We start from the raw sequence: 72,089 nt of genomic DNA, 5'->3' as shown, positions 1-72,089 counted from the left end.
TGAAAATGTGGGTTTACACAAGCAATGCCAACCAGTGTATGTGTGTGACGGACATGTGTTGTACATAGTTGACTTTTGGTTTGTGTCATGAGATCAGCATTTCACTGCTGGGGAGTGGGGGTGCAAGGGGACATGAGTGGGACATGAGTGGGGGCCTGCTGGCAGGTGCCCTGCACTGCTGGGGGGTGGGGGTGCAAGGGGACATGAGTGGGGGCCTGCTGGCAGGTGCCCTGCACTGCTGGGGGGGTGGGGGTGCAAGGGGACATGAGTTGGTGATCAGCAGTGCAAGGTGACATGTGGCTTGGCTGGGGGGCATGCCCATGGTGGATGGGCTGCCTGCGGGACATGACTAGGGGTGCAGGGTAGTCCCCTGTGGTGTGGGCTGCCTGCAGGGTCCGTGGAGGGTGTAGAGGGAACACCTGGGAGGACCCACACTGCCAATTCACATGTAGGACTCCCCGGCACCCCCGAAATACACATACCCTGCTGAAATCGCATGTGAGACTTCCCGCGAACCCCATAACACACGTACCCCACTCGCACAGGGCCCTTTTCCGTGTGAAACTTCACGCGAACCCCAGGAATATTGGCCCTGTGCGAGCGGGGTACATGTGTAACTGGGGTTCGCGGGAAGTCTCACACGCGATTTCAGCAGGGTACATGTATAACTGGGGTTCGCGGGAAGTCTCACATGCGATTTCAGCAGGGTATGTGTATAACTGGGGTTCACTGGAAGTCTCACACGCAATTTCAGCAGGGTATGTGTATATCTGGGGTTCGCGGGAAGTCTTACACGCGATTTCAGCAAGGTACGTGTATAACTGGGGTTCGCAGGAACTCTCACACGCAATTTCAGCAGGGTACATGAATAACTGGGGTTTGCAGAAAGTCTCACACACGATTTCAGCAGGGTACGTGTATAACTGGGGTTCGCTGGAAGTCTCACACGCAATTTCAGCAGGGTATGTGTATATCTGGGGTTCGCGGGAAGTCTTACACGCGATTTCAGCAAGATACGTGTATAACTGCGGTTCGCAGGAACTCTCACACGCGATTTCAGCAGGGTACATGAATAACTGGGGTTTGCAGAAAGTCTCACACGCGATTTCAGCAGGGTACGTGTATAACTGGGGTTCGCAGGAAGTCTCACACGCGATTTCAGCAAGGTACGTGTATAACGGGTTCGCGGGAAGTCTCACATGTGATTTCAGCAGGGTACGTGTATAACTGGGGTTTGCGGGAAATCTCACACGCGATTTCAGCAGGGTATGTGTATTTAGGGGGTGCAGAGGAGTTCTACATGTGAATTGTTATGTTATGTTATGTTATTTTGCATTTATATAGCGCCTTATATACCATTGGTATGGTCTGAAGGCACTGGTAGGTTGAACGCCCTTGGGACCCGAAGTTCGGGTCAGTAGAGAGAGTAGGGAGAGTCAAAAAAAGTGCGTGTGCGCACCAGGTATGTGTGCAGCTGGTGCGGAGTTCGAGTGGTAGCTGCTTCTTAGCGGTAGGTGTGGTGGTTGAGATATCAGGAGTATGTGTTCGCTCTGGCCGGCTTTATCCAGAACGAGTGTGGCTGCGTTAGGCCTGTGGAGAACGCCTGGCTGGGGGTGTGAAACCAGCAATGTTTACTTAGAGTGATGTGGAGTGAGCCGGAGATGTAGATATGAGAACAGTTATACCGAATGGTGTCATAGTATCTCTGTGTTCTAGTTGAGTGGTGGTGTAAGGGAGAGAGTAAGCGTGGGGTGTGGTATGATGTATGTTTTTCAAATATTCCCTTCATTCCAAAGCATAATATCTATGTCACGCAGTTCCATGCACATACATAATATGTCCGTCCATTACACATACTCATCCGTTGCACATATTCGTCCGTTCCACACACTCGTCTGCTCCATATACACTTGTCTGCTCCACACATTCGTTCAGTCCGCACCCTCGTCCAGTCCACACACTCGTTCAGTCCACGCACTCGTCCAGTCGACACACTCGTCCAGTCGACACACTCGTCCAGTCAGCACACTCGTCCAGTCTTCATACTCGTCCAGATTAGACATTCGTCCAGTACACAGCACTCATCCGGTCCACCCACTCGGCACAACATACTACTCGTTGGCTTGACAGTACTACTCGTCTGTTCTGCGTGTCGATCCATTCCACACACTCATCTGGTCTATGTATTTGTCCGCTCCAGGCATTCATCTGTTACGCACACTCATCCGCACCACACATTCAGCCGCTTGACACACTCATCCGCTCCACATATTCATCCGCACCAAACACTCATTCGCTCCACATACACTTCCGCTCCATACCCTCATCCACACTACACATTCATCCGCTTTCGACACTCATCCGCTTTCAACACTCATCCGCTCTCCACACTCATCCGCTCTCCACACTCATCGGCTCTCGACACTCATCCGCTTTCGACACTCATCTGCTTTTGACACTCATCCGCTCTCCACACTCATCCGCTCTCCACACTCATCCGTTCTCCACACTCATCTGCTCTCCACACTCATCTGCTCTCCACACTCATCCGCTCTCCACAGTCGCTTTCCCGCTTTCCACATTCAGACGTTGTTCACTCTCAACTGCTCACCCGCTCTCCACACTCACCCGCTCTCCACACTCATCCCCTCTCCACACTCATCCCCTCTCCACACTCATCCCCTCTTCATACTCATCCCCTCTCCACACTTATCCGCTCTCCACACTCATCCCCTCTCCACACTCATCCGCTTTCCACACTCATCCGCTCTCCACTATCATCCGCTCTCCACTCTCCATGCACATCCGCTCTCCATGCTCATCAGATCTCAGTGCACATTCCATCTTCGCGCTCATCCGCACTCTACGCTCATCCGCTCTCAACATTCGCCCGTTCTTTACGCTCATCCGTTTTCCACGCTCATCCGCTCTTCATGCCTTCTTGCTCTTTCCAGCTGAGTTCTATGCGCTCTTGCGTTTTGTTCGCTTCTCTGCATTTGCGTGCTAGTTAATTCTACACATACTCATCGACTCAATACGCTCTACCGCTCTACGCACCCAACCATTCTTCCTACTCATTGGCATTGTTATGTTCATGTAATTCATCCGGTCACCATACTTATTTGATCTTTCTAGTCGTCTGTTCTTCCACTCATGCTCGCTTCCACTTAGTTTATTTGTTTGTTCTATACGCTTCATCTATTCTAACTATTTCGTTTATGTCATTCACTGTGTTGCTTCCTCATTCATTATGTCCCTTTCATCGGGTCAGATCTCCTAAGTTTCTCAATGATTTATTCCTATTATCCGTTTTACTGTTTTGATCTACTTTACTCGCTTAGGTATGTTTGTCTTTCTAGTATTTAGCTGTCATTTCTCGCTTCAGGTAGTTTGATGGATCGGTATTATTGTGATGATGCTGGTTTGGTTTTATGGGAAGGTTTTCAGTTGTTTGCGGAAGGACGTTAAGTCCTCAGTTAGGCGTATGTGGGGTGGGAGCGAGTTCCACAGGGTTGGAGCCAGAGCTGAGAATGATGATCCGCCTAGCCTGACTGAGTTTGTCTTGGGAATTACTAGGAGGCCGGCTGAGCTTGATCTTAGGGTGCGAGTGGGATGATAAGGTATTAGTTTGTCTTGAAGATATTGAGGTCCAGTTTTATGCAGTGCTCGATGGGAGAGGCATAAGGTTTTGAAAGCCACCCTACGGGCTATTGGAGCCAGTGCAGTGTTTTAAGGGCTGGGGATACGTGGTCTCTTGGACCGAGCGCAAGTATCATTTTGGCCGCCGCGTTTTGTGCTCTTTGGAGTTTATTCAGTTGGTAGGCATGGATTCTGAGGTATAGGGGGTTTCCGTAGTCGAGTCTGGATATGACAATTGATTGGACAGCGGAGACACTGTTGGGAAATGAGAGGTATGGAAAGATGCGTCTAAGGGTTTTAGGTGGTAGTGGCAGGACTTTGAGACATTGTTGACTTGGCGCGAGAGTGTTAGGTCGGAGTCCAGGGTGCATCCAAGATTTTGCACTGTGTTGGATGGTGTCGGTGAGTTGCCCATGGCGGGTGGCCAGGGTAGTGGGTGCGGAAGAAGATTGGGTTTGCCGCAAACCATGATTTCTGTTTTGGAGGGGTTTAACAAGAGGTGACTTTGGGTCATCCAGCGTTCTATGTTAAGGAGGCAGGATGCGAGGTCGGGTCGGGAGTTGGGTTTTGAGTTCAGGAATTTTAGAATTAGTTGCGTGTCGTCGGCATAGTTGTAACATAGGATGTTGTGTGAACGAATTATTGGTGGGAGGGTAATCAGGTAGAGATTGAATAGGAGGGCGGATAGACATGCTCCTTGAGGGACTCCCATGTCGAATGGTCGAGCTTGGGAGGTAAAGCTTGAGAGTGTCGTTATTTGGTGCCTGTCTTTGAGGAATGAAGCTATCCATTTAAGAGCGGTTCCACGAATTCCTAGGGAGTGGAGGCGATCTAGGAGGATTGAGTGATTGATCGTGTCAAAGGCAGCGGATAGGTCGAGAAGGATTAGAGCAGCACATCCTGCAGAGTCTGCTGTCATTTTAAGGTCGTCCCAGATCGAGGTTAGGGTGGTTTCAGTTCCGTGACGTGTTCTGAAGCCTGATTGGGCGGGGTCAAGGAGATTGTTGGCTTCGACAAAGGCATTTAGTTGAGAGTAGGCGGTTCGGTCAATGAGTTTGGCAAGGAATCTGGTGTTTGAGATTGGGCGGTAGTTATTGGGCTCGAGAGGGTCGAGTGAAGATTTTTTAATTAGTGGTTTGACATGTACCATTTTGAATGCTTCGGGAAAAATACTGGTGGACAGGGAGGCGTTTATGATAGATCTTGCGTGTTCTCCAGCGCAGGTGGAAGCAAAAATTTCTTTAAGGGTTGTGGCTGGGCAGGGGTCCAGAGGGGATCCAGATGGTTTGCGGGCTGATAGAAGTTTGAGAAATTGTTCTGGTGATATTGGACTAAAGGATTCGAACGTTGGTTGGGTAGAGGTTGTAGGTGACGGGCTGGCCGGTACGGGTGGAGGATTGTCAATTGGCTGTAAGAGAGCCAGTTTGGTGTTTAGAGTTTTTGTCCTTTCAATAGCTGTGGTGTAAAAGTGGAGGGAGAGTGAGTCACACAGTGATTGTGAAGGGGTCGGGACTGTTGTATTACAAGCTGGATTGGTGAATTCGGAAATGATTTTGTCAAGTTCTTTGCTTGGGTTTTTGCAGTTTAGGATTCGGGTGTTGTAGTGGGCTTTTTTAGCTTTCCAGATTTTGGCCTTGTGCCGGTACAAGTGTCGGGCTAAGGTGGTCCTGCTCTTGTGGGTTTTCTCTTTCTGCCAATTGCGCTCTAGGTATTCGTAGGGTTGTTTAGTGGTCTTCAGCCCAGGAGTGAACCATCTGGGGAAAGGGCCACGGCGGGTTGATGGTTTGCACGGGGGGGTGAGTCGCATCAGAGATGCGTTGAGCCATGTGTCAAAGGCCTCAGGTGTTAGTTGGTTGTTGGGGCGGCAGGTAGGCGGTGGAGACTGAAGGAGTGCCTCGGCTAGGCCCGGGGAGATTATTAGTTTTTTCCAGCATTTGCATAGGTTAGGAGGTTCCGATGCGAGTACGGGAAGGGGGCCGGGAGAGGGGATGGTGAACGAGAGAATGAAGTGATCGGACCAGATGATAGGGGTGGGGGGTTTAACTGAATCAGGGTGTTGGAGCTAAAGATGGCATCGAGAGTGTGTCCTTTAAAATGAGTCGGGCCGTTTATGTGGGGTTGGAGATTAATTGCATCCAGACCATCAACCAGGGCGTGTGTCATAGGGTTGGTGGGGATGTCGAGCCATATGTTGAAGTCTCCGAGAAGGGTGAGGTTAGGATGGTTTATTTGGAGGGTGGCAATAGAGTCGCAAAGGTTATTTGCGAAATGTCTATCGTAGCCAGGAGGCCTGTAGATTATTAGGAAGGTGTGTGAGAGCGACGGGGAGAGGGATAGTTTAACGAGGAGAGATTCGCAGGATGGAATGGAGGGTTGGTTGTCCATGATTGAGGCGCGGAAGAGAGATTTGAAGACGAATGCTACCCCCCCTCCTCTGGACGGACGGTTCAGTGGGATGAGGCAGTAGTCGGGCGGAAAGGCTTCATTTGCGATTGGGCTGAAATCATCAGAGAGCCAGGTTTCAGTGATGAAAGCTAGGTCTGGTTTGGCGGAGGCGAGGAGGTCAAAGATGCAATTTCTGTTTTTGGCAGTGTGGGTCCTCCCAGGTGTTCCCTCTTACCCTCCCCGGACCCTGCAGGCAGCCCACACCACAGGGGACTACCCTGCACCCCTGGTCATGTCCCGCAGGCAGCCCATCCACCATGGGCATGCCCCCCAGCTAAGCCACATGTCACCTTGCACTACTGATCACCAACTCATGTCCTCTTGCACCCCCACCCCCCAGCAGTGCAGGGCACCTGCCAGCAGGCCCCCACTCATGTCCCCTTGAACTCCCACCCCCCAGAAGTGCAGGGCACCTGCCAGCAGGCCCCCACTCATGTCCCTCTCATGTCCCCTTGCACCCCCAGCAGTGCAGGGCACCTGCCAGCAGGCCCCCACTCATGTCCCACTCATGTCCCCTTGCACCCCCACCCCCCAGCAGTGCAGGGCACCTGCCAGCAGGCCCCCACTCATGTCCCACTCATGTCCCCTTGCACCCCCGCCCCCCAGCAGTGAAATGCTGATCTCATGACACAAACCAAAAGTCAACTATGTACATCAACACATGTCCGTCACACACATACACTGGTTGGCATTGCTTGTGTAAACCCACATTTTCACATGCATCAACCCAATGAGCGAATCCCACACATGGAACTAAAAAATGAAAATGTATTATGTACATGAAATCAAAAATGAAATGAAAGCATACCAAAATATGAAACATGAAATGAAAAGCATGTGAAAATGATGATTGAATGAAAATGATAACCATTCCATATACATTTGAATGAAAAACAGTCCAAAGTCAGCCTCCAACAACTCAAATCCAAAGGAAATGTAAAAAAAAAAAAATCCATTGCTTCATGTTCATAACCAAAAAAAAAAGAGAAAAATCAATCCATAGTCCAACTATTTACAATCCATTGTCCGGGAAAAAAAAATTCCATTGCTCCATGTCCATAATGCAAAACAAAAAAAAAATGAAAACATGATTAAACTATATACAATCCATTGTCCAATGATGTAAAGGGTCCATGATCCCAACCAAACAAATGAAACCTACCTACCTAACTACCTAAAAATATAACTATATACAAATTTGGGTGGCATTGTCCATTGACCACAAATAAAAGCAAAACATAAAGGAAACCTAACTCTAAAAACTATTTACAAGGGCAGCGGTCTAGTCCGTCGGCTCACTTTTGGATGTCCCAGGCCAGGGCATCATCGAACTCCTGCTCAATGTCCTGGAGGTGGTCCTCTTCCATGGCCCCGAGGGTTCGCAGGGACGATGACATGTTCTCCTCCAACTCCCTGCGAATTGCCTCGAGGCACTCGGCCCGCCTCGGGCCCTCCGCATGGAGTTCTCCGCCCTGACCATCGTGAGCCGTACCTCTTCTGCCCGCTGCCGCTCCGCATCTATAGCATGGCCTAACCGCTGCCACATGGAAGACACTTCCAGTCCTGGGTCCTCTTGCCCTCTGGCCGATGCCTGCCCCTCCGATGTCGAAAGCCCTGAGCCATCATTGCTCCCACCTAGAGCCTGCTCCTGCTGCTGTCCATGTGCCGTGTCTGATGGTGCCTGCACATCCTCCATCAGCTGGTCTCCAGTTGTGGTGTACACCCCTGCTGGGCCGCCGACTCCCGACTGTGGCAGGGATGTGAGCTCCATCAAGCTGGCTGTGTTGGTCGGCCAGGTCCACAGGGGGCCCTGGTGGAATCTGGGCCAGAAGACAGTGTGGAGAACGACTGGTGCATAGTCTCCACAGAGGAGGAGAGGTCCGCCAGAGTGAGCGACACATGTAGGGACCCACCAACCAGGACAGAGCCCATACGTTCGTGGGACCCCTCGTCCGCAGGTAGTAGAGAGGCAGATGACATGGCACTCTCCCCTACCTGCGGACGGGCCTGGGACGGGGCCTCCCTGCTGGTGCATGGTGGTGCAGTCACAGGGTCAGGGACAGCGACATGCACAGGCCCCTCCGCGGTGACCTGTGCTACCTCCTGACCCTGGCCCTGGACTGCACCACTTGCACCAGTGGTACTACCCCCACCAGGCCCCATGTGCGGCTCAGTAGCGGGCTCCTCCTCCTCTGTGGAGACCACCAACCTGGATGTCTCCACACCGTCTTCCGCCATTGAAGCTCCTGTGGGGGCTCACCCGGCCCTTCCGCCACAGCCGTTGTGGCAGACGCAGCACCAGCCCCCTCGGTCCCAGATGGTGGTAATTCCTGGGAGAGTGGCTGGGCCTTGCGTCGCTGCCCAGTGGAGGCATCCCCTCCGCTTGACTCCACAGCACCGTCTCCGCCCTCTTCTTCACTTGACGCTGCCTAGAGGGAGACATAGAACACAAGCATCAGGGTACAGTACAAAATACCCTAGACAGGAAGCAATAACACATGAGTGGCACTGTCAAATGTCACTTCCATCCTATCATTCCACAACACATGTGTGAATGCACACAACACACATGCAGAAACAGTCCTGGTGCCTGCAATCAACATCAACATCCATGTAGAGGGGCCCCTGTAAACCAAGATGTTGCCTTCAAAGTCACATGCAGCCATTGCATTTCAATGTCACACACTTCTCTGGCACACACACACACGTGCACCATACAAGTACATGACATCAGCACCCATTCCTCACCCCCCCTTCATGTCCAGGAACAGAGACAGCCATGCTTTTGTGTGTGCATTCCGCATAGAGCTCCCCATGTTGCATTAAAACACATGCACCAACCATGTGGTTCACACATAGCTGGCCTCACATGCATGACCATGATGTCCCTGCACACACACATCCATATATGGCCTATGTCACACATACAGGCAAGCATCAGACTAGCAGCACACTGCAACAAGCCCTGTCTCACACTGCAATGCTGTCCCTGACCCTGTGACTGCACCACCATGCACCAGCTTCTGGCCCAGATTCCACCAGGGCCCCCTGTGGACCTGGCCGACCAACACAGCCAGCTTGATGGAGCTCACATCCCTGCCACAGTCGGGAGTCGGCGGTGGAGCACTGGGCCTACGTGTTCCAGGACCCTCATCTGGATGTTACTCATGCGTGCCGGGCCCCCATCCGCGAGGCGCCGGCCTTGTGGAGGATCCTGAACCTGAAGTCCTCACAGCTCTTCTTGACGTGCTTGATGTCGCGGGTTGCCACCCCCTCCGCGTTAATGGCAACCACTATGCCGTCCCAGATCCTCTCCCGTCCTTCCTTGTTGGCGCGTGATGTTCCGAAGAGGGCATCATAATGCCCCAGGACATGCTCCACCAGGACACCAACTTCAGTGGCAGTGAAGCTGGTGGCCCTCTGCCTCTCTGGCTGGGGGTTGCCAGTGGTGCCAGATGGAGATGTGCCCGACATGGCAACCCCAGAGGCAGGAGTGGGTGGGCAACTTGGTCCTGGGGCTGGGCTGTGGAGCGATGGTATCCCAGTCGGGAGTCTTCTGTTCCAGCAGGGGTGGACAGGGCAACTGGACCCCTGCAGATGGCTGATGTGCAGGCACCAAATAGCAGGGCACGTGGGCAGCAGACAGTCAGGCAGCAGCAGATGGCAGGTGGGAGCGTGCTCGGGGCTCTGGGGGGCAGGAAAATGGCCTTCAGGGCAGGAGCGTGGTCTTCCGTGTGTGTATGCGTGGCCAGCTTGATATGGAGTGATTTGGCACGTGAAAAATGTGCACGTCAGCGTGTGATTCGAGGAAAGGCCCTTAGCGCATAAGCGGGTCAGCACAAGTACGCGATTTCATTGGACCAAAGGCCCTTAGCGCGTAAGCGCATCTGTGACGTATCGCGCATGGGCGTTGCCCTTTCGCGTGCAAAAATTCATGCGAACCCCAGGAATACACGTACCCCACTCGCACAGGGCCCTTTCGTGTGTAAAACTTCATGCGAACCCCAGGAATACACATACCCCACTCGCACAGGGCCCTTTCACGTGTAAAACTTCACGCGAACCCCAGGAATACACGTACCCCACTCGTACAGGGCCTTTTGCGTGTAAACCTTCACACGAACCCCAGTTATACACGTACCCCACTCGCACAGGCCCTTTCGCGTGTGAATCTTCCCACGCACCCCCGAAATTCACGTACCCGGATCCAATCGCGTGTGTGACTTCACGCGAACCCCCGTAATACACATACCCTGCTGAAATCATGTGTGAAACTTCCCGCGAACCCCAGTAATACACGTACCCGACTCGCACAGGCCCTTTCACGTGTGAAACTTCCCACGCACCCCCGAAATGCACGTACCTGGATCCAATTGCGTGTGTGACTTCTCGCAAACCCCCTTAATACACGTACCCCACTCGCACAGGCCATTTCGCGTGTAAAACTTCACGCGAACCCCAGTTATACACGTACCCCACTCGCATAGGCCCTTTCGCGTGTGAAACTTCCCGCGCACCCCCGAAATACACATACCCGGATCCAATCGCATGTGTGACTTCACGCGAACCCCCGTAATACACGTACCCTGCTGAAATTGCGTGTGAAACTTCCCACGAACCCCAGTTATACATGTACCCCACTCGCACAGGCCCTTTCACGTGTGAAACTTCCCACGCACCCCCGAAATGCATGTACCCCACTCGCACAGGCCATTTCGCGTGTGAAACTTCCCGCGAACCCCGTAATACATGTACCCTGCTCCAATCGCATTTGAAACTTCACGCGAACCCCAGTTATACATGTACCGCAATCGCACAGGCCCTTTCATGTGTGAAACTTCACACAAACCCTAGTAATACACATTCCCCGCTTGGCTTTGCTGTTTGGCAGCCCTGTGAACTGGTCCAGGGTTAGCGGAGCCCTTTGCGCTGGATTAGGGATTTTGATGGCTTTTCCTTGCGCGAGTGCGTTCTTGGGGCGTAACTGGCACTGCTGAAGGGTCGCTGCGCCACTTTGCGCCACGGCTGGATTTGGAGGCTAAAATCCATGAACACGCTGTGCGCTGAAATCGTACGCACACACTGTGCGCCAGCCGCGCGAAATTCTATGAATTACTCTGAAAGGATTATCATAACTGTGTGTAGTCAGGCCATGTACTTTTGGACTTGGGAATATTTCAAAAGGCCACACCAAGAAGTTGAAAAAACAGCAATTACTTTTGTTTGTTCAGTTTGCCTGACCCATTTAAAGTGAGCCTATCTTGTATGGGCATCCAAATGAGCTATACAAATTGCAACATTTTTGCAGCAGACATGATGGAGGCTACAGAAACCACTTTATACAATTCCAGCAACATTACATTTGACAGAGAAAGATGAACCACCTCACACCACCCGCATTATGTACTGATAGATGTTTTATTAACTTTTCAACCAATTAATTTAGTTGATGTTTCTTACTTTGAAAAGGTTTTTTTTTTGTGTGGTTGAATGAGTGGCTGGTTTGTTCTCAAGGTATGTGTAAATAAGTAGCAGAGAAAGTTATGTAATGTAATCTATCAGGGTTTAGGTTAATGATATATAGCTGAAAGTGTGTTTTTGATTTAAAGGTATTATTGTTATACTATTACCAAGATACATGTGGTCAGCTGGTGTGTGGACTTCAGAGCACATGGTTATTGTGTTAATTTTGTGTGTTAAAATACTGCAATGGAGTCCCCTTCTGGGCTCGTGGGACATCATGTGCCAGGTGCTCCCTCCATGCTAGTTGATGTTGGGCCTGGGTTGGTATGGGAAGGGTTCCCTCGTCATCCTCACTAAATACCGATCTCAGACCAGGCTACAGTCACATAAGATCAGTTAAGAAAATGGTCCTCTAAAGCATGGAAGCTCCCAGCCCTAAGCATTGGAAATACTCGGGCAGATCCTTGGCATGAAGATCAACGTGAACACTGAAGAAGTCTGGCTGAACAGTCTGTGTTCATATGGAATAGCATCAAAGGTTTCTATTGATTTGGCAGAGAAGTATTTCTCCCTCTTTATTCAATGTATCAGTTCCACAGATCTCTTCTTCCTCAGATAAGCATCTGCTTTTGGGAAACTGTCAAGCTTCAAATCACTTTTAGGAAACACCAGTGCAGGAACATGGACATTCACCAATGTGCAGATTCCTCCCCAATCTTTTAGCAGTCAGATATAGGCTTTGGATCCACAAGCCCAATTATGATCCACGATTACTGCTATTCCATGCACGATTCCTGACGTATCAAAGATACAATCGCACTTCTGATTTTCTCCAACTTTTCTTGTACCATTCCCCTTGAAACACAACTTTGAGCTTTCCAAAGGCACTATTTGCAAAGGTCCTCCTCTGTCTTCGACCCATGTCAGTAGTTTAGAAAGTTGGGGCCAAAATGATTTGCATATCTCCTGTACATTCAAAATAGTGGATTCAGGATGATTAGTTACCATCCAGGCTCTGCAGATCACCACTCCTTTTTCCCATCCATCTGGTGATAGTACTGTTCCCCAAATCTGTGTTTGACCTCTGTTCTTCCATCTACAAGCTTCTTCTGCAGTTTTTACTGTGGTCTCCAGTTTTCTATTCACTTCTCTTCTGATTTCTGCTCCTTTTACTCCAGGTTTTTCATATCTGATCACCTGATTCTTTGTCTTGGCATTGTTTCTTGTCTTTATATCTTGAACATAGTCACCCTCATCTGGATCTGTTTTTTCAGTTGCCCATTTGAGAGAAGCACTGCTTCCCATGAACTGACCTCTTGTTTTGCATCGTGCTATGCGTAAAAGACAATGGGCCTCATTACGAGGTAGGTGGTAAGGGATTACTGGCACCGGTAAGGACAACGGTGCCGGTAATCCCTTACCACCCTATTCCGAGGTCCCTTAGCGGGTCCCTTCCTTAACGCCTGGTTTTACCAGGCGTTATGGAAGGGACCCGTTAAGGGACTTCAGAGCTAATAATGGCACCGCAAATTGCGGTACCGTTATTAGCTCCAGCCCCATTCCCATTGACCCCTATGGGGGCTCGAATGGGAATGGGGAATGGTTCCCGGAATGGGGATTTACCGGGTCCTCCAAGGTTGGAATAACCTGATAAGTCCCTATTTCGGGAACCCGGACCCGGAATGCGGAAAGGGGGTGGCCATGGTGCTAATAGCACCATGGCTAACTCTTACCTCATAATGAGGCCCAATGTGCTGTTTGGACATCAATTTTAATTGCTATGAAGATTTTCGATTTTCCCATACTGTATGGTAGGAGTCCACATACGAAGCATTCTTCATCTGATGTCCTTCTACCAACTTCTTCCATGTGTTGGTACCATATGTTATTTCCCAAGTGTGCTATACTGTCCAGGTAATCATTTAGTTCATAATTATCTTCTTGGGTGCTTATTTTAGTTCTCAAACTCTTCATGTACTTTTCTATGACTATGGGCCTCATTACACTGTATGCGGTAAGGGATTACCGGCACTGGTAAGGGCACCAGTGCCTGTAATCCCTTAACACCCTACTACGAGGTCCCTTAGCGGGTCCCTTCTTTAACGCCTGGTTTAACAAGGCGTTAAGGAAGGGACCCGTTGAGGGACTTCAGAGCTAATAACGGGCCTGCTAATAGCGGGCCCGTTATTAGCTCCTTCCACATTCCCATTGAGCCCTAGGGGGCTCAAATGCGAATGGGGAATGGTTCCTGGAATGGGGACTTACCGGTCCCACCAGGGTCGGAATGACCTGGTAAGTCCGCATTCCGAGAACACGGACCCAGAATGCAGTAAGGGGATAGCCATGGCTCTAATAGCGCCATGGCTACTGCCTACCGTGTAATGAGGCCCTATGTCTCTAAATGTATCAACAGAGCTCCTTCTGGTTGGTTTGTTTACAGGGGCATCCGTCCAGGTTCCCTGTGTAGAAGAAAGTTCAGCAACTCCTTCTCTATCCATCTGCCTTTTTCTAACAGCCGCTAATGACGACCATAAAGATTCTGCTATAATCTCTACGCTTGACTTTTCTTTGGGACTTGTGCTTGGTTCTTGTGTCACTGGACCATGTGTGTCTGCATGCACGATCTGAGTAGGCCTAACCTTTATTAACCCCTTAGTTTGCCTGATCCGCCGACCCTGTCTCCGGCATTTAAAAGCATTCTCTGAAACAAGTGCTGTGTGTGTACTGATTACTAACAATATCGATTTCAAGCTCTGGTATTTTGCCATCTTTTCTTGGGACAGGGATAACTAATTAGGGTCTAGGCTGCCTTGTAGTTGTCACGCTCATCTTTTCCTTCTGCTCAGAAACATATACAGGAGTCTGAGCTCCATTTGCTCCTATATAAAATGCAGTACTCACAGTTAGTGAAAGCAATATGAGTATAACATATTGCAGGTGTAGATGACACAGAGGTATGTCACCTTGCAACATTTGCTTCTTGTACAATGTGTGCGTCTGTCCTCATGGATGAGAACGCAAAACCAACTCTAAATATGTGAGTATGTTCCTAGAAAGGTCATCAATGGGTAACACCATAAGTAGGTCCAAACAAGAACTTCATGTGGAAAGAATTGGGGTATTGTACCCTCTTCCAATTGCTGTATCCACAATCAGAATCTGGCATACTCCTCTTCATATCAAGGCTTTAAGTGCAAAGTCAATAAGCTACTGTGGCTGTAAGGATGCAGATCTTCCCTTAACTCTGCAACTAAGATGCACAGAATGTTCAAATGTGTCCTTTGACCCTTTTATTTATAGCTCAAAAGGGAGTGTCCAAAGTCAAGTCACAGTCCAACTTAAAGGTTCTTTAGTCTTTCCAGTTGTCAGGTTATGCATCCTTCTTCCTAATCATAAATCTCGTCTGCAAGTACTGTGGTTCTTCTCCGATGATTGTAGCTTCTTCGTGGAGGGGTGTAGGCAGAGGGGTTTCTCCAGAGTAGATCTTTATGTCTCCCAAGAAGATCCAAGCGCGAATAAAGCAGTGGCATCTTCATATCGTACTCTCCTATAGAGACTGGTAATTCTTCTGTGAAAGGAACTCGACTTGTTGCTCCTGTAAAGCCCTGAATATTCTCCGCATTGCCAGACATTAAAAATGTGCCCTCGCGTATACACGAGCGCATTGCACCCATGTCCACTAAGAACAGAAAAGTTTTGCCGCCTAAATTTAAGTCTATCCTCGGTTTCTCATGAGGATTCGGCGTTATAGATATGACTGAACACATCAGGTCTCCCAGTGCACTGTCCTATTGTGGGTACAGTCTCACTCCATCACTCGTGAATGGATTTCCTCCATCAACAGTGACACCTCCTACTCTAGGAGTCATTGGAGGTTCTGTGTTTGTGTTCTGTTGAAGTTTCATAGGGGATTGCTGTGATTGATCATGCGGTTGGTTACCTATCATTTGATGTGGTTGCAAGCCTTGCTGCACTCTCAGCACTTGTTGCTGCACTGTTTGATTTTGCGCAACTACTTTCCACCCTGCTGCGATGTGGGATGTATTGACCCACTAGGCTCTGCCCTGCGACATCACTGTATGCTGGTGGCACCAGAACCAGCGAAATGGCTGCAAAAAGCCCTATGCGCACTAAAGCCTCTGAAAATTGAGCAGTGAAACCGGAAAAGTTGGCTGCCAATCTACTTGGCCTGTGTCAGTGGTGGAACAGGAGACCACACTGCTAAAACCTGTCATTGGGCTGCCCACAGAGGGAAAATGGAAACTACATGAAAGGCAGTGCTTCATTGCAAGGAAACCCAAAAGTGCTCTTAATTCCGTTTTTCCTAGGTTGCTGAAATTACAAAATAATGATTCCAAGCATCAGAAAATATCCAACATCCTTGCTGGGTGTTACTCATCACCTTATTTAAAGAATCCACATAAACACACAATGTCAGGAAAAGCAGATTCCATCACAAGAATATCCATATTAAAAAGTGTGCTTGTCTGTAAAAATCTGTCAGAATATGGACGCAGTACCGTCGACCACCTGTATGAAAGCTGTCATTAAGTGCATTGGAAGCTTAAACTTGTGCCAGTAAAATCAAATGGTTGAAATTAAGTGGCTTGTTATAAAAAACAATAAAAGTTGCAACTATTTAATCTCTATGTTTAAAACGACTGGAATTAGAGATTTGTTTGCCTGTTGTGAAATTGTAAGTTTATTTTCAGCTAAGAAAATATAACAATTTACTTTAAAGTAAATCTGATGCAAGCCAAAGAACTTCAAAGCAAATTCCACAGTTTGCTCCAACAAAATGCATCTCTCCTGTTTCTCATCAAAGGCCAGGAACTCCCAGTCAGGTGTTAATGAAGAGAGGAGGGGATTTTGTTCTGCTGCTCCTGGGATAGACAAAGGTCTCCCTTGGCTGAAAAGAATATGCAGATGCAAGTGCCAACAGAAACCCCTGCTAGAGGAAAGGGGCGGGGATTGCTCTTGACCCACCAAAACTTTCGGGGCGGGACAATAACTGTCTGTATTCTTAAAGCACAAGAAAGTATATTTTTTAAAAGGACTGACAGGGGGCTATGCAAAATTGTAAAAATGTGTAAAATACAGTATTGTTAATATGAAAATTCTGGTCACTTTTAAAAGTACTCAGAACTCTGTGCTATGTTAAGGGACAAGACTACAGAATTTGTGGTTTTGTAGCAATTGTGCTGATGCCAGAAACATGAAACTTCACATGATTATGCCCATATATCATGCGCACATGTGTGTAAAAATGTGGACAAATCTGACATTGGGTACCAGAACAAAAGTGTGAAAAATTGCCAAATCTAGACCCAAGCTCTCACCGAGACGGGGCTGGGATGACTACTTGCTCCACCAAATCTGTTATATCAATATGCTATGGCTAGCAAGTTTGTAAAATTGTAAATATATCTTGTATGAAAAATAGATTTCATGTGCAGAAACCAGGGGGAGGTTCTCCCTGGATCATAAAATACAGCATCATCATGACACCATGTTTTCTTCTCAAATCAGGGGAGAGGAAAGACCCTAACCAATAGAATACCTAAGGGTGTGCCTAGTATAATTCAGCCTACCGACTCTTTTAGTAAAAATACATATATAGAAACAGCTTAGGATCTGGAGGGACACACATTCACCCACCATCCGATTGCTGGCGGAGCACTTTGCAAAGAAATCCATATACAAGACTCCAGAGTTTTGAAAGCAGAAAGGCCCATTTCCAAAGCTGAACCATTCTCAGCTTGGCCTTTAATTAATCCTGAAACCAGATGTTACCCCAGACCTCCAAGGGGAACCAAAAACAACAGCCTGGCTTTGTTGTTGCTGCTTTCTTGCTAAGAATTATTGCCAGAATCCAGAGATCCAACCCAGTAGAGCAGAGCTCTGACCAGATAGCTGCAAAACAGAACCAACCCATCAGATCCAGTCCAATCCCGCTGTGCAGTGTCCAGAGTGCCGTGCTGAGTGCAGAATCAGAGCGCCTTGAGTCCAGTCCAGTGTGCTAGCTGAATTTCTGTCCAGAAAGTCTCCCTGACCAGATCCCTGACGGGTCCATTCCAAACAGTGGTAGTGAGTATCCATAGCATAGGATTGTCCCTAGCAAATATCTTATCCATAAGTAATCCTATCCAAACCCATTCTATTATATCCAGAACTGCATTGTAGCAAATCTTTTGTCTTACCTGAATCTTTCTCTCATCCCTATAGTCCTTTGGTAATAGTAGTGTTAAAATCATCTTTGCGCTAAAATATATTTTCTGAAGAAAGGCGAGCATCTCAGAAGGCAGAAACCATCCAGAGGTGTCGCTGGCTGGTGGCTGTGCTGTCATGTAGTTAACGGGTTCATAGTCTCCCTAGTGTAAAGAAATCGTGTTTGTAATTTTAAAAAGCGCATCTATCTTTTGCAAATTTTGACTCTTTCTGAAAAAACCAACCTCTACAAAAACCTTCATAACTTCTTCACCGTGTATGCTGTCAAATTGAAGCTAACATCCTCAGCTTTCCAACAAACCCAAAACCGCATTCCAACTCCTTATAGTTATTCCGCAATCATGCCTACCGTGCGTGGAAAAGTTTGCCGCAAATTTTTAGTTTGGCTCAAACCTATCACGTGTGAAATAGCTGTTCATTGCATCTGACCTCAGAATTAAGCTTTCAACTGGCTAGTTACTCAATAATCATTGCTAGTGTTTGTCTGATGCCATACAAAGTGGCTCCCACTAGTACTGAACCCATTTTAGTGAATTAAATCCATTTTCAGTGTTTTTACCCTTCATTCAAAGCGAAATTCATAACCATTTGACAAGTTTGCAATCATCCCTGTGTTTCTCTGTGTTGCTGGGGGGAAATTGGGATTGACTCTATTTTGTTTAATTGTGTATTCCTGAAACCTGTTTTCTCCCCTTCCATCTTTTTATACTGCATATTAGGTGAATTGAGTAGTGTGCAGGGGGAAAGAGTGATCACATTGCATTTTTATTGAACCCACACAAAGTATTATTCTACACTGCATTATTTTTCCTATCATTACTCCGTGTGATTAAAGAGAGTTGTTGTGACATCACCCCATTGGTGATCATTGTATAAATATTAAATAGTGATATATATATATATATATATATATATATATATATATATATATATATATATATATATATATATATATATATATATATACATATACATATATACATGGCCACGGTAGTGGCCATGTAGTTATGGTTAAGTTGCTGTTTCCATAGGAAGAGCACTTTTTGGGCGGCTTATAACTTCGCTCTCCCTGGACGGATCCTCACGAACAAAGTATTTGGATGTTTCTGCAAAGTTTGGTGAGGATTCGTCTAGGGGGGGCAAAGTTATAGGGGGGGTCCCAAAACTTTTTTTTTTCCCATAGTCTGAATGGGAAATTATTTTTGCTCCCGTCTACAGCCCAAACCGCTGGATGGATTTTCACCAAATTTGGACCAGGAGCAGCGGCTTGGTCCCGAAGCGTGCTTTTACAAATTTGGTGAAAATCCGTCCAGTAGTTTTTTTAAAAATGACCAAAAAGTAGGTAAAAAAAAATTAGTGATATCTGTGTTTGGTCCGCGGACAAACTTCCCTGTTCGCTCTGCGGACAGTGTCCTGATTGGCCAATCGGCTTGCGTGATGTTCGCGGACATGCAACGTGTTCGCTGATTGGACGGCGTGGAGCGTGAAGCGCGTCAGATTTTCGGTAGCGCCCGCCATCTTGGATTCGCAGTCGTCCGCGGACTGCGCGGTGAAACTTTGTTCAAAATTTGTATTTAGTAGAGTGTGTTGGTTTGTAGGAGTGTTTGGGGAGGGTGGGAGTGCATGAGATAGGATGAAAGTTGTGTTTTTTATGTGTTAGACGTTCTTTTTGTGTTCGATTTGTCTGCAGACATCACCGGTGTTCTGAAATGTTCTAAATAAACTGAATGGGGGGTGTTCTGCGGACTCAATATGTGTCCGTTTTGTTCGCAACCAAACTGAAACTGTTCTAAGAACACTCGCAGTGTCCTGAAATGTTCGCAAATACACAAAATGGGGGTGTTCTGAAGACGTTGTCGAACACTCGCTGTGTCCTGAAATGTTCGCAAATATGAATGGGGGTTGTGGCTGACAAGTTGAATGTGTTCTAAGAACACTCGCGGTGTCCTGAAATGTTCGCAAATAAACAAAATGGGGTTGTCCTGAGGACGCTGTCCGTATTGTTCTCTGTCAAGTTGAATGTGTTCTAAGAACACTCGCAGTGTCCTGAAATGTTCGCAAGTAAACAAGATGGTGGTGTTCTGAAGACGCTTCTAAGAACACTCGCGGTGTCCGGGGAATGTTCGCAGGGGGTGTCCTGAAGACGCTGTCCGTATTGTTCTCTGTCAAGTTGAATGTGTTCTAAGAACACTCGCAGTGTCCTGAAATGTTCGCAAATAAACAAAATGGGGATGTTCTGAAGACGTTTCTAAGAACACTCGCGGTGTCCTGGAATGTTCGTAGGGGGTGTCCTGAAGGCGTAGTCCGTATTGTTCGCTGGCAAGTTGAATGTGTTCTAAGAACACTCGCAGTGTCCTGAAATGTTCGCAAATAAACAAAATGGGGTTTTCCCGAGGACACCGTCCATATTGTTCGTTGTCAAGTTGAAAGTGTTCTAAGAACTATCGCGTTGTTCTGAAATGTTCGTAGGGGGTGTCCTGGAAACACTGTCCGTATTGTTCGCTGGCAAGTTGAAAGTGTTCTAAGAACATTCATAATGTCCGCGTACATTAAAAGTTTCAATAGACCATAGTTGAAATGTTTGACTCTATGGATGTGATATGCTGCGGTGGTTGTTGCCATGCACCCAAGACACTGTATGCCCTGGCAACAACCACTGCAGCATATCACATTCATATTTGTTTATAAGTTTGGGTGAAAAACAAATGTATAAGGAACAAAGGTATTAGATACTATGGATGTGATATGCTGCTATGGTTCTCCTTATTATTGTATACTTACTGTTTGGTCTAGTAACCAAAGTACTTCTTGTTAATTTCTGTGATAAAAGAAAATAGCATGTTAGTATTAGTATTTTGTAATGACTTATTACATTGTATAATCAATATACTTTTTTTTTTTGGACACTCATATTTAGTAGATTACAAATCAGAGTACTGTGCAATTTGCTCAGTTTCTGTATTTGTTGCTAAAATCATTGGGTCTGTGTGAGAAAAAAAAAATCCTTGTTGGATTAAAAAAAAACCTTTTTCTGTTATGCTACAGTTTATTTGTTTGTTTGTTTTCTGTGTTCACTTGTTGTTTCTGGCTAATGCTTTATACTTTGGCTTGTTGTATTTTTTTGGAGCAGTAACATATTTATTTGTTTTGATATTATAACATTTTGGAGCAGTTAGATACCAATTGGCGTATTCTGTCTATTTTTTTGATATATTTTAGTGGTATTGATTTATCTATTTGGATATTGTTAAATTTTGGGACAGTTAGATACCAATTGGCGTATTCTAACTGTGTATTTTTTGGTCTAATTTAGTGGTATTCATTTATCTGATTAGTTGTTGTAGAATCTTTGAGCAGTTAGATAGCTTTTGGAGTATTCTAACAGTTTATATTTTTTAACACAAGTTTACTTAGGGTTTAAATACAGTTTAGTTATCAAATTTTGGTTTTAAGAACATCAAATAAGCATTTGTAAGATTTCCTGTGATCTCTGCTTTAGAGTAATGGTACTATCATTACATTCAAACCATCCACATTTCTTTTTTATATATGCAGTGTAGTGCCCTGAATTGGTTGTGGCTCCTGCGTGGTAGATTATACCTATTGTTGTGAAGGTTTTCTTACCAAGTGATATTTGACCATGTGTGAATCCAGTCAGCTTGCAATTGTTTTTTGGTACCATCTGCATTGTAACGTAGAAGCATTAGTATTATGTATTTACTATGTGTTTGTATTACTAACGTGGAGCGATTATCTGTATTGCAGGTAGAGCATAATCTACCATGGTTTGCATTTTGTACAAGTCGCTGAAATGGAATGGATTCACAATTTGGTATTGATATATATATGAAGCGTTCATTGGGGATTCTTCATGTATGTTTCCACATGTATGAAATCTGAAAGATTTCATTTATAGGTATGTTTTTGTTTTCCAGTACTTGTAGTAAGTACATTAGAAATTCTTGTGGATCTTCCTGTGAATTTATAGTGAATTTCACCATTCCAGCACAGTAGTCCAATTGCTGTCTTATTCCATAAACACTTTACGTGTTGTCAGGATTGTTTGCTGCATTTCTGTGAAGTACTACCATTTGCAAACACAATGGGTCTGTACTGTGTAAGTAAATGTTGTCAACAATTGGTGGTAATTGAAATAGAATATTCATTGCTACATTTGCGTAGCAACTTACACCAACTATATTTGAGAATTTAAATGGTCCAGGTAGTTCTGTATCTAACTGCTTATTTTGGAGTTTGTCTTCCTTCTTTAAAGAAGTACCTGGTTTACTTTCCCTAATCGATTCTTTTTTGCTTGTGGTACTTGATGAAGTATTAGTTTCTTTTACTCTCTTTGGAGGATTTGCAGTGACATCCTGTTGCATTTCTGTTTGATTTATTTTTCTTTTATAACGTTTTGTGGAACAGAATATGTTTTTAGGTGGGGGGTGTATAGTGAGCGAAGTCTATTGTATTCTAAAATGCAAGGAATATCAGCGTTTATTTTACTTGCATCAAAGTTGATTAGAAATAGACCGTCAAGTGTACGTAAGCTTGATAGTGCTACATAGCTCATGCCATCTTTAAAGACTGTGTTACCAATATCTATCATTACTTTGTCTAGGGTAAGACCTTGTGATTTATGAATCGTGACTGTGTATGCAAGAGTTAGAGAAAATTGTTCTCTGCGTACATACATATCTTTGAAGAGAAGGAATCTAGCTGTTGAGCGTCCTATCCTTTTTACTTCTGAAAGTTTGTCAAAGAGTATATTGACAAACTGAATTTTGTTGTCGCATGGGTATGTTTGAAAGCCAACAACTGTACCCAGTGCTCCATTAACTAGTCCTTGGTCCACGTCAAGGTTACGTTTAAGCATTACTCTGCAATTTAAGGATAATTTTAATATCTTTTCTAAGCCTGCTGTGTTTGAGATTGATTTTTCTAAAGTATTTAGTCTTGTTGTGGCTTGGTCACACATGGGTAGTGTCATACCATGTACATCTAGTTTGTCTGTGGCGCTAATTTCCATGATTGGTTGCATTTCTTTACTTAGCATGATTTCATTGAATTTGAAACAGCTTGCAAGAGTTGGCATTAAGGCCATACAATTGACATTTTTGTGGGCTAATTGTTCCATAACATCTGTAGCACATGCATTATCGCCATAAAGTGCATTAATGTGCCGGGTTTTCAATATTGCTTCTGCTTCTTTAGAACGTTTACCAACTCTGATACTTTTTAAAATGTTAGCATAAGTGAGATCTGCAGATTGCCGCATGTTTTCTGTTAATTCTCTGTATTGGAAATGTTGCCAAAGGTTGACATTTCCAATGCTGCCAACAGTTTTACGGCAGAGTTTGTGTCCTAATGTTTTAAAAATTGTCTCACCTTTTACTGGTGTTAATTGAAGCAGATCTCCAAAAACAATAATGTGTTTTCCTGCAAAGAGCTCTTCATAGTCTGTTTTGAGTACTTCTTGTAATCTGAGGTGAATCAAAGCTAACATCAGGTTGGAGACCATGCTCACTTCATCTATTAGTACCATTTTCATTTGTTTCAATACTCTGCGTAATTCCATTGCAGCTTCTGCAGAAAGTTTGTAATAGTCTAATTTGTTCTGGTGTTCTACTGGTAATAGTAGTAATCGGTGTAATGTAACACCACCTATGTTGTAGGCAGCTAAACTTGTTGGGGCAGTGACAACAGCTGACAGTTTGTTGTTTGTCAATTGTTGAAGGAACTTACTAATGATTTTGATTAGGAATGGTTTGCCAGAACCAGCTTCACCAATGACGTACAGTAGTATAGGTTTATAATTATGGCAGGAACATTCTTTATTTTCATGTTTTACACCATGTACAATTTGTTTTGTTACTTCTTGAAAAATGCTACTTTGCTCATTGTTTAGTTTTGACTGTAGTATAGTTAAGTCTTCCTTATCTTAATACTGACACATGGGGGTCGATTCATGGAGCAAACGTGTGTGAACATCCCAGCGCAAGCAGGCGCAAGGTGGCGCAAGCATGAGAAACCCAGCGCACACGCACCCGTGCGATTCAAGGAAGACGCTTGGCGTGTTTCCCGCTGTCCGTGCGCCAAATCCTGCCATGGCGCACGCGGGCACACACGATGTGCGCTACGCGCAAAGCAAAAGCGCACATAGCGTTGCGCACACAACCAAAGTGTGCAGAACAGTGGGCGTAACACGCGGAATGGGGAATAATGCGTGAAAAAGAAGGCGTAACTGGGGAAGTACTGCAGGGAACTACACGGAACGCCCACACGCACGCGAACAACCCGTATTCATGGATTTGAATACGGGAAACCAGCGCACGGCAAAAGACGCACACAGGCGTCAACGCGTCCGCCACACGAAGGCAGGCAGAAGCGTCCCCGCACACAGTATAAAAGTGCACGCAAACAACAAACACGTATATACAGCTACGATGAATGCCCCATTTGTCGCAGCACTGATCGTGGGAAACCGCAGGAGGAGGAGAATAGCCAGGGCACGCATTTTCGCACCACGGACAAGCCTTTTTGGGATGCCTGACGACCAGGTCTACGGCAGGTATAGGTTTCCACCCCATATCATCCTAGACCTGGTCAGGGAGTGGGAAGATGACCTTACATCCCCCACCCTTTGCTCCCAAGCATTGAGCCCCTTGGAGAAGGTGCTCAATGTCCTGCATTTTTTGGCCACTGGGTCATTTCAGCGGACTACTGCCATAGTGGGGGGGGGTCTCACAGGCCACGCAGTCACGCTGCCTACACCAGGTACTGGCAATCATGTCAGCTCGCCCCTCAGTCCGCAGGCACATATACATGCCCAGAACACTCGCAGAAAGGCAGGCCGTTGTCCTGGATTTTTTCAGGGTGGCACACTTCCCCAAAGTGCTCGGTGCCATAGATTACACCCATGTGGCCCTACGTCCACCTAGGGCCACTGAGCACATCTACCGAAACCGCAAGCACTGGCATTCCATCAATGTACAGGTGGTATGCGATGCAAAGGGAATCATCACCTCTGTCTATGCAAACTACCCTGGCTCCACCCATGACAGTTTCATATACAGAATGTCCACCCTGAGCCGGGCCCTGGAAGCTGGGCACCATGGTGACACATGGCTCCTAGGTGAGTACAAATGCCCTTGCACATGCATGCATGTCACACACACACACACAAATACACAAACCCCAATAATCAGAACCATTTGCACCTCCCCAGGGGACAGTGCCTACCCTCTGAGCAACCACAGGATGACGCCAATCCGGAACCCCACCACACCACCCCAGGTAAGATACAACGCCGCCCATATTGCAACCATAGCCATAGTGGAACGCACATTCGGAGTGCTCAAGTCACGTTTCTGCTCCCTTGACCGCTCTGGCGGGCAGTTACTCTATGCACCCCCAGTAGTGTGCAGGATCATTGTGGCAGCATGTGTCCTGCACAATGTTGCAACACGGCAGGGCGTACCGGTGGTCATGGTGGTGCCCCCACATCCCCAACCACAGGAACAGACGATGCCCATGGGAGGGGACAGGGCACGTGGCGAGGAAGCCCGGACCCAGCTTGTGGCCACATTTTTCACCTAAACTCCCACCCCTGCGGAGTGCACACATGCCTGGCACATACCAGGTGACAATCGATGATGACAAAGAGACAGTCAGCTGTCACAACCCTACCACCCTGAGATAGTTGCCATGGAAGTGCCACATTGTCTGCATCCCTAGCTACTTAAACACAAGCTATCCTGTGTGACCAAAAGGCACACATATGACATGACATAACATGGCATTTGTAACGTGCCTATACACAAGTATTTCAAGGTGCGATGAGGCAGGGAGGGGAGAACAATGGAAGACAGACAACGATACTACCAGGCCAGGTGACATTTAGATTGTGCAAGTGCAGGGGTAGGGGGAAGAGAAAAGTGCGAGGGGAAGGGGCGGGGGGGAGTGCAGTACAGGGTAAGTAGACTAAAAAACAACTAAACAGGCCAGCTGGTGGCAACTGCAAAGGTAAGTGCAGACAAGTGCTGGGAAGGGGTGGCTGCAGGGATAGAGAGACAGTCCCACAGTGCAGGGGTTGCCAGGGAGGCAAGGCAAGTGGAGAGTGGCTGGGCCAGGGACCGAGGTCGGTGAGAGTGGCCCAGTTGCAGATCCAGTGCAGTTCCAGTGAAGACTTTTGAAAGGGAGAGGCAGAGAGAAAGCAGAAGCAAAGAGGAAGGTCTTGAGGTGCTTCCGGAACCGGAGATGGTTCTCCTCAAGTTCCAGTGAGGCAGGAAGGCTGTTCCAGAGGGAGGCCCCTGCCGCGGAGAGAGATCTACCCCCAGCTAGTTGCTTTGAGAAGCGGATGACCCTGACATGCAAGGTGTGAATCACACACACCTGCAAAACAGGCCATGGCCATCACTGTTATGTCACTCAAACCCTCCCAAACCACAACATGACATGGCAAGCAATACCCATACACCAACACAGTACCAATAAGGTACACATTGCCATGTCAAAAATGTACAGTGGCATGAGACAATGATGCCTGACATGGAATCAGATGAAATTACTGACCAACAACCTCCCACCCAAAATAAGTCATTTCCAAATTCATTACAAGATTTGTAGACGTAACATAACAATGAATGCCTGTCTACATGCACATTGTGCATTGCAAAATGAACACTGCAGCTTCTGTGTGCTGTGTCCAACTCCTGCAAGACACTGCTCCGCGCACAGCACTGTGAACAGCCATTGTGTGTGATGCACACCCTGAGCATCACATCTAAGCGACAGACCACATCAAAAAGCAAATTAGACATGTACAGGATCCATAATTGGTCACAGAACATGTGCTGCAGGGACACAGTGGGCACTAGAAGGCAAACAGAGTGTACACGTGGATATGCAAGGGTGGTTGCACATGTAGTGCATCATAGTGCAAGTGTGTGGGTCAGTAAGGACATGCACTCAACATATGCATGTGCAATCAAGTGACCATCTGTGTCCTCTACACATCACATGTGAACATTCACCATGTGTACACCCCAGCATATCAACCCACAACTATCCCCCCACACCTGAAAGGTAAACACAACACATGAACAGGCATTGATCAGCAGAGCACAACATGTACATAGGATTCCACCATTACAATGTCAGGGTTCCCATCACACTGCAGGGCAAGGCAACTATCAACAACAACCCCCCCTCACAAATGACCATGACCCACTGAACAACTGCACCTGGGTCATGGAGCCTTCAACCCTCAATTTCACCTGGCCACAGGATCACCCTTCCCCTTCGTCACCATCTCCCACCTTGTGTGTAAAAAGGTGCCTGCCCCCTCAGAGTCCGCCCTCATTTGTAAAATCACAAAATCCAAGCCAGAAAAATGAACCAGAACACCCTCCAGTAGATGACTTGACATAGCAGTACCTCACAAAGGCCAAGTACTACCACAATGATGTAACAACCAAGGTAGCACAGTAAAACAATGTCACAACAGGATGTGAACCATGTGTGGTACATAACATAGAATGATGCACCATGAACGGATGTGTACTGTCACAGGTCCCGTGTACAGGCGCGGGAGTGTCACGAAACAACCACCCCCACCGTGTCCCGGGTGCCTGCAAGGTCAAACTCACACAGGCCTCTGAGACCATGGTGGGGAAAAAGGGTCAGGGATATGCAGTCGGGACAGGTGTTGGCACTCTGGATAACTGAAAAGAGTAGCAGGAGAGGGGAGGAGGAATGACACATGAAAGTAGGGAATGCACGAAAATGTACTACCTGCATGAACACATACACAATCCGAACAAACTTGGACATCATTGTCATGGCCTTCTGTAGTCCAGGCTTAGGAGTGGCACGAACCAACCACCCCTCTAGGGTTTTGGCGCCTGCAAGTTTGGGGCTTACAAAGGCATCCGCAACCCCAGCGGGGAAAGAGGGTTAGGGAACGTTGCTTGGATAGGTACGGGAAGCAGGAACACCGGGTAGAGGGTACAGGGTTTAAAATTGGATAGGACTCCGGGTGATTAGGGGAAAACAAACATACCAAATTGAATTACACATTCATCCATGCATTAGTGCACTCCCCAGCAAGCCTATGCAGAGCAGTTTGAAAGAAAAACAACAAGACACTTAGCTCTGGTTTTGAGTGCTGGCCTCCTGCCTGCGCACTCTCAGGTCCGGTTACAGGAGCACTGCAATGCTGCAAAGTGAGCCACAGTTAATAATCTGTACGTGCCCATTACACAAAAACACACCACCAAACATGCCCCATAGCAACAAACTACTCTACAAACAGACAATCTGGTGTAGATGCTTCGTACCCACATATAACATTACCCCTGCGATGGGTCATGCACAGTCAATGCAGTAAGTCAGCCGCCGGTGAGTGCCTGGCAAATGGAACACCAATGTGTCACAATTCACACAACATGAAATGTTCCCTGGGTAAGCAGACAGACCCATATAGCAAGGCATGACTTCAGAACAAGTCGTGTTCCACCATGACCGAAACAAAGTTGGCAGTGCATGTATCAAAATGTACATGGAAATTAAATGTACTGCACCCGAGTATGTCCTTTGCTGTATGTCCCTGTGAGCTGCCCCTTTCCATGTCTCGGAAGGCTACATGGTTGATACAAGTGCCTTAATGGACCTTGGTGTACCGGAGGGTATGTGCCACTGCCCCTGCAGGTGTCCCAGACAACCTTACAATCAACAGCCATCAGTCCACCAGCACATCTGAGCTGCATTGTGTGCTTCAACACCAATATTCGTCCAAGCTCACCCTCAGTGCTGTGACTAAGCCTGCATGTGCAACTCGCCTGGTGCAAGCTTTGCTGTGTTGTGGCCCCCCTTTGCAGCTCACCTTGCCTGGAGTTCCTTGGAACACGTCAGCAGTTCTAGAATGTAGGTCTGCAATCCCTGTGCCTCTGCTTGTGCACACATGTGCATGTGGGCACCAACAAACGTGTCCAGAATTCAGACGTCCAATGGGCCATGTCTTCTGGCAAAGGTGCTCTGGAGGCCCATCCCCCTGCAGAAAGGGCATGAAACACATGATTAATGCTTTAAAGTCATCTGTGTGTGTCTCTTCAGGCATCTCATTACTGGACCATGTCAGAGACTTACATCAGAAATCACACCATCAGTCCGTCTGTAGTGGAACACACTATCTACGGCATGAATTGCAACAAGCACGTGTACAGTAAAGATAAGAAACATACTAAACAATGCATAGCAATGAATGTACACATTAATCATGAAACACCCCATCTAGCAAAAGCTGAACAGTGGACAATAACACCGCAATCATCCCCACTAGGATTGTCAACACAAGTCACACAGCACCAGACATGCCACAGATATGACAGTCCAAAGCCCTTGTGTAATAGGTTGTCACACCGAACCATCCTTGCAAGCCCATGGATAAGGGAGGCAGGAGTGGCATATGTGAGTCAAGGACCCCAAGCAGCAAACACATACACAAGACAAGCCTGAAGGGCCCAGCTGGAACAGACAGTGGATGCCTTCAAAAGCCACAAAGTACTGCACTGTCACATGAAAGCACAATAGACAAGCAACTTTAAACTATATTAACTAATTACACGAACTATGAAAAACCTACATTACCTAAAAAAACTAACTATCAAACAGAAACTTAACTAACTAAACTAAAAGAAGAATCAAAAATGGCCACATACGACCCGGGGGGGAGGGGAGGCACCCAGGAGGGGGGGAGGTACAGGGTGCTGCTCAATACACACATGCGATGATGCTGAGCCAAAAAAAAACCTCCATGGGCTCAACGACTGCACAGCCCGACCTCTGTGGGAGATAGATGGTCGTCCGAGTCTGGCTCATCCTGGAAAGGAGGACGTGGCACATTAGCCTGGCCACGCCTAGCCGCAGCTTGCCCCTCTTCGGCAGCAAGTCTGCCGGACGGGTGAGCCTGGTTCTGTGTGGCGATGTGACGTAGGTCTGCATGCAGAACCTCACGTAATACACGTGCTTCCTCTTGCAAGGTAGCACGTGTAACACGGAGTTCCTCCTGCAAGGCCTGGCTGGACAACCGCCGCACCTCCCGGCAAGCCTGTAGCTCAGCCGAGATGGTACGCTCAAGCTGTGAAGACCTCTCCTCTGCCCGCTGCCTCTGGGACATCATAAGGACACCCAGAGTGGATTTGAGGGAAGCCTACTCCTCCCTCAGGGCATCCATGTGCGCCTCTGCGTGAGCAGCAATTGCTTCACGCAGAGACTACATTTCAGCATGGCGTGCCCTGTCTGAGGCCGCCATGCCCAGCCTGAGCGAGCGGGCCGTGGACCGTGCCGCCTGCTGCTGGAGAAGCACCTGCCTAGCAGGGGGGAGCACAGATCGGGCCACACGCTCCATGCTCTCAGCGATGTTCTCCATTGCTGCCACCTGCCGTTCTGAATTGGCAGTCATGTCTTGCTCTCACCCTGTATACTGCGGTTGTTGCGCGGCGACCGCTTTGCCGGGCTTGACCCCTGTGGGACCCAAGGACCGGGGGTCCTCGCTGTGTTGGCACCGCCCGCGGCTGCACGACTACATGCCCCCATCGACGTGATGTCCCAGGCACATCAGTGACTGGTGTGGAGGGTGACCCTGCGTCCCGATCCACCACGGGCGGAGGAACCAAGGCTGTCTGATCCCTCAGTGCAGGTGTCGCAGACAGAGGAGTGTCCACATCAGAATCACTCACCCCTGACACATGGACTTGATGCTCATCCAACTCAACATGGACGTCAGAGTCGTCATCAAGGCTGGACTCATAGGCAGCCCGAGACAAGATGGACTGTAGCACTAGGGGGTTTTCGTGGCCTACCACCCCACGACCCCCACTTGTGCTGGGTTGATGTAGTGGTAACAACCCTGTGTCTGGCATGACAACACCATCCTACGCCTCCATTGCCTCATCACCTAAAAAATAGAGAGAAAAAGGGTCACTACACATGTCAGAAGCACACAACACACACACACACCGACAACAAACGCATCAGGCAGACATGTGACACACAACATATAACCTGGCATGCATGCTGGGTCAACTTTGAATTGCTTCTGTGATCAGACCTGTTAAAAGGTGGCAGTTTCCATGGAAGTGGGTCTATGCAGTGCAGAAAATGTGTACGCCACTCACTACCTACATGTACAAGGACTCCATGGTGTGTGCCAGGAAATGTGAAGGCAGTGCAAGGTCAAATTCAGGCATCACGTGCATTGTGCATTCAATGTGTACCATATCTAGAAGCCAAGCACCCCTCCACCCCAGTACAAAAGCAGGGATGCCTAGCATGGTATCAAAAGGCTGACCATACACCTGTGTATTGACAGGCAGTGTTGACTGGCATCAACAGCTTAATGTGATTCAAGTGACAACACTGCAAATGATGATGGGACAGTAAGCAGGACACATGATGAAAACTCTGGAGGCCGCCCACGTGTGAAGAAGACACAACTACAGTTGGACAGAGTCATTGGCCATTGAACAGGCTGAGGCCTGTGAGCCACACAGATTGTCAGACCCTAAACATATGTGCAACGCAGTACTGAGCCACAGTTGACATGGGAAGGCTGATGAGATGCCATGCAATGTATGTCACCCAGGACTTGTATTACAGTGATCATCCAGTCAAGGACACATAGGGGCATGCGTGCATTGCACATGAAGCATGAATGGGCACTCATGTCCCTGCGGGACATCTGACCTATGCACAGTACAAGTGAGATACCCTGCATCAAGTACTAAGGCTGTACCACACGGCATATGTCTGGCAGATTGTACGCTGGAAGTTAGCATCTACACAGGACGCATGAACAGGAAAGTACACATTGGCAAGATTGAAGCAGACCAGTGCCAAGGTGGAACTGGGGTGCAGAGTGGCGGAGGAGGGGCAAGGGAGCATGCCTACATGGAGTCCCGCATGCAGGCAGAGGAGACATGCACGTCAGTCATGCAATGACATTGTGCATGGGCTGAGAGGAATGTCACCCCACGCCACATGCAGAAGGGCCAGTGAGCTGGAACATGGACCGGAGGGACATACTTGTAAACAGCATGTCAGTAGGGTGCAATAGTGGTGATGCGGACAGTCCCCGTCTGTTCCACATGTCCACCATCCAGCAGAATAGACATGCATCACGGAAGCATTGCATTACTTACACATCAGAACCATGTACACGTCACATGTAGTGGCAATCATGCACAACACATCCCACAAGTGAAACATACGTGTCCTCAACAAACACGCATCAACACTCACTGGACTGGGCATCAAAGTCCAGCATCTCTCCCACTCCTTCGACCAATTCAGGTGGTATGAACTCCGCAACAAGTGCCTCATGCGGAGTGAGCTCTTCCTCCTCTGGTGCAGGCCCACCGCCAGTCACCAGAGTCAAGTTGTAATTAGAGGGACGCTTAGCCTTAGTGCTGCGTTTGATGTCATACCAACGCTTTTTGCACTCTTGCGCCGTGCGCACCTCATGGCCGAATCCAGTGGGTGTCACGTTGGGCAGCCGTAGTCTGACTAGCATGTCACGGCTGTGGCCCCGCACGTAGCCCACGAGGAAGTCCATTTCCTGCTTGCAGAAAGGCTTCTATCCCGACGTGCAGGAGGTCGTGGCTGTGTGTGGGGTCCCAGCCTGTGCTGCGGGTGCAACCTTCCTCCTCTTGGACTGTGGGGCAGACCCTGGCCGGCTAATGCCGCCCTGACCAGTATGGCCAGTGGGTTCGGTGGATTGAGCCAAGGGAGTGGCAGGTGGAGGGACGACCAAAGGCCTGACTTGTGTCAGTGGCATCTGGGTGCCCACTAATGGACCCTGCGCAGCAACATCAGCTGTGGCAGGGTCATTGACCACAACAGTCCTGGTTGGCAGACTCACAACCGGGGTGTTGTTGGGTGCATCTGCCCCTGCACTTGCCAACATCTGGCTGTTCGGGGCAGCAGATGACATAACTGCCCCAGGGACACGTGTCTTGATCTGAGCAGCCCGGCCTGCCCCTAAGGTTTCACTCCTGGCCTGTTGGAAATATACCAAGGGCTCCTCAAGTGCCAACGCAGCCTGCGCTGGCAGACCCTGAGCCTGGGTGGCGGTGTCCACAGCTGCACCTGCAGCTACCACTACCCTTGGGCCCGTGGCAGTTGATGGAACGGACTGCTGGGTCACACGGGCGCCAGTGCCAGATGCAGAAGCTGCATCCCCCGGAACCACAGGGGGTGGTGGCATGACTGCACCGACACATGGCACAACATTGTGCTCAAGTGGTGCATCCCTGCCTCTTCCCCCTCTGTGGCCGCCCTGGACACCCTGGAGTCCCCCTTCTCCCTGGTCACCACGGCCACGTCCCCTACCATGCCCGCCACGAGGAGTATGCCCAACTGAGGCGCCCCTCACCTTTGGTGTCCTCCCAACCATGGCACAGATGTAGTAGTGCCGGCACAGATGGAGTAGTGCCAATCGGAGTTGTACACCACAATTGACCTGGGCAATTAGGGTGAAGGGGGTGGGAAGCAAGATGTTAACAGCCCCCCTCCACCTGCAAGGCTGTATGTGACCCCGGTGATGTAGGGACGGGTCACGCAATGCTCAGGCACCCCAAAACTGCAGTAAAACCGTGTACGCAACCCTGCAGCCTACGTGCGTGGATTCAACCTCCTGCAGTACGAGTGGCACCCAGTAACACGAATAATGCGTACGCGTGGGACACGCAGGCTACTATGACATCGAAAATGGGTGCGATACACAGGAGCACCCGCAGTGGGAAAAATAGCGTGTGCGACTCACTGTCTGACTAGCGCGATGCAGAAAAACACGCGTAGCCAATACCCCCGCCAAAAGAAGAGATACGTCCTTGATAGCTGTGAAGTTGTGATGGCGCGCGAAACAACAGGAAGCAGCAACACACGTCGGTCTCCACTAAAGGCACGTACAGCGAACTTCTGGCCCCGCTCACCTTTAACCCGTGCTGAGGGTAATGCCTGCGCGCGTCACGTCACTTACGCGCATGGGCCCTTGCAGTTTTTCATGTGCGCTGAAACGCCCATGCACGCCTGCGTGCGTCACGTCACAGAGGCGCTTGCGCTTGAAGGGCCTTCTGTCCAATGAAATTGCGTATGCCTCGAATTACACGCTGACGTGCAGAATTTTCACGTGCCAAATCACTCCGTATCAAGCTGGCCACGCATAAGCACACGGAAGACCACGCTCCTGCCCAGAAGGCCGAATTACTGCCCCCCAGAGCCCTGAGCCTGCTCCTGACTGCCTGCTGCCCACGTGCCCTGCCATTTGCTGCCTGCACATCAGCCAGGGGTGCTGTTGCTGTGACCACCCCTGCTGGAACCGAAGACTCCCGACTGGGATTCCATCGCTCCACAGACCAGCCCCAGGACCCAGTTGCCCACCCACTCCTGCCTCTGGGGTTGTCATGTCGGGCACTGCAACATCTGGCACCACTGACAACCACCGGCCAGAGAGGCAGAGGGGCACCAGCTTCACTGCCACCGAAGTTGGTGTCCTGGTGGAGCAAGATCTGGGGCAGTATGATGCCCTCTTCGGAAGTTTGCGCGCCAACAAGGAAGGACGGACTCAAATCTGGACGGACATCGTGACTGCCATCAACGCGGAGGGGGTGGAGGTCCGCGACTTCCAACATGTCAAGAAGTGCTGGGAGGACTTCAGGTCCAGGACCCTCAAAAAGGCCCGGCGCCTCTTGAAGGCAGCTGATGCTAAGGGGCGCCGGGGCCAATTGTCGGAAGATCAGATGAGGGTCCTGGAACGCATATCCCCAGCGCTCCACGTCCAGGTCCTTGAGAGGAAGACCCGTCTGGAGTCGAGCGTTAAGTGTACATGCATCATGATTGTAAGCTGTGCGTGTGGTGATGTGCCAGTAGTGTGCAGGTTGCACATCTGTTTGTATGGGGCCGAGTATGGGTGGGGGTGTACAGGGCCGTGAGGCTAAAACATGCGAGGGCTGTCATGTGTGAGACATGGATGGTGCTTGTGTGTGTAGGCTTGCATGGCAAAAGCAGTTATGTGGGCACACATGTTTGGATGAATGTGTATGTAAGTAGGCATGTTTGTGATGTCACGCATGTATGTTGTTTTCAGCTGCATGTATCAGCACTGTGTACATGTGCATGTGTGTGTATTTGACAAGGGTGCAACAGTGATGCAACATGGATGCATGTGACAGCGGGATGTGGAAGCCTGATTGGCAGATGTGACATGGATGCCCATCTGAACACTGCGACAGTTGGCAGAGGTGTACACATGCATGCAAGTGTGGTGGTGTGCGTGCATGTGTAGTGCACTCCCTGTGTTGCATGTGATGTCTGGCTCACCTTTGCCTGCTCATGCTGTTGTATGTGTATGGATGGTGCTGGCAGTGCGATATGGCTGTGGTATGGCTCATGTGTGGAAGTTGAAATGACATGTATGTTGGGGATGTCTGAGGTTTACCAATGCCACTCATGTACAACTGTCATGTGTGTATGTGTCCATTGTACAGTGCCCTGATGCCTGTGTTTTATTTCTCCCTGTCTGCACCGTCAACTGATGAAGAGGGCGGAGAAGGTGCTGTGGAGCACAACGGCGGGGATCGCACCGCCAGCCAGAAACGCAAGGCCCGGCTCCCCTCTCAGGTTGTGATCTTGTCGGGGAGTGAGGAGTCCGGTGCCGCGTCCCAGGCCACAGCTGCCGGGGGGAGGTCCAAGAGGCGGAGGTTGGAGTTGGACTCCTCGGCAGCTGAAGGGGCAGCTGGGACCCCACAGGGCCCAACGGGGGAAGATGGCACAGAGTCATCCAGGTTGGTGGGGGGTTTGGTGGAGGAGGAGGCCGTGCAAGCAACCGAGGCGGGGCATGGAGGTGGGGATTCCACTGGTGCTAGTGGTGCAGGACCAGGGACAGGAGTCAGCACAGGCCGCCGCGGAGGTGCCTGTGTGCAATCCTGTCCCTGATCCTGTCACTGCATCATCTTGCACCAGCAGGGATGCCTACGTCCAGACAAGTTTTCAGGCAGTGGATGAGCTCACGACAACTGGCCTTCCTCTGCCTGTGGACGTGGCTATCCAGGTCCGGGTTGAGCCTGTCCTGACTGGTGTGGCGTTGCGTCAACGGGCCATGCGATGTGACCTGCAGTCTTTTCATGAGGAGACTGCACGTCATCTCGAATGGCTCGTCAACCGCGTCGGCCTACTGGGACAGGTCACCCAGGCCGGATTCCTCCGTTTGATGGGGCTTGCTATGACCCCCTCCTCAACTGAACCCCCTATGTGACAGTCATCCTCCGTGCCATCTTCCCACCCATTAGTCACCTGGGTGCCCTGTGGAGCTGCCTCTGACGGTGCGGCCAGGCTGGTGGAGGAGGCATCCCTGCCACAGTCGGGAGTCAGACGTCCGGCAGGGGTGGCCACATCAACGACTGCACCCTAGCCAACGGAGGATGTGCAGGTAGCAGGAGGCAGTGCACGGGCAGAGGCACAGCAGCAGCAGCTACGTGGTGGGATCCATGATGGCTCGGGGCCTTCGACATCGGAGGGGCAGGCATCGGCCGGAGGGCAGGAGGAACCAGGACAGGAAGTGTCTTCCGTGTGGCAGCGTTTGGGCCACGCCACAGATGCGGAGCGGCAGCGGGCTCACGATGGTCAGGGCGGAGAACTCCATGCGGAGAGCCCTGTGGGGGGCCGAGTGCCTCGAGGCAATCCGCAGAGGGTTGGAGGTGGAAACGTCAACGGCCCTGCGGACCCTCGGGGCCATTGAGGAGGACCACCTCCGGGACATTGAGCCGGAGTTCGATGATGCCCTGGCCCGGGACATCCAAAAGTGAGCCGTAGGACTAGCCCACTGCCCTTGTAAATAGTTCTGTAGTTAGTGTTAGGTTTCCTTTGGTTTTGCATTTTTTTTGGACCTTTTGGACAATGGGCCACATTTTTGTATATAGTTTTTTTTATTAGGTAGTGTTATTAGATAGGTTTCATTTCTTCTGTTGGGATCATGGACCCTGTATTGTTTATCTGTATATAGTTGACTGTTGGATTTTCATTTTTTTTTATGATTTACCCATGAGGCAAAGAAATTTTCCATTGGATTTACTTTTGTGGACTGTGACTTTGGACACCTTTCCTTTGGATTATGATTTGTGGTTTTGCATAATTTCACGGACATGCTGGTTTTTATTTTTTTAAATTCCCATTTTTGTTTGTTTATTTTTGATTCAATTTATGTTGCTTTTAATACATATTTTTTGTTCAAACTTCAATGTGTAGTATCATCTCATTGGTTTCATGCATATCATGATTTGGGTTTTGAGATTCACTGACACCCATTGGGTGTATGTGAGGGACATGTGTTCATATCCAAACTTGCAATTGGGGCTCTATCATGTTATTGCCATTTCTAAGTGGGTGGATGCAATACTCGGGTGGGTGTTTGGCATTTGGAGGCTGACCATAAGGGCCAGGGATCTAGATTGTGATGACATGTTGGCTGGGGGACATGTGTGGGGGCCTGGTGGAGGGTGCCCCACAGTGCTGGGGTGTGGGGGTACAGGGGGACATGAGTTGGACATGAGTGGGAGCCTGCTGGCAGGTGTCCTGCACTGCTGGGGGGTGGGGGCGCTGGGAGACATGAGTGGGGGCCTGGTGGAGGGTGCCCCTGGATGCTGGGGGGTGGGGGTGCAGGGGGACATGAGTTGGGGCCTAGTGGAGGGTGCCCTGCACTGCTGGGGGGTGGGGGTGCAGGGGGACATGTGTGGGGGCATGGTGGAGGGTGCCCCACAGTGCTGGGGGGTGGGGGTGCAGGGGGACATGAGTTGGACATGAGTGGGGGCCTGCTGGCAGGTGCACCACAGTGCTGGGGGGTGGGGGTGCAGGGGGACATGTTTGGGGGCCTGGTGGAGGGTGACCCACAGTGCTGGGGGGGTGGGGGTGCAGGGGGACATGAGTGGGGGCCTGGTGGAGGGTGCCCCTGGATGCTGGGGGGGTGCAGGGGGACATGAGTTGGGGGCCTAGTGGAGGGTTCCCTGCACTGCTGGGGGGTGGGGGTGCAGGGGGACATGTGTGGGGGCATGGTGGAGGGTGCCCCACAGTGCTGGGGGGTGGGGGCGCAGGGGGACATGAGTTGGACATGAGTGGGGGCCTGCTGGCAGGTGCCCCACAGTGCTGGGGGGTGGGGGTGCAGGGGGACATGAGTTGGGGGCCTGGTGGAGGGTGCCCTGCACTGCTGGGGGTGCGGGTACAGGGGGACATGAGTTGGACATGAGTGGGGGCCTGCTGGCAGGTGCCCTGCACTGCTGGGGGGTGGGGGTGCTGGGAGACATGAGTGGGGGCCTGGTGGAGGGTGCCCCACAGTGCTGGGGGGTGGGGGTGCAGGGGGACATGAGTGGGGGCCTGGTGAAGGGTGCCCCTGGATGCTGGGGGTGGGGGTGCAGGGGGACATGAGTTGGGGGCCTGGTGGAGGGTGCCCTGCACTGCTGGGGGGTGGGGGTGAAGGGGGACATGTGTGGGGGCATGGTGGAGGGTGCCCCACAGTGCTGGGGGGTGGGGGTGCAGGGGGACATGAGTTGGACATGAGTGGGGGCCTGCTGGCAGGTGCCACACAGTGCTGGGGGGTGGGGGTGCAGGGGGACATGAGTTGGGGGCCTGGTGGAGGATGCCCTGCACTGCTGGGGGGTGGGGGTGCAGGGGGACATGTGTGGGGGCCTGGTGGAGGGTGCCCCACAGTGCTGGGGTGTGGGGGTGCAGGGGGACATGAGTTGGACATGAGTGGGGGCCTTCTGGCAGGTGCCCCACAGTGCTGGGGGGTGGGGGTGCAGGGGGACATGTGTTAGGGGCCTGGTGGAGGCTGCCCTGCACTGCTGGGGGGTGGGGGTGCAGGGGGACATGAGTGGGGGCCTTGTGGAGGGTGCCCCACAGTGCTGGGGGGTGGGGGTGCAGGGGGACATGAGTGGGGGCCTGGTGGAGGGTGCACCTGGATGCTGGGGGGTGGGGGTGCAGGGGGACATGAGTTGGGGGCCTGGTGGAGGGTGCCCTGCACTGCTGGGGGGGTGCAGGGAGACATAGGTGGGGCCTGGTGGAGGGTGCCCAACAGTGCTGGGGGGTGGGGGTTCAGGGGGACATGAGTTGGACATGAGTGGGGACCTGCTGGCAGGTGCCCCACAGTGCTGGGGGGTGGGGGTGCAGGGGGACATGAGTTGGGGTCCTGGTGGAGGGTGCCCTGCACTGCTGGGGGGTGGGGGTGCAGGGGGACATGAGTTGGGGGCCTGGTGGAGGGTGCCCTGCACTGCTGGGGGTGGGGGTGCAGGTGGATATGTGTGGGGGCCTGGTTGAGGGTGCCCCACAGTGCTGGGGGGTGGGGGTGCAGGGGGACATGTGTGGGGGCCTGGTGGAGGGTGCCCTACAGTGCTGGGGGTGGGGGTGCAGGGGGACATGAGTTGGGGGCCTGGTGTAGGGTGCCCCACAGTGCTGGGGGGTGTGGCTGCAGGGGGACATGAGTGGGGGCCTGGTGGAGGGTACCCCTGGATGCTGGGGGGTGGGGGTGCAGGGGGACATGAGTTGGGGGCCTGGTGGAGGGTGACCTGCACTGCTGGGGGTGGGGGTACAGGGGGACATGAGTTGGACATCAGTGGGGGCCTGCTGGCAGGTGCCCCGCACTGCTGGGGGGTGGGGGTGCTGGGAGAAATGAGTGGGGGCCTGGTGGAGGGTGCCCCATAGTGCTGGGGGGTGGGGGTGCAGGGGGACATGAGTGGGGGCCTGGTGGAGGGTGCCCCTGGATGCTGGGTGGTGGGGGTGCAGGGGGACATGAGTTGGGGGCCTGGTGGAGGGTGCCCTGCACTGCTGGGGGGTGGGGGTGCAGGGGGACATGTGTGGGGGCCTGGTGGAGGGTGCCCCACAGTGCTGGGGGGTGGGGGTGCAGGGGGACATGAGTTGGGGGCCTGGTGGCGGGTGCCCTGCACTGCTGGGGGGTGGGGGTACAGGGGGACACATGTTGGACATGAGTGGGGGCCTGCTGGCAGGTGCCCTGCACTGCTGGGGGGTAGGGGTGCTGGGAGACATGGTTGGGGGCCTGGTGGAGGGTGCCCCACAGTGCTGGGGGGTGGGGGTGCAGGGGGACATGAGTGGGAGCCTGGTGGAGGGTGCCCCTGGATGCTGTGGGGTGGGGGTGCAGGGGAACATGTGTGGGGGCCTGGTGGATGTTGCCCCACAGTGCTGGGGGGTGGGGGTGCAGGGGGACATGAGTTGGACATGAGTGGGGGCCTGCTGGCAGGTGCCCCACAATGCTGGGGGGTGGGGGTGCAGGGGGACATGTGTGGGGGCCTGGTGGAGGGTGCCTGCACTGCTGGGGGGTGGGGGTGCAGGGGGACATGAGTGGGGGCCTGGTGGAGGGTGCCCTGCACTGCTGGGGGGTGGGGGTGCTGGGAGACATGAGCGGGGGCCTGGTGGAGGGTGCCCCACAGTGCTGGGGGGTGGGTGTGCAGGGGGACATGAGTGGGGGCCTGGTGGAGGGTGCCCCTGGATGCTGGTGGGTGGGGGTGCAGGGGGACATGAGTTGGGGGCCTGGTGGAGGGTGCCTGCACTGCTGGGGGGTGGGGGTGCAGGGGGACATTTGTGGGGGCCTGGTGGAGGGTTCCCCACAGTGCTGGGGGGTGGGGCGCAGGGGGACATGAGTTGGACATGAGTGGGGGCCTGCTGGCAGGTGCCCCACAGTGCTGGGGGGTGGTGGTGCACGGGGACATGAGTTGGGGGCCTGGTGGAGGGTGCCCTGCACTGCTGGGGGGTGGGGGTGCAGGGGGACATGAGTGGGGGCCTGGTGGAGGGTGCCCTGCACTGCTGGGGGGTGGGGGTGCTGGGAGACATGAGTGGGGCCTGGTGGAGGGTGCCCCACAGTGCTGGGGGGTGGGGGTGCAGGGGGACATGAGTGGGGGCCTGGTGGAGGTTGCCCCTTGATGCTGGGGGGTGGGGGTGCAGGGGGACATGAGTTGGGGGCCTGGTGGAGGGTGCCATGCACTGCTGGGGGGTGGGGGTGCAGGGGGACATGTGTGGGGGCCTGGTGGAGGGTGCCCCACAGTGCTGGGGGCGTGGGTGCGGGGGGGCATGAGTTGGACATGAGTGGGGGCCTGCTGGCAGGTGCCCCACAGTGCTGGGGGTGGGGGTGCAGGGGGACATGAGTTGGGGGCCTGGTGGAGGGTGCCCTGCACTCCTGGGGGGTGGGGGTGCTGGGGGACATGAGTTGGGGGCCTGGTGGAGGGTGCCCTGCACTGCTGGGGGGTGGGGTGCAGGGGGACATGAGTAGGGGCCTGGTGGAGGGTGCCCTGCACTGCTGGGGGGTGGGGGTGCTGGGAGACATGAGTGGGGGCCTGGTGGAGGGTGCCCCACAGTGCTGGGGGGTGGGGGTGCAGGGGGACATGAGTGGGGGCCTGGTGGAGGTTGCCCCTTGATGCTGGGGGGTGGGGGTGCAGGGGACATGAGTTGGGGGCCTGGTGGAGGGTGCCCCACAGTGCTGGGGGTGTGGGTGCAGGGGGGCATGAGTTGGACATGAGTGGGGGCCTGCTGGCAGGTGCCCCACAGTGCTGGGGGGTGGGGGTGCAGGGGGACATGAGTTGGGGGCCTGGTGGAGGGTGCCCTGCACTCCTGGGGGGTGGGGGTGCTGGGGGACATGAGTTGGGGGCCTGGTGGAGGGTGCCCTGCACTGCTGGGGGGTGGGGTGCAGGGGGACATGAGTAGGGGCCTGGTGGAGGGTGCCCTGCACTGCTGGGGGGTGGGGGTGCTGGGAGACATGAGTGGGGGCCTGGTGGAGGGTGCCCCACAGTGCTGGGGGGTGGGGGTGCAGGGGGACATGAGTGGGGGCCTGGTGGAGGTTGCCCCTTGATGCTGGGGGGTGGGGGTGCAGGGGACATGAGTTGGGGGCCTGGTGGAGGGTGCCCTGCACTGCTGGGGGGTGGGGGTGCAGGGGGACATGAGTTGGGGGCCTGGTGGAGGGGGCCCTGCACTGCTGGGGGGTGGGAGTGAAGGGGGACATGAGTGGGGTCCTGGTGGAGGGTGCCCTGCACTGCTGGGGCGTGGGGGTGCTGGGAGACAAGAGTGGGGGCCTGGTGGAGGGTGCCCCACAGTGCTGGGGGGTGGGGGTTCAGGGGGACATGAGTGGGGGCCTGTTGGAGGTTGCCCCTTGATGCTGGGGGGTGGGGGTGCAGGGGGACATGAGTTGGCGGCCTGGTGGAGGGTGCCCTGCACTGCTGGGGTGTGGGGGTGCAGGGGGACATGTGTGGGGGCTTGGTGGAGGGTGCCCCACAGTGCTGGGGGTGGGGGTGCAGGGGGACATGAGTTGGACATGAGTGGGGGCCTGCTGGCAGGTGCCCCACAGTGCTGGGGGGTGGGGGTGCAGGGGGACATGAGTTGGGGGCCTGGTGGAGGGTGCCCTGCACTGCTGGGGGGTGGGGGTGCTGGGGGACATGAGTGGGGGTGCAGGGTAGTCCCCCGTGGTGTGGGCTTCCTGCAGGGGCCTTGGAGGTTGTAGAGCGAACACCTGGGAGGACCCACACGGCCAATTCACGTGTAGTACTCCACGGAACCCCTGAAATACACGTACCCTGCTCAATTCACGTGTGTAACTTCCCGCGCACCCCGAAATACACGTACCCAGGACATTCGCTTGTGGAACTTCCAGCGCACCCCTGATATACACGTACCCAGCTGAATTCACGTGTGTAACTTCCCGCGCACCCCGAAATACACATACCCAGGACATTCGCGTGTGGAACTTCCAGCGCACCCCTGATATACACGTACCCTGATTGAATCGCGTGTGGAACTTTCCGCGCACCCCTGAAATACACGTACCCTGCTGAATTCACGTGTGTAACTTCCCGCGCACCCCGAAATACATGTACCCAGGAAATTCGCATGTGGAACTTCCAGCGCACCCCTGGAATACACGTACCCAGCTGAAATCACGTGTGAAACTTCCCGCGCACCCCTGATATACACATACCCTGATGGAATCGCGTGTGGAACTTCCCACACACGCCTGAAATACACGTACCCAGCTGAAATCACGTGAGGAACTTCCCGCGCACCCCAGTGATACACGTACCCCGCTTGCCGTGCTGGTACAGGGTTAGCGCAGCCCTTTGCGCTAGATTGGGGATTTTGATGGCTTTTCCCTGCGCAAGGGGCTTTCTTGGGGGCGTAACTGGCGCTGCTGCAGGGTCGCTGCGCCACTGTGCACCACGGCTGGTTTTGGTTGCTGGAATCCATGAATACGCTGTGCGCGGAAATGTATTTTAGCGCACGCGGCTGGCGCAGGGATTCGCACGCGCACACTGTGCGCCAGCCACGTGCGCCTTTTGTGCGCTGAATTCTATGAATTACCCCCTAAGTGTTTTCTACTTCTATCATAGCTAATTCTGCCTCATTTATTATTAGTGGTTCTCACAGTGATTCTTGGCTTCCTGTTACAGAAGGTTGACTACTGTCAGGAGTGTCCTTATCTAGTTGGGCTTGGAGTTCTTCTTCGTGTTGCTGTTCATTGTGCAACATTGTTTTGTACTGTGTAAAGTTTACATCAGTTATAGTGCTTTCATTTGCTTTGAAAGCATCCTCATATGAGTCATAGTTATCTAGTAATTGTTCTTCTTTTCTCCATGGTTTGAAGAGTTGTAGCAGGGACATGTAATATAGTTCTTTATGTTGAGGAGTCTTTAATGACAATTTGATATGATTAATTAAATTTGGTTTAGTGAGTTTAACTAAGCTGCCTTCACAGTTTGTCACTCTATATTTACCTTTTTTTTCATCAGGTTTCATATTATTTTTGTATGTGTAGTTTTGGGCTATGTGGTATAGGCACATGTTTTCCAAAGTATTACTTGTGTTTGGGTAGTATGTGTCCAATAAATTGTTTTTTAAAATGTCTTGGCTGTTGGGATCATGTTTGGCTATTGTTTCTATATCTTCATATGATTTTAGAACTCTTTCTCTAGATTTAGCTGGACCAAGACTTAGCCATACTATATTTTCAGATTTACCATACAATGCAGTACCAGTTAAACGATCAGCTGTTTCATATGATCCACATTCTCTATGGGTGAGCATTTTTATGCCCAAGCTGTATAATTTCTGAGATACTGTTTTATCTGATGACAGGTCATTGCAGAGGTCTTGGAGCTCTGTCTTTTCTGCTTTAGTTAAGTATGCTGTGACATATCGTGCAACTGCAGTAGAATTGTATGCAATGCACTGCACATCTATGTTTGCATTCCATTAGTGGGCAATGATTGCATTATAATCATTGATATATTTTTCTTCTTTTCTTTTTATTTAATATGTATTTTTAGGTGACTTACCTTTAACACTATGTCTAACTGAAGACATGAGGTTGTTCACTTGACCTGTATTTGTAACTGGTCTAGGGAAACCAAATCGGCATTTGGTGTAGTATTTCCCTTTGTTTTTGTATTTGCGACAACAATATTTTCCACATTTGTGTCTTTGAAATTGTAAAATTTGTGCATGAAGATCACTATTTGTGGCTTCTGATGGAATTTCACAAGTGACATATTTTTCAATAAACCGTAAAACAGTGGCATCACTGTCTTGACCAAATTTAGGAGCATCTTTAATCCATAAAAGCATGTGGATATGTGGTGCTCCTCTGGCTTGGTATTCTTTTCTCCAAAAGAAGTGTTGCACTTCTCCAAGGGGAGGAACAGTTTTATTACAAATAAAATGTAGCATAGCAATGAAGCGATGGTAAAAATATCTTGAAACATTAACAGGATCCAAAGAACAAAGTTCTCCAGGTGTTAGTATATCTATGTTTGTTTTGTTTTTATTTGATATGCGTAGGAAATCATGTAAATCTTCCCATGCATATTCTGCACAACTTGATGTAACAAACCACGTGGGTGGGCCAAGGTTTCTGATCATACAACGTACATCTCCATGACGTCGAAACCAGTACTCTTTAGTACCACGCATATTTGCTAATAGATTTGTAATATTTGATTGTAAAACCTCATCCTTTTGTTGCACTTTTTGTAATAATTGTGTAGCTGTCATATTGTGAAAGTGTGATCCTGATTTTAATATGTGTTCAACTCCGTAACATAAAGTTGCTAGTTCACTTTCATGTAATATGTATTCCACATTTTGTCTAAATCTGGGATCTTCAGAATACATCCGTAATGAGCGGTATTCTGAAGCTGATATTTGTATAGGTCTATCATCATACCTTCCTCCTTTGCCAGTAGGAAAGAGTAGAGGAAAAGCACGTGCTTCTATACTTTTTTCCCATATGCTGATTGGCGATCCTTTTGTTTGACGCATTTGGTAAGTTTCCAGTACATCTTCTACGGTGTCATTACAGTGCAAAGGATGAATTGTATAATGGTCTAAAGTATTTGATATTGTAGCAGGATCTAGTAGCTCAAATTGATCAGCTTCTTATGTTTCTTTAATTATTTCAGTTGTATCTTTCAAGTTTTCTTCAACATTAATTTCTTTGTAATATTCATTATTCTCTTTAAGATATTGGAAGGCTTGTCTAACTTTACATAAATCTAGCAGCTGTTGCCATATTTTTTTGTCTTTTGTAGGTACTCCATTTACTAAGATAATTAAAGATTGCTGCATTGGACGTTGCACTCCTAGAGTATGCACATTTTCTTTTAGATCTAATGGTAAATAAACTACTTTTCCACGAATGCCTTTTACCAATTCAGAGGGAGGTAATTTTGCTGTTTTTGGTTGAAGGCGTATTATTGCTGGAAATAGGTGTACTGTTTGAATTATGATGCTCTCATATAAATTAAGTTGTTGTAGGGGTTTTGGTACTGGGTATAATTCCAAATTATTTGTGATAGCACGTGAAGGAGTTTGGTTGTTGTCAGGTTTTGTAGTGCAGTAACTGCAAAGTATTAAGGGCTCAGTTATTTCGTATTTGTTTTCTGCTACAAGGTAGAGAGCCAATTCAAACCATTTAGAATATTCATTGTCTTCTATTTTGTATGATAGGTCTACAGTTTTTGTCTTACTTTTATAAAAAGTTCTACGGCAACATACACATACATGGTTTGGTGCTTCAGCTGATGTACTTTTAAATTTTAGTATTTCTTTTTTGTATGTGTTTAGCAAAAGGTTGCCATGTGTATAATTGTTGCTTAATTGGTTTGAAGCTATTTCATTCTGTAAATCGCTTTCACTTCCAAAATATTTTTTCTGGATATAGTGAATTTCTTCAAGTAGGTCTTTTGCTGTACCATGTAGAAGGATGTTATTTAACTTTGCTAGTGCTAAAACAGGACTTTTAGCATAGTACAGTTTATAGACTAGATTTCTTATAGTTGAATGATGTGTTGATATCCTTTTGATATCATGGAAAGTGGTTTTACAAGTAGGTCCTGTAATGCAGGCCAATGAATGTCCTTGTAGTCCTGTGTACTTGCGCACTGGACAGGTATCCATATTTTGCAGTAATTTAATTTTGATTTTGTCTTTGCTTTTTACATATTTATTGAGGAATTGGCATAAAGATTTGAAACATTGTTTGGGAATGTTACACATTGACGAGCATGGCCATTGGTACACTAGACGTTCTGATTCAGTTGAATGGAGGGGTAATTCTAAGTTTTCAGGGCATATTTTTTGTAAGGAGTACTTCTTGTTCCATTATGGTATTATTCACTTTTTCATAACCTCGACCACTGCTATGTATGGAAATTGTATTTGTTTGCTTTTGTTTGTACGCTTCTTCATTAAAATATGGTTCTGTGCTCGTAGTGTGATTCCATTCACCTCTGCAGATACTTAAGAAGTTCTTTCTGTTGACATTTCGCTTATTGAGAAGTCTTTTTTGTAATTTAGTTATTAGTTTTGTTAGTGGTTTCATTTTGTTTAACAGTAAAATAAATAACTTTCTTTTGAGAAGAATTGCACTGTCCATCAGCGCTTCTAAGATTAATTTCCTACGATAGGTTTTAAGCATTGAACCTGATTTCTCTCCTGTTTTATAAGATTTTGAAGGACTTTGTGACGGTACGTTTTGGCTAAAATATTTTTCTTGGTATGCTTACTTTGCACTATATTAATATTTGAAAAGTAGTTTTATCTGTAGTGATAGCTGATTTTCTGTTAATTGTTTTTTGGTTTGTTTTACATTTTGATAGAGGAGGCAAAGTTTTTGTACTTGAAACTTCTTGTGTTTCACTAAATGAATGTATTAGCTGTTTTGTTTCAACTTTTTTTTACAAATTCTGCTAGAGATAGATGCTTATGTTAGACACTTTTATTTTCATTTGCTCTACTTTTGCGTTGCTTTCTACGGACTTGACTTTTGGTAGGCATTCTTTAGGGTCTGTTGAAAAAAATAAAGACGATATGGGTTGGGGTGTTCTGGAATGTATGTGTGCTGTGTGCATGAGTGTTTGTGTAAGATGATAAAGATGTATGTAAATGTGTGTGATTGTGCATTGAGAACTACAACTAGTAGGGATAGGTATTCTTGAATTTATGTGTTACTAAACTGGGGTTCAGATGACAAAAAAAGTAAGCTAGTGGTGTGGAAAAGTACAAATAGTAAATCTAATGTATACAATTAAAACAGTTGTTTGTTCTATAATATGAAAATTGTAGCGGTTCAGTTGGGTAATTTGTGTGTCCAAGAATAGGAATTTGTGGGCTATTCTGGCTGTAAATCGCTGTTTAAGACATGGATATTTTTGGACAAAATGGTACACAATCTCTATTTTTAGGCACCGAAATAGCTTGTATTAACGTTATAGTATGTTTGATTAATAATACAAATATTATGGTGATATTCTACTTACTTTTTTTCTTAAATTAACAAGTAACTTCTTAGTTCTTCTTTGTTCTTCGAATTCGGCTGCTTCTTTTCAGGAGACTGGTCTTCACTGCAATTGTAAAAGCTTCAAGTTAGTAACTTTGTTTGTATATAGCGCTGTTTTTAATTTAGATATTGATTTTTTTAATTGAAATCCTCAGTGCCTTCTTTAAAACCATTAAACTAATTTATTTACATAAGATACATTGCAGCAGTTCAGTACATATGATTTGTTTTTTATGAACAAATTGTATTGAATGGCTAACTGTAGCAAAAAAAAATATCTTTACTATGTCTTGTGAAATTTATAATATACCAGTGAATACCAATATAAAGTAAGCTGTTCTAGGTAATAGTGCCTCAATGTCATGTCTAAATTAAAGTAATTAAGTAAATAAATAAATAAAAATAAAAAAATATGAAATTGTATAAGTATTTTTTTAAAATTTAAACATAGATTGTGCTTGCATGCAATTTTGTTTGAATATATGTAGTCTATATATTTCATTTAAAAAATGTTAGTTTAACATGATTTGAGTATGTGTGTATAAAGAAAGTAAATAGTATAAAGGTTTATAAGTGGTAGTTCATTTTAGGAAATTGAATAAAAATACAGAAAAATTCATTTTACAGATTACACAAGCTTAAAGTCTGTTTGAAAATGTGTTCATCTACTGTACAGAAAATATGCATACCTGAAGTTTGTGTTCATGCATATGGATATGCATGGAGCTGCAAGTAGAAATCTTGGAGACTTGTACAGTATTTCTGGTAGATGGTGCTTGCCAATGATATGACACTTGTACTCAGAGAGATTCACAGTACATTTGAAGTGCTGATCTATGATGATGCAGTTAGATGTAGAGGTCTTGAATGTGATTGGTGCATGGTCATGTGATTTCTTAGCTACATCCAATGAGGGAATGGCAGAGAGAGTGAAGTGGAAATGGTAGAAGGGCTGTTCATGTTACGATATGTCCGCGGACATGGCGGTAGTTCGCGGACATCGGGAGTTACATCCGGGGATTTTTGGGTTCAGAAGTCATGCAAATGAGAATAAGCACTGAAAGGGATTGGTCAGGAAGGTTTAGTGGGTGTGTTGTGCCGGGAGAGAGTTTCTTAGATACTCTTTTTGCTGAGAGAACAAAAGATAGCATTGGCTGTATGTTTCAGAAAACAGATTGTTTGGATTTTTGGGAGATTCGTGGATACATTGCTTGAAGGTGCATGCAGAAAGCTGTGGAGTAACTGTAGATCTTGGATTCCCACATGTGGATGTACACTGGCATGGAGTACGTGGAATGAAGTGGTTGGACATGCTACCTCTCTGTGCTACTTTGGAGACAGAAAAACATCCAGACATAATTGTAATTCATTGTGGAGGGAACAGTTTAGGACATGTGACTGGAATTCTTTTTGCAATTTGCTATGAAAGAAGGACTTGGGAAGGTTATGGACATGTTTCCTAATTCTCAAGTGATATTTTTACGGATTGCGCAGAGACCAATGTGGCTTTGTTCTTCTTCATTTGGTCCACAAATGGAAAAAGCAAGGCGCAATGTTAATAAGGCTGTTTGTGCCTTTCTAAGAGATTTTGGCATGTCCTCTTTTCACAATGAAAATATTATGTTTCGTAGTGCATACATTTTTCGCAGAGATGGAGTCCATCTTACTTATGCTGGCAATCAGATTTTTCTGAGAAATGTACAAAATGCTTTGCGACCTTTTTTGGAATTACAACCATTTTGAAGTAGGTGTTAAGCATTTATAATTTTTGACTTACAAACACCTGCCAAAGGCTCTTTTCAGAGCCACCACTTCCTCCCGGAGAAAATTGCAATGTTTGTGATGGGGTAGCAACCCAATTTTTTAAATGTTTGCGAACTGTCCGCGGACTTCCAAAAAATACAAAGGGCCCTGCTTCATTTATTTTCACTTCTATTTTTTGACTGTGAAAGGCGGCTCTGAAAAGAGCCTTATTTTTTTTTTGATTTTTGATATTTTGTATTTTTTTTGTTTTTTTATACATGACACACTAGGAGAGGAGGGGAAAGGAAGGTAAAGGGGGGGCACCAACCACAGCGATACAAAATCGCGAGCTGAGAGAAGAAGAGGTAGAGTGGGTTTTATTTGGGTAGTGAGCAGATCTTCTCGTGCTCTGAGACGATAGTCTCAAAAGCACTACAAAGTCGCTCCCCCCTGCAGAGTACTGTGTCACAGTACATACATACAACTGTGACCCTCGAAAGGTAAGGGTCATCAGCATTCAGTATGGCCTGTGAGGCAGCTGTAGGAAGACGCTGTCCCACAGAGGCGGTCCGTGTGGTGACAGGATCAGAAACAGAGGATGAAGTAGAGGAAATCAACCTGCTACGTTCTTCGCAAGGTACAACCCTGCGAATAGCCCCAGAGTGAAATGACCTCAGGTGTCGCATCATAGTAGTGGTCCCAAAGCTGTACTTACCGTGCTTCCCGCGACTGAGTATCATTTTGCACTCATTGCAGGTAACACGTTTCGCACGAGCCTTAGGAACATTCCCATGAATGGTAAATAACCGCCACACCCAAGGCTCACGCCTAGTGCGGGTAGTAGGGTTTTCCTCTACCTCATTCTCATCATCCTCTTCTTCCTCCTCCGCATCCTCACTCCTGTTCCCCTCTTCAGGCCCTTGGGGAGGTGGTGGTGATGGAGGGGGTGGGGGTGGTGCTGAAGCAGGTGCAGCACCAGGTGGCAGTTCTGCAGCCAGGGATGCCATCTCGCTGGTGTAATCAGCAAGTTGCTGGAGAAATAGCTGTGCTCTGAAGAATAGCCAGAAACACAATCAGAATAAGCTCTAGGGCGTGGTCTTTTATAGGGGTGCTTGTGTGCGGTCCACAGACATGCGCGCTGTCCGCGGACAGATCGATCACAAAAAAAGGATCGGAAAGTTTCAAAAGGTATATAGAAACTCAAGATTGCTATGTGGGACTTGTGGCATTGTGAGATTGTATTGAAAAATATTATGGATTAACTGAAAATGTACTTTTAAATTGTTCGGGGACACGAACAGTGTCTGCATTCAGAACACGCGATCAGCGTGGGAGCGGTCATATGATCCGTTCGCAAACAAGTCCGCGAAGGAAGCACATGTCCGCAGGACACCAAATGCACGGAGATTGGCTAGCACATGCGCGTTGATGTTCTACGGACACTGTTCGGGTCCTGAACTAATTAAAATTGCCTCTCACGTGAAACGAACATTTCAGGACACTGCGTGTGTTCTTAGAACAGTTTAAATTTGCTAGCAAACAGTAAGGGCAGATATAGTGTTCTTCATGACACGTTCAATTTCGTTTATGTACGAACATTTCAGGACACCAATTGTGTTCTTAGAACATTTTCAACTTGCTAGCAAACAGTACGGACAGGTATAGTGTTATTTAAGACACCTCCATTTTCGTTTAATTTCGAACAATTCAGGACACCGCGAGTGTTCTTAGAACAGTTTGAACTTGCTAGCGAACACTATGGACAGATAGAGTGTTCTTTAGGACACTTTAATTTTTTTTTTTTACAAACATTTCAGGACACCGCGTGTGTTCTCAGAATAGTTTTATCTTGCTAGTATGAACAGGTATAGTGTTCTTCAGGACACCTCCATTTTCGTTTATTTACGAACATTTCAGAACACCTGCACTGTCCGCGGACACCTACATTGTTTTAAAAAATAAAAAAATGAAACTATTTACAACACAATATAAAAATGAAACTTTATTTAACATATATTAATAATTTATGACAGAGAAGGTGAGGCAGAAACAGAAACAAAAACCGGAGAATTAGGGGTTTCATCATGATTGTTATTAGGTGAAGAAGGGATGGAAGTCTCATCAAAACATTTTGGGTTATGGAGAGGGTTTGGGAATAATTGACTGGGATATGGTGAGGAGGGACATGTACATGTGGGGCAATGGTACGAGGTTTTTGGTTTAAAATGATCTTCCACAAAAGTTTTCAAATGATTAAAATTAGTCAACAATAAATCCATTTTTTCTTCTATACTGTGAAAAGTGTTATCCATAACAGGTTTTTCTGAAGTATTTTCTATTTTGGTATGCTCTGTACAAAAATATATATATATATATATGTTAAATGTATACACAATAATAATTAAATGGTTTATATTATAAAGTGTTTACCATTAGTTTCACTATCTTGTGACATTTCTTCATGTGGGAAATGTTCCTCTAGCCATTCCAGAGTACTAGACATTTCTATGAGAGAAAAAAAAGATAATATATTTTTTTTATGTAATACAGAAAGTTTATAAATATATGAATAAAATTAAGTACACTTACTATTTCAGGTAAGATATGTCCTATGTACTCAGTGGGTCTGCTCTTGTTCTCAGTTCTGTTTGTGTTTGTGAGGTAATTATGTTGGAAGCCAATTTATTTTCTTGTGGTATATTCCATTTTAGAACATAGTGCATTTAAATGAATGGTTAGTGTGTTGTATATATGGGTTACATTTCTTATGTATTAGTACATATAATGTGTTGTGTGCTTTTTTTTGAATTTGTTAAATGTTCCTATGTTATGATATAACAATCAAACATACCCCCCCAGAGTTTTTAGGTAGTGGTACTGTTCTTCGAACATGTCCGCGAACATTAAATGAGATCGCGGACATCAAGTACAGTAGAAGAGATTCAGTCAGTTCCATATGATATGGATATAAAGTGAAAGTCATTATTGTTAAGTTGCACTACTAAAAACCTACGAAATTCAATGAAAAAACTTTGTTAAAGGGACGTAATGGTTAAGTTGCGCTACTAAAAACCTATGAAATTCAGTGAAAAAACTTTGTTAAAGGGACGTTATGGTTAAGTTGCGTTACTAAAAACCTATGAAATTCAGTGAAAAAACTTTGTCAAAGGGGCGTTATGGTTCCAAGTAAAACCGAAAAACCCTTGAAATTCGCCAGTTATGGTAAGCTAAGCAACCATAACTCGCGCCACCACCGTTCACTGCTAAGACTAACACCCAAGACATCAAAGATGACATCACAAATGTCATTGATGACATCACTGATGACATCACATGTCTGGCTCACTCTTTTTTCTTTTGCTGACATATCTAGGCCAAATGATTTTCTTCAGTAACAGTCAGAAACTAAAAATGTTATTTTATTTGTAGACGTATCCTTCAAGTAGGTTCTTACAGTAATTCCCTTAGAGTCCAGTCACATCATATGAAACATATACATACGGGAAGAAACAAGCTTGAAAGACAGCAATCCTTTTTGTGCATAACGATAATCAATAGACTTATGAGCACTTTCTGATAGTTCTGTTTTTTTTTATGGCTATACCTTCCGTGTATATGGTCATATGTGTATACATTGTACTCACACTACTTTCCTTAGGGTCCAATCACATCAAGTGATACATATACATAGGGTAAATAGCAGCTTTGGAACAGAGCAATCATTTATTTGCATGAAAATAATCAGTTAAATTATGAATTGTTTCTGCTACTACTTGTGCTTTTTTGCTCACTTCACTTTCCCTGTATATACCCATATTGATATGTGTTCTTGTGTCTTTGTGTTTTGTCTATAGAATGCAATTATGTAATACATGTGTTTTATTAGCTACTTATTACATATTTCACAGTACACAAAAATCTATTAAGAAAACAATTATCATTTTATTATTCAACATATTAACATTACGAATATTATACCTTCATCTTGTACGCTGCACACAATGTTATGTTTCTGTATGAGTAGCTTAGTATACTAGATAGAACCCCATAATAGAATGCTATTTATATCAATGCATCGTTCAATGCACTAATTAGGGTATAATATTTATCGCAATGATCCTTGACACTTGTTTCGCAACATTATAATAAGAATCCCTTGTACACATATTTCATGAAAAGTACATACACATGTGATGTCATCAGTGATGTCATCAATGACATTTGTGATGTCATCTTTTATGTCCTGGGTGTTAGTCTTAGCAGTGCATGGTGGTGGCGCGAGTTATGGTTGCTTAGCTTACCATAACTGGCGAATTTCAAGGGTTTTTCGGTTTTACTTGGAACCATAACGTCCCTTTGACAAAGTTTTTTCACTGAATTTCATAGGCTTTTAGTAGTGCAACTTAACCATAACGTCCCTTTAACAACGTTTTTTCACTGAATATATATATATATGTTACATGGACGTGGTAGCGTCCATGTAGTTATGGTTAAGTTGGTGTTTCCATAGGAAGAGCATTTTCTGGGTGGCTTATAACTTCGCTCCCTCTGGACGAATCCTCACCAAACTTTGCAAAAAAAGTATATAGCCCACTCTGAATTTTTTTGCGAAGTTTGGAGAGGTTTGGTCCAGGGGGGGCAAAGTAATAGAAGGGGTCCCATAAGTTTTGTTTTTTCCCATAGACATAATGGGAAGAAACTTTGCACCCGCCTACAGCCCAAACCGCTGGACGGATTTAGACCAAATTTGCGGCAGGAGTGGGGGTTTGGTCCCAAAAGAGTGCTTTTGCAAATTTGGTGTAAATCTGTCCAGTAGTTTTTTTTAAAATGACCAAAATGGAAGGCAAAACAATTTGTGATATCTCCGTTCGCTCCGCGGATGGACTTCTCGGTTCGCTCCGCGGACAGTGCCCTGATTGGCTGAGCAGCTTGCCTGATGTCCCCGGACATGCAACGTGTTCGTTGATTGGACAGCGTGGTGCGTGAAGCGCGTCAGGTTTTCTGTGGCACCAGCCATCTTGCATTCGCGGACGAAACTTGGATTAAAAATTGTATTTAGTGGAGTTTGTTGGTGTGTAAGAGTGTTTGGGGAGGGTGGGGGAGTATGAGATAGGTTCAATGTTCTGTTTTTTTTATTTGCTAGACACTTTTGTTGTGTTCGATTCGTCTGCGGACAACACGGCTGTTCTGAAATGTTCTATATAAACTAAATGGTGGGGTGTTCTGAGGACGGAGTATGTGTCCGTTTTGTTCGCAAGCAAGCTAAAATTGAGCTAAGAACACTCGCGGTGTCCTTAAATGTTTGTACATAAACAAAATGGGGGAGTCCTGAGGACACTGTCCGTATTGTACTCTGGCAAGTTCAATGTGTTCTAAGAACATTCGCGGTGTCCTGAAATGCTCTGATTACTTACCGGTAATCTTCATTACTCCTAGTCCTACTCTTCCTCGTCACAGTACTGACGACCCTCCTCACCCTCCCTGCGGGGAAGGTCCCATGCTCCGGCTTGGTAATATGAAACTGAGTGATGTGGATGTGGGGGAGGAGTTATAGGAATTTAAAGAAATAGAGGAAGTTCCTGTCTTGGAGGCAGGGGCCTCATGAAGTAAGTACTGGGACGAGGAAGAGTGGACGTGGAGGTAATGTTTGCAATTAAACAAAATGGGGGTGTTCTGAGAACGCTGTTCGTATTGTTCGTTGTCAGGTTGAAAGTGTTCTAAGAACCCTCCTTATGTCCGTTGACATTACAATTTCCTATGGGCCTTACCCGACTTTTTGTCCATTAAACAAAGGATAAATCAGGCTGCTATGCGCCGACATTATGTGATAATCCTATCACTTGCCCCATCGACCTGGCTGACCTGCTTTTGTGACACTAAATCATATCTCCCGCCCCAAAGTCTGACATTATCAAAGCATTCATATTCCCCGTCTCTCTCCGTGACGGTACAGGGTGCGTAGCCAAACGCGCCAGTCATCTCAAGTCCTACGTGACTTTACACAGAACCCGGAAAACAACACAGATCATCTCACAACACAGCGCGCAACAATTCGGAATATGAAACTGTGATTTAAAAGCAAACAGCAAGATTGTACATTTTGTAAAGTACTTTTATTTGACATCAAATGTTTAGAGAATATTCAGCGATTTGCATTTGTCTTTGCTGTCGATCCGCAAATGTTCATCTTGAGTCACGCGCTGTTCCTTTGCGGTACACAGGGTGTTGGTTTATGATAAAAGAAGCACTATGGTCACACTGATAATCGGAAGGCTGTTCCAACAACGAGGCATTAGACCACCATAATGGTTGATATGTTGCTTCTAGTCGCTAGTACCGTGTAAGGGCATATTGGTCTTGACGATTGTCCCATAAAATGGTGAGGGTCATGAAGTTGTTTAGAAGTAGCTGCACCTGACAGTTAAAAAATCTGTCGGCCGGGGTCTGAAAATCGTGGCATTGACAGTACGGAACCACGCACCTGTTTTAAAAAACATAAATTAGTCTCACCAGCCGATCTTCATTAAAAATATTCATTTTATTTATTAGGGCGTGAAACTATTTGCTAGCGAGGATAGTGCAACAGAGTATGTTAACTTATTCCCATTAACCCACCCTCTGTCCTCTGCCTTTTTCAGAGCCCTCTAAGCGACAGGGGACCAATTTGGTGGTGATAGTGCACGGTAGAAAACACTATGCCACATTGAACGAACAAGTACAACTTAACCGGGCTTTAACGCCACGCTATTGTTATTATATTCCGTTATAAAATAATCTAAAGGGTTACTTACATTATATTGGCATTTTCCATTGTCTAAGCGTAGTGCAGTCCCAAAATACGACTCCATCTGTGCCAATAATATTTCTCATAGTGATATAATATGTAAAAGTGGTTTCGTTTCAGAAATTTCATCCTTATCGTGTCTTACGTTTTTGCAACACTCCTTCAAAAAAAGTCTTTTAGCACGATCCCTGTCTGTCAAGGTAAAAAAACAATAGAACCTTATAGTGCGAGTCGTGGGCCTCTCCGGCACGTGAGCAAAAAATGGAAGCAGCTGACCTTCACTGTAAACGACCATAGATTCTTAGTTTGCAACATTCTGTGTACAGCCATCTCTGAGAAATTGCTTTTTACACTCCATCTTTGTATATTGTTTGCGTGCTAATAAAAAAACTTTGTTAACGGGACGTTATGGTTAAGTTACGCTGCTAAAAACCCTATGAAATTCAATGAAAAAAACTTTGTTAAAGGGACGTTATGGTTCCAAGTAAAACCAAAAAAACCCTGAAATTCGCCAGTTATGGTAAGCTAAGCAACCATAACTCGCGCCACCACCGTGCACTGCTAAGACTAACACCCACAACATCAAAGATGACATCACAAATGTCATTGATGTCATCACTGATGACATCACATGTGTATATACATTTCATGAAATATGTGTACAAGGGATTCTTATTATAATGTTGTTAAAAAAGTGTCAAGGATCATTGCAATAAATATCATACCCTAATTAGTGCTTTGAAGGATGCAGTGATATAAATAGCATTCTGTTATGGGGTTCTATCTATTATACTAAGCTACTAATGCAGAAACATACCATTGTGTGCAGCGTACAAATGAAGGTATAATATTCGTAATGTTAATATGTTGAATAATGAAATGATAATTGTTTTCTTAATAGATTTTTGTGTACTGTGAAATATGTAATAAGTAGCTAATAAAACCCATGTATTACATAATTGCATTACTATAGAGAAACACAAAGAGACAAGAACACATAATAAAAAAACATATATATATAGGGTAAATAGCAGCTTTGAAACAGAGAAATCATCATTTACTTGCTTGAAAATAATGCTGTCTTTAAAGCTTGTGTGTTCCCCTATGTATATGTTTCATATGGTGTGACTGGACTCTAAGGGAATTACTATAAGAATCTACTTGTAGGATACGTCTACAAATAAAATACAATTTTTAGTTTCTGACTGTTACTGAAGAAAACCATGTGGCCTGAGCCAGAAGAACACTTGCGGTGTCCTTAAATATTCGTACATAAAGAAAATGGGAGTGTTCTGAGGACGTTGTCCTTATTGTTCGCTGGCAAGTTGCATGTGTTTTAAGAACACTCGTGGTGTCCTGAAATGTTCGAAAATAAACAAAATGGGGGTGTTGTGAGGAGGTTCTCCGTATTGTGTGACTGCTTAGCTGTATGCAATGAGGGAATGGCACAGAGAGTGAAGTGGAAATGGTAGAAGGGCTGTCCAAGAGTTACGCGGTCCGCGGACACCACGGCTGTCCGTGGACAGGGCGTGCTACATCCGGGGTTTTCCAGCAAATCCAGCATGGAAAGAAGACTGTAGGGATCAGCCAATCAGATGTTGAGGTTGTGGATTTGTGTTGAAAGAGACTGTGTGTAGTGAAGATGGCAGAAGTGGAGAAAGTCAGGGTGTTGGTGCTAGGTGATATGTTTGTGCATGGTTTACAACAGTATGCTCAATGCAGGCATGTTGCAAATAATTTTGATGTTAAATGAGTGGAGGTGGTGTGGAGCACTGTGCCTGATTGCAATGTACAGGGAATTGTACGAGTTTGTGAAGATATGGGCAGGATGAACAGTCCCCATGTGGTAGTTTTGCACTTGGGATATGTCAGTGCCCCTACTTTGTTGGCAGATTTGGAACACTTGGTTCAAGCAGTAATGAACATCCTTCCAAATGCCAAAGTAATTTTTTCTGGATTACTACCTAGGGCAATATGGGACAATAGTTCTGTTTTTTGTCCTCAGCAAAACAATGCTAGGTGTGTAATCAACCGAGGCATGTGTGCCTTCATGCTTAGAGCTGGTATGTTCTTCTGTAATAATGAGAATATTGATTCCAGTAATGCTGTTTATTTTAAAGAAGATGGCATTTCCTTATCTTTTATGGGAAATGCCATGCTGTTTTGGAATGTAAGGGTTGCTTTGGAGAAGGTTATGTGAAGATTTTAGGAGTAAAGTAAGAAAAAAAGAAAAAAAAAATTCATAACAACAGGTGTCTGTCAAGCATCTGCAAAAAAAAACGGCTCTTTTCAGAGCCAACCTGAAAGGGGAAATGGGGCACACTATTTAAATTTACATTCACCACGCTCAGATTTTCGATATGTCCGCGGACATGGCGTTAGTCCACGGGCATCGAAATCACTAGCTAGGGGTTCAGTATGTTCTTTGTTACATGTATTTAAAGTCAGGGATATTATGGTAAAGTTGTGGTACTAAAAACCTATGAAATTCAGTAAAAGAACTTTGTTAAAGGGACGTTATGGTTAAGTTTCGCTACTAAAAACCTATGAAATTCAGTAAAAAAACTTTGTTAAAGGGATGTTATGGTTAAGTTGAACTACTAAAAACCTATGAAATTCAGTGAAAACACTTTGTTAAAGGGAAGTAAGTTATGGTTCAAAGTAAAACCGAAAAACCCCTGAAATTCGGCAGTTATGGTAAGATAAGCAACCATAACTCGTGCCATCGTGCACTGCTAACACTAACACCCTGGACATCAAAGATGACATCACAAATGTCATTGATGACATCACTGATGACATCACATGTCTGGCTCTCCCTTTTTTCCCTTTACTGACATATCTAGGCCACATAGTTTTCTTCAGTAACAGTCAGGAAGTAAAAATTGAAAAGGTACTATATTTGTAGACTTAGGGTCAAGTCACATCATATGAAACATAAACATAGCGGAAGACACAGTTAAATGTCATCATTAGATAGGTACGAAATGTGCTAACATTGGGATAGGCAAGAATGTATAGGGGAGAAGACACTCGACTCATATACTCATCAAGAAACCTGCCACTGAACTTTTTAGATGCTAGATTAATCATGTTTTGTTCATGGCAGTAATCTTGCACCCTGAACTTAAGTATCATTTTGAATGATAGAAGAGAGAGGGCACCTGGATCAGACCCATTGGTCCATGTGCGGTGTAGCCTTTGAATTATACCAATGGCACCAATCAACACATTACCTTCTAGACTAATATATGCTTTTACAAATGGCACAAAAATAGTTTCAGTGCGGAGTGTGACAGCTTTCTCATAGGACAAAACACATTGGCAGATATATGTGTACAAATAGCTTTTGATATTGAATTCCAAATACAGATATTCCACACTCACACTTGGAGGGAGACGTAGTAGTTTTCTTAAAAGGTTGGATTCAAGAACAACACCACGTTTCACAAACTTGTGCCCCCAAACTTCCACAGCATAGAGCAGCATTGATCTAATTTTTGCAAGATAAATATTAAGAACTGCAATGACCGAATAGCAGCAATTGCGACCAATAAATACACTTAAAGCGTTTGCAGCACAATACATCTGCTCTTAATAGTAGACTACTGTTCCTTCCAATTCAGCTTTTCATCAATGATAACTGCCAGGTATTTGTATGATTTCACCTGTTCAACTTTTTTGTTTTCCAGGCACCACAAGTATTTCTTAGGTCTGCATTTATTTGAGAAGACCATTATCTTACTCTTATCAATGTTGATAGTCAGACCATTTTCGGCTGAATAGATAACCAAGGAGTCAAGCATATGCTGAAGGCCCGCCGGAGTATAATCCAATAATAGCAAGTTGTCAGCATAGGCGAGTCAACCAATAGTTACTCCATTCACTCTCACGGGATTGGCTTCTGGGATAAAGAATGCTTTCATCATGTCTGATAAATACAGATTAAAAAGGATGGCAGCGATCATGCAGCCTTGCTTGACACCGCAACTAGTAGCCATGAATTTCAAAAGTTTGCCTGTGGCATTGGGCCTCATTCCGAGGCTGGAGGTAAGGGTTAACGATCACCGTTAATGGCAACGGTGACCGTTAACACTTACCACCATATTCCGAGTTCCCTTTTGCGGGTTGGCATTTAACGCCTGCTTTTAGCAGGCGTTAAAAATCCAACCCGCAAAGGGACCTTGGAGTAAATTACGGCACCGTAATTTACGGTGCCGTAATTTACTCCTTCCCCATTCCCATTGAGCCCTATGGGGGCAGGAATGGGGATGGGGAACCGGTATGGTGAATGGGGAATTACCGGTCCCTCCAACCTTGGAATGGACCGGTAATTACTCCATTCACCATGCCGGATTTCCATGGAGTAAATAGCTCCATGGTTGCTTACCATGGTGCTATTTACTCCATGGATAGCGCCAGCCTCGGAATGAGGCCCATTGAGTCTTATGCGTACTGAGGTGTCAGAGTGTAACAACATTAGCATCTTTAACAGACCTTGGGGGATCCCCCATGAACTTAGTTTTTTCCAAAGTCTGTTTCGGAGTATGGTGTCAAATGCCGCCGAGAAATCGATATATGCGCAATAGAGATTCAAATTGCGTTTTCTCCAAGCATGTTCAATCGAAGATGTTAACAGCAACAAATTATGTGCAGTGCTAGATTTGTCACGAAAGCCTATTTGATTGGAGGGTAAGATATTATTTTCACTTATCCAATCGTTTAGTTCCTTGAACAATACCTTAGTAAATATCTTAGAGGACACATCTAGCATTGCCAGCATTCTAAAGTTAGCCGGGTTATCCCATGACCCTTTTTTATGAACAGTAAGGATGTGGCTTGTCTTCCATGATAGAGGTATTGCACCAAGTGTCCCTATTTGTTTAAACAGGAGCACAAGTGCAGCACAACACAGTTCAGGCTGCTTTTTTATTACCATGTTGCAGACCCCATCCGGCCCTGCTGCACGTGAATTCTTAAGATTTTCAATAATCTTAACAATATCAAGTTCTGAGGATTTACAGACCCAAGTAACTTCGGGAGGAAGAGTAAGCACTGCACCTAGTTCAACTTTTCCCAATGTGCCATTGATATAGTGGGCCCACGCTTCTTCGGTGATACAATTAATTGTCAAATCGCGCTTTTTGTGTTTGCTAAGGAGATGCCAAATGCCTTGTTGGTTGTTGGACAAGGCAACTAGAGAATTTGTTTTCCATGGTTTGTTTTCACATTCGCGTTTATGGATTTTAAGCCATACTTTATAATTCTTTTTAAGTTTTTTGATTAGGCATGCTACCTCATGTGCTGACAGCAACGTGTCATTATTTCTAACAACAGTATGAATTTCATTACGCAGTTTCTTATTGGCAAGAATAATCTTTTTATCATTCCCATGCCTACGTGAGATAGCAATGTTGGAACATTCCCCAGTTGATTTGTATGTTCGACGTTCACCCTCTTGTTTCTGAATATTTTGCATAAGCTCAGTGAAACTATGCAAAATTTGGTTACCTGTGTTCATACTGGACACCCCCTCCTTAATGAACTCCGGTAATAGGGTGGATACCAATTGAGAGACATGTTCAATTTTTCGACTATGCCATACTATCCTATTATTTCCTTCGTTTATGCGGAGAACCCCATTATTATCATAGTCATGGAGGTCTGTGCCTTTTTCTGGTATAGCAAATAACAGAGACAAGGGTAGATGGTCACTCTCATCTCTCTCAACTACACCCATATCAATGACAAGATGAAAATGGTTGGTGAAAATGTAGTCAAGGGTAGCTGCAGATCTACCTTCAACCCTAGTAAAGTTCATAGGCACATTGCTAGGTGTTAGACCATTAAGTTTCATAAAATTGTGGGTCTGCATAACATTCATCCACTTTTTGCCTTGTCTATTGGACACCGAGTGTATTTTTGATTTTGACGAGACACCCAGTTGCACATCAAACTGACAATAGTCCCCAATTTTTGCATTCAAATCTCCCATGAGGAATATAGGGTAACGATGATTGAACAGTTTCAGCACATTTACAACAGTCAAAATATTAGTTACAGTTTTTGCCAGATTAGGAGGATAGTAAATATTAATAACAATTAGGACATAGACATCCATGTTAGTTTGGCCACTAATATATGCTCATTAGATAATGAAAGTTTAATAATAGACCATGGTGATTGAACAGAGATCAACAAGCCACCTTTCAGACGGCCCAAATGGCCCTTAGACGCAATTTGGTGGACAGTACATCTATCATCTATCTGTATTTCCGCTGTTAGCCATGTTTCCTGGAGTGCAATAATGTTAAAAAGTGCCATACATTCAATCAAACCATCATCCTGAAACAGATGCGAGTGCCCACGAGTATTCCAGGAATAGAGCAACTGCTTCGAATATGGTCATTGGCGAGATTCAGCAGAATGGGGTTTAAAACTCAAAGGCAACCATTGCCAATAGCCTTCAGGAATGGCATCAGTATTGCTTGCCACAATATTAGTGCAATGTTTAGGCGGCCCTTCCTTATGTGCAGAACTGGGTTTGGTGTTCGAGCTAGGACTACTTGGATTAGTGTTACTAGTCCTCTGAGCCGTGATACTATGGCATGTTTTTTCAGAGGGTATTAACACTTTATGGATGGCATAACCAAGACGCAATAGCTCAACTTCGTATCCCATAACGTAGATAAGCGTGGCTTCAGCCTCAAAACACACGTTAGTAATATATTTGTTATGAAGCTCAAGTTGGTCGACCAAACGAATATCACCAGATGTTACCCTCAAAGGAACAACGGTTTTAAATAAACTCAATACAGCAGCACGATTTAGAGGGGGAGACCACTTTACCATGTGGACTTGCATAATTTGTAACGCGGATAGCATTCCTTTGCAATTCACACCACTGCTAGTATTAGCATTAGATGAGGAGGTATTAGCGTCGTTATTAAGTACCCAGGCATCTGTCAATGTAGATTGAATAGATACCGCAGGCATGTTCGTAGGGCCTACTGCCTTTATCGTGTTAGTTGGTGGCTCAATTGCTATAATTGAAGACAATGAGGATTCTACCATCACATAATTAGATTTTGGACCAGTCTGAATATTATCAGGCATCAACTCATTAGTTCGGATAGGAGTAATCACTTGATCACTAGTATTAGGATCCCCTAAAGCAAATCAAAGCGATAAGGAGCGTCATCATGCCCTATCATAAGAACGCAAAATATTCAGTTTGGGAGCACCAAGAGTTCTTTGAACAGATGATGGGAACTTTCCATTTGAAGGACAGCAAAAGCTGTATTCAATATGTGAAATGGACCTTCTCTCCAGAGTACTCCAGCTTCTTTGCGGGGCTGGAGGACCAGAATCATTCTATATGGTCCACCTATAGAGCAGCCATCTTGAAGCATTTTTCTGTGCACAGGAATCCTCAGGAGACTCGCAAGGCAGCCTACAACTTGCAATGTGGGAAGATCAGGCCCCACATTAATTTGTTAAAGAATTAAAGCGTGCCTTTGCGCAGACCACCAGAAGGATGCGCACTGACAGCAAAGAGTTTGTGAATACTTTTTTCCACGCTCTCCTCAAATACATCATGACCCAGATAGGGAGAGACTTTCACGAGAAAAGATCACTAGACTGGATCATTGAACAAGCCACACGCATTTATGAGGTGCAACAGTCTGTGGAAAACAAGAACAATCCAAAAAGCCCCAAAACAACCAACACCCCTGCTGCTCCTTAAGTGGCAGAGGTGAAGGTTGCCCCCATTTTAGATTTTAGAGATGGGGGGGGGGGGGCTATAAACCTGCCTGTAATGAATCAAAGCAATCCCAAGCCCAGAAGGCCCTTGGGCCAGTCACAAACAGTGAGCCAGGGAGGCAATCCCACAAATGGGACCCCTAACTTCCCTGACTACATCAGCCCCCACTACAAGGGGAATAGACCCATCCTGGGTTATGGGTGGACTCCTCCAGCCCAAGAGGGGGGGGTGATCCAACCAGACAGCAGATAACCCAGGAAACTTCCCTCCTCACTTCCCCCAGGAGGGCAGTAATTCCCCAAATCCTGGACAGAACTTCATCCCCAGGTACCCGCAAAGCTTTCAACTCCAGAACAAGCCATCCTTCTTTCCCCAATTTCCTGAGGCCAGACAACCTAATCCGGGAGAGGGGAGGCCAAGGTTGGAGGGGTACCCAAACGTCACTAACCCGGGGTATTTTGGGAGAAGGGATAGCTACCCTTACTGGGATCAGCCCAGGGGAGTAATGAGAACCCCATATCAGCCTGAGCGGGTGTCACAACTAGAGCACCAGGTCCAAAACAAGGCACAGGATCTGGGTCACATGCTGAGGGCTCAACAGAACCCTCAGATGAGCATGCCGGCGCAGAATGCCTCAAACTCTGGACCTAGTGCTCCAGAGGAATGAGGGGGGAAGAACCCCGACAACCCATGAGTTCCCAGGGAGGAGGCACAAGGGGAAGGGGGTGTAAAGCCTTGGAGGAAGCTTCCTTCCCCACTTGTAAAAAGCCCCTGGAAACCCAGGAACCAGAACCAAAATCTCTAGCCCCTGAAAGTCTGCCACCCAAGGAGCAGAGAGGGGGTAGGAGAAATAAAGGACCCACACAGATCCACTTTGAGGAAGAGGTACAGATCTTCTAGTTTGAAGGATAGGGATCCTCAGAGGATCCTGGGAAAAGAATCTTCTCCTTCAGAGAGGGGGGAATCCTCCCAAAGAAAAATGGGTCATAAAAAGATCAAAATCCAGACTGGGTAGATGTGGGGACTGAGTTAGCACCGCCCATTATCAAACCCCCGAACCATCAGCATGAAAATCCCCTTGGTCAAACCCATCCTAGTGACTGCCTCCAAAAAGAGGGGGGCAGCCCAGAACCAGAACCAGGGGAACCCAAAATTTCCCCCATATCTAGCTGTCACCTTTTCTTTTCAGATTCCCAAGACTCCAAACAGAATTGTGCCCAAATCACCTCTCTATCAGTGTTCAAAACCAAGAAGCTAACCCACCAGCTGTCCAAAAATGTACATTATCTGTGCCCCTTTGAGGAGAAGGAGGGAAGATTTTATGCCCCGGTCCAGATACAGGGGTAGTGTACAATTTTGGCACTGGTGAACACTGGATCCCAAGCTACCCTTCTGTCAAAAAGCTCCTTTGATAAACTGAATTCGGCAAGGGGGGAGAAATACCACATTCCTCTCACCCCTCTTCCTAGACAACTTCAGAACTTCGACAGGAAGGAAATTCACATCAAGGGGACTGCGGATTTGGATATTAAAATTGGGCGACACAAGGTGAAACACCCGGTCATAGTTGTAACTCCAGAGGGCACACCTTGTTTACTAGGGAATGACCTCCTGCGAAGGTTGTCATTCCTCATAGATCGTGTAAACAAGGTCCTCTGGACCCAGACTAGCCACCAATAAAATTGAAACAGAGTGTGAACCATGTTTGTTTAAATGGCACCTGCCATATGGTTGAACAAAAATCTGACCAAGTAGAATTTCACTTCCAGAACAACCAAATCCCAGACCTGAGAGTAGTAGCAGTAGGACAACAAACTGGTGATGGGGGATCCTCTCTATTTCTGAAAATCAACCTTTCTTCCAGTCTAAGGTGGCATTCAACACTGGAAGGAAACACTCTGAAATTTTTTACAACTTCACAATCAGAAAATCCCACTCCCATAGTCCAGAAAGATGAAAAATCAGCTCAAAGCCTGGCTGATATTCAGCAAGTTGTTCATCCCTATTCAGTTAAATGAAAGGAAGGACTCTGTTCTCGCCCGAGTGTGTGTGAACAACGGTAAGAGCTTCATCAGCAAAGCCATGTTCCGCATACTCCCAAAATATCCAGCCATTCCCACATTTAAACTGTTAGACAAATGGGAAATGGATTTGGAAACACCCAATTCCAAACATCTCCCGCCAAGCAGGTGTATGCTCAAAATCTCCATAGGCAACAAGAGCATAGTCCATAATTGATGGGTCGTGCGAGGCGTCACTGCCGCCTTTTATTTAGGCAGTGACATTCTCAATCGCTATGCCATTAGTTCGGACCTAATAAACTTCAAAGATTGGTCACGATTAGCGGATAATCCCATGGGCTTTGATGACCCAGAGAAAGTATTTAAGTCAGCTCAACTGCTGCCTTATGCAGTTGAAATTCAGATTGGAGAGTAAATCACCATCCCAGAAAGGACCCGGCAATTCTCCCTGGGAGTGAAAGTTAAAAGAGGACAGAAATTGAAAAACCCTAACTCCTATATTCATCTTAATGCTTATTTCCAACAGCAAGGGTTGGGGGTGAACCCAACACCACTAGTCAATATAGAACATGACACCTTTCCAATAGAGGTGGATAACAGCAACTTAAAGCGTATCACTCTAGCCGCAGGCACCATTATTGGAATGGCGGTTGATGACCGACATTTTTGCATAGATTTAGTCAATGAACTGTTAGGACCAATCCCCAAGGACTGTTTTGACAGTGATAGTGATGACCACACAACACCAGACAAGATCATCACCCAGCATGGGGGGAACTTCCTGGTGTACACGTCCTGCCCTTATGGTAAGGAAGATGTGACATGTGACTTCTGGAGGGATGAGGTGATTTTCCAAGTCTGCAAGGACTCCTTTCCCCACCTGAAGCCACCAGTCCAAATCAGCACTTTGACCAGGGACTTCTCCACCCAGCTGGAGGAGGCCACTGAGATAGCAAAACCGGAGGTTTTTCCAGGCTTCAGGCAGAGGGTTGAAGAGAGAGTAAACATAGCTGATGCCTGTGAGACTCTGGAGCAGAAGCAAAAATTGAAACAAGTTTTCTTGGATTTTCAAGATCTCTTTGCGGTGGACTCATATGACTGTGGTCTCACCGACAGCCACACAACAACAATTCCCACAGACCCTGGCATGACTCCAGTGTTTGTGAAGCAGTATCACTTTCCTCTTCCATCAATGGAGTCCCTTACTGAAATAATTAATAACCTTGAGTCCCGTGGGATAATCCGTCCAGCCCACAGCACCTTCAATGATCTGGTGCTGGGGATTTTGAAGCCAAACGGCCAGTGGGAGACTCTGCACTGACCTTAGGGAGCTCAACAAACGGGTCCATACTTCCCGATGGCCTCTTCACTACATTGACCAAGGGCTGGCCCAGATCCAGGAGTCACAGGTATTCACTGCAATAGACCTGACCAATGGGTACTGGACTATACCTGTCAATAGGGAGGACCAATATAAGTTGGCCTTTACCTTCGGGGGGCAGCAGTACACATGGACCCGGACTCCCTTCGGATACATCAACTCTGGCAATGAATTCAACATCTTTCTACAAAAGGCCAAGCCCGATCTGGGTGAAAGGGGTAACCTGGCCTATGTAGATGATGTTTTAGTCAAAAACTCGACTGTGGAGGAACACATAGCGGAGATCTGTTATGTTCTGACCCAGTTGAGGGCTTCCGGAGCAAAACAGTGGTGTAGAACCCGTGTAAATTTCTTGGTGCATGAGATTACTCCTCAGGGTCTCTGTCCCCAGGAAAAGAAAGTGGAAGTACTCCAGAAATTGAGAGACCCCACCACTCTGAGGGAACTAAGGAGCCTCCTTGGCCTGACTAATTACAGCAGAATGTTCATTGAGGACTACACAGAGATCACAAGACCCCTGATCCATCTTTTGAAGGGGGGAGTCAAGTGGGATTGGGGTCTGGAACAAGCCGATGCAGTAAGACAACTGAAAAGAAGCCTCTCACAAGTGCCTTGCCTAGCTTACTCTGTCAAAAACAAGGAGTTCTTCTTTGAGACAAGGTTCTAAAATATGTGCTTGACTGCAGTATTATACCAAAAGCATGACAAGGTCAATAAAGTAATCTCCTATGCGAGTAAAACTTTATCCTCTGTGTAGGAAAAATTCAACGATTGTGAGAAGGCACTCCTGGCGACGGTGTGGGCATTGAAGAATTAAGGCCCGTTTATCCACGGGGGAACACATCATAGTGGAGACTCCACACCAGCCTCTGCAATATCTTCAAAGTGACAGAATCCGGGCGGGAAATGTGAGTAATTACTTCCTGGATTCTGTCAATGCAAGGCTTTCCTGTGGAGGTCAGATATGGCCAAAACAAGAAGAGTCCCCTCGTGCAAGGTCTGGCTAACTTGCATGATTGTGCCAGAGAAAACTGTCTTGAGGATGAAAGTCTTAAAATCAAGGACAACATGGAGGCATACCTCAATACCCGACACAAAGTCTTTGAAGAAGACAAGTGTGAGGGAATGCCCACTGTCTATGTGGATGGATGCTCTTACCATGTTGACAACAATGGGGAAAAAGAACTTGTGGCCGGCGTTGGGAATGCATGGGTGAATGACCCCCCAGAACCCTCCGCTGGATACAAGATTGGTCCCCGAAGTAGTCAAGTGGCAGAGTTGATGACTGTGCATCAAGCCATCCTCACTGCTGTCCAACACCAACTCCACAAACTGGTCATAATCGCAGATTCGGATTATTTACGGAACGGGTTCGTGGAGCACCTGGTTAACAGGAAAACTAGAGGCATGCTATGCGCTAACATCAAACCATTGAAACATGGAAAATTAATTCAAAATTTTGATGATCTGGTCACCTTGAATGGGATGACCATCCACTGGAAAAGATCAAGGGTCATTCTAAAGTAGAGGGAACAGACAAAACTGGAAATGACCTAGCTGATCAGCTGGCCAAAACCGGAGCCATCCAAGGGGATCTACTTGAGATCCAGTCCCTGTTGGGGGAAATCCAGGTCACTGCTATCACTAGGTCCCAGATAAATGCTCACAATGAACTCCCAACTGCACAATGGAGTAAGGAGACCCCAGGTGCTGATTTGATTACGGCTCAAAAAGGGGGTCCAATAATTGGTAAGTTTTTGAGGACCCTGAGAACTTTCCCTTGATGGACACAGATTACATAGGGAAAGAGGACCTCAGAGTGTTGATGAAATGTCCGAACATGTTCTGAATCCAAGATGGTTTCTTGGTGAGGAGATCCCAAGCTGGCCATGATCAATGGGTGGTCCCTACCTCATTCCGAAGGCTGATGTTAAGTCACGCCCATGATGCGGCCACAGCCGGTCATAGGGGGTTTCATACAACACTTGAAATCTTAAGAGAGGTTGCATACTGGCCACACATGGGATAGGACCTCGACCAATACCTGAACGGGTGTCTTGTGTGTGCACAATGTCAGCCAAAATCCCTCACACACTGTGCGCCTCTCCAAAAGAGGGGAATGACACTGCCATGATCAGATTTGCAAGTCGATTTTATCGGGCCCATGATTCGCTCCTATAGCGGGAACAAGTACATGTTGACCGTGACATGCTTGTTCACTAAATTGGTGGAATGTCTCCCGGCCCCAAATTGCAAGGCAGAAACAGCAGCTGCCCTGATGATCAACCACATCTTCTTGCATTTTGGACTACCCCAAAGGATCAAGTCAGACCGAGGTAGCCACTTCACTAGAGAAGTAATGACAAAGATGTGGCAGATACTTGGGGTCAAAAGGAAATTACACATTGCCTACCGGCCAGCCTCTAGTGCTGCAGTGGAGAGATACAACAAGACAATTGTGAGCATATTGAAAAAGTTTGTGGCAGATTCTGGGCCAAGGTGGGATATTCGATTACCTCTTGTCCTGATGGCCATCAGATCTACCCCTTCATCTGCAACTAAAATGTCACTGTTTGAGCTGTTGACTGGACGTAGGATGGTGCTACCCCAGCATCTGCTCTACAGAACCCAAGAGCAGACGTTGATCTATGCCTCCACAACTCATGAGTATGTTGAAAATCTAAGAAAACACCTTCAACATGCTTTTGCCTATGCTCAGCGAAATCTAGAAAGATCTACCGACAGCATGAAGACCCACTATGACTTAAAAACTACTAGAAAAGAATACCATGTAGGGGACCGGGTCTAATTATACAATTTCCAAAGGAACCAGGCCAACAGCACAAATTGTTGCCTAGCTGGAGGGTTCCTTTTGAAATTGTAGACAAAATCTCACCAGTCGCCTACAAAATCTGTATCCCCAAAGGCACTTTGGCAGAGGGGGAAGATAAGTGGGTCCATATCAACCAACTGAAGTGTTGCCATCCTAGGCACACTCTTCAGCAACTAGAGGATTCTTCTGGAACTCCAGCAGGGTCACTCCAGCTCCCTGGAATTCCAACAAAAAAAAACTATTCCATCTGAATAATCAATAAATTGCAAATAGAAAAATTGTCCTTATATGTCAAAATGTATGTATCTCCCCCACTACATAAATAGGGGTGGGGAAATGTAAAACCAAGGAGGACCACCCAGGGACCGGAAGGAAAGATCCAAGGGGACTAGGCTCTGCCCTGCAACATCACTGTGTGCTGGTGGCACCAGAAACAGCAAAATGGCCGCAAAAAGCCCTATGCGCGCTAAAACCTCTGAAAATTGTGCAGTGAAACTGTAAAAGTTGGCTGTCAATCTACTTTGCCTGTGTCAGTGGTGGAACAGGAGACCACACTGCTAAAACCTGTCATTGGGCTGCCCACAGAGGGAAAATGGAAACTACATGAAAGGCAGTGCTTCATTGCAAGGAAACCCAGAAGTGCTCTGAAATCTGTTTTTCCTTGGTTGCTGAAATTACAAAATAATGATTCCAAGCATCAGAAAATATCCAATATCCTTGCTGGGTGTTACTCATCACCTTATTTAAAGAATCCACACAAGCACACAATGTCAGGAAAAGCAGATTCCATCACAAGAATATCCACATTAAAAAGTGTCCTTCTCTGTAAAAATCTGTCAGAATATGGGCGCAATACCGTCGGCCGCCTGTATGAAACCTGCCATTAAGTACATTGGAAGTTTAAACTTGTGCCAGTAAAATCAAATGGTTGAAATTAAGTGGCTTGCTATAAAAAACAATAAAGGTTGCAAATATTTAATCTCTATGTTTAAAAAGATTGGAATTAGAGATTTGTTTGCCTGTTGTGAAATTGTAAGTTTATTTTCAGCTAAGAAAATGTAACAATTGACTTTAAAGTAAATCTGATGCAAGCCGAAGAACTTCAAAGCGAATTCCACAGTTTGCTCCAACAAAAGGCATCTCTCCTGCTTCTCATCAAAGGCCAGGAACTCCCAGTCAGGTGTTAATGAAGAGGGGAGGGCATTTTGCTCTGCTGCTCCTGGGAGAGACAAAGGACTCCCTTGGCTGAAAAGAATATGCAGATGCAAATGTCAACAGAAACCCCTGCTAGAGGGAAGGGACTGACAGAGGACTGTGCAAAATTGTAAAAATGTGTAAAATACAGTATTGTTTATATGAAAATTCTGGTCATGTTTTAAAAGTAATCAGAACTCTGTGCTGTGTTCAGGGACAAGACTACAGAATGTGTGGTTTTGTAGCAATTGTGGTGTTGCCAGAAACATGAATCTTCACATGATTATGCCCAGATATCATGCGCACATATGTGTAAAAACGTGGACAAATCTGACATTGGGTATCAGACTAAAAGTGCGGAAAATTGCCAAATCTAGACCCAAGCTCTTACCTAGACGGGGCTGGGATGAATACTTGCTCCACCAAATCTGTGATATCAATATGCTATTGCTAGCAAGTTTGTAAAATTGTAAATATGTCTCGTATGAAAAATAGATTTCATGTGCAGAAACCAGGGGGATGTTCTCCCAGGATCATAAAATACAGCTTCATCATGACACCATGTTTTCTTCTCGAATCAGAGGAGAGGAAAGACCCTAAGTAATAGAATACCTAGGGGTGTGCCTTGTATAATTCAGCCTACCCACCCTTTTAGAAAATACATAAGTAGAGACAGTTTAGGCCTTAGAGGGATACACATTCACCCACCATCCGATTG

This window comes from Ambystoma mexicanum, chromosome 5q (assembly GCF_040938575.1).
Source record: "Ambystoma mexicanum isolate Mex_15411 chromosome 5q, UKY_AmexF1_1, whole genome shotgun sequence".
In the NCBI taxonomy this organism is placed as follows: Eukaryota; Metazoa; Chordata; class Amphibia; order Caudata; family Ambystomatidae; genus Ambystoma; species Ambystoma mexicanum.
Note: the sequence above shows the minus strand (reverse complement) of the source record.